The following is a 71,941-nucleotide window of genomic DNA, read 5'->3' on the forward strand; positions in this document are numbered from 1 at the left end:
TACATTCCTTTGACTTGCTGATTAATAAGCTGTTGATGGCAATAAAAGTTGTCAAACTTTATTTTCTCTTTTTTTGTAGTATGCGTACTCTCTTTACAAGGCACAGATCTATCTGTTCCATGCTGTTGAGGAGAATTGATCAAAGTGAAACTTTGCACTAATGACAAATGGACAAACAAGGACTTGTTTAAATTTTTGACTTGAGGGCTTGGCAAAAGAAGTCAGGAGGGATTCTTTGAAAGCTTTGGGCATTTTGATGAAAATAGCATTGAGCAGATTCATCAGTAAGCAGTCCACTTCTACCCCTGAAATCAACTAAGTCTAATAGAGGTGCTTTCTGAATCCACTAATATTATTTTGTGGCACTTTTCCTTTTGATTTATTCTGGGATTTGGCTGGCTCTTGGCTGGACTTCTAATTTATCTTTCCATAAGACAAGCTCTAGTTGATGGCATGGCCCGATCTGCTTTTTTGGGCATTTCCATCACGTCCAGGTTCAACCCTGACGGATTATTTAGGGTCCTCTTGGTATGTCCCTGCTTCAACTAATAATAATGAATAACGTGTATGAAGTCTCAAAGCTTTGGGACGTGGATCATAAATTGACCCTTCTTTTTTTAATCATGGTAAATTAACATGACTTAAGCTACGAGAAAGAGATCATTTTGTGCTGGCCAAAAAGGCTTGCGATTGCTTCTCATAACAAAAATTGGTCTTCTTCGAGTCATCGGCAGACCAAACAAAAATGCCGTGAAGTTTGCCTTCACATTGAAGCCTACTACAAGCCTCAAAGAACCCATTTGCAGGAGATAGACCCCCACTTCCATCTGTACCAAAGCTCACCAAGACCTTACCACCTTTGTAATTGTTGCTCTGTGTCTCAAAATATCTATTAAACCTTCTCATAGGCATAGAACTGAAAGTTGACGTAGTCTATGAGATGTCCATACTTACTGGACAAAGCCAAGTAATGTGGCTGCACAGAATCATCATCGTATGGTGCTATTGATGCAAACGACACAACCTTATTTTGTTTTAAGAATAATAGGAGCTGACCAATGCACTCGGCAAATGTGTCTGGATCTGCAGCGAAGTGTTCATAATCAATGTCAATTCCATCCAAGTTGTACTCTCTGACTATCTGAGTTATTGATTGAATAGCATTGCTAACCCAAGAGTTGATTGATTTAGGTTTGAAGTATACATGTTGGCTGCCTATGGTATCTCCCCCAAGACTTAAAGCTACCTTGACATTTGAATGATGGACTTCGATGCAGGAAACAAGAGAAGGGGTGAGGTTTTCTGTGTCCCAGAAGATTTTGAAGACGCCATTGGTGGGGGAAGGAGGGAGATGAGGATGTATAGTCAATGGCAAAGGAGAGAATAAAGGGAATGTCGATTTTCGGGTTGATGGGTACGTCTGAAAATGTGACGTTCTTTCCCTTAGCTCCAATGTATTCTCTGAAGAGATTCGACTTTGCTGGGGCCGCTTGGATTGATGGAACCGTTGAGAAGAGAAGATGGAGAGTAAGAGAGATAAGGAGCTTGCATGAATCCATGGCTCTTTACAGTTGAATACAAGGTCTGTACTCTTGACAGGGATATATATACAAGTGAATAATAATTATAATATCATCTGTTAACTATGTATTCGTTTCTATGCAGACGTCCCATTTCTATTGGAAGCATTGTTTGATGCATTTGTTCAAGCATTTGATTCTTTTGGTTGGCAATGAACTTGTTTTCTTGCATTTTGAGAATACTATTTAGACTCCCAAACACACCTAGAGGGGCTGAATAGGTGTTTATCACAAAATGTGCGGAATTAATAATATTAAGCAATCAACAATTAATTACCAAAATATGTAAAGCAGTAAATCATGCAGACACAGATATTTTGGTGACAAAGAAGAAACTTTTTAGAAACCATTCTAAAAGTAAAACTTCTTCGGGGTAGTTAAACTCAGGAAATCATTATGAGAAAATATTCCAAAAATTACAGACAATAAGACACTTACAACCCTTTATAACTTCTAGGCTCTGTAAGATCAACAAGCCTACAGCTTGTCTCTTAGCTCACAATCTTCTTGAAGTGATTCTCCTTTACTGGACCCTTCGATAGACTTCTTAAACGTTGATTGAACAATACAACTTCTCAACACATAAACACTTAAGAGAGAAGCATTTAAGCTTATACAACACAAACACTCTCTTAGCACACAAGGATCATCACACAAGCACCTTAAGATTTAACTCTCAAATTTCGTGCTTCTACCTCACTGGGTCCCTACTAAACTGAATAGCCCGAGTCCCATATATATAGGCAGCTTGGAGACAAGGTTTCAGCTGAGTTAGGTGAACTTGCTAACTAGGCATTTGAATGGTGATGCATGGGTGTCCGAACGGCTGCTGTTCCCCGTGCTGGAAGTGGGGAATAGGTTGATCACTCTCCCTGGTCTTCTGCAAGCATTTACTCCACTAAGCTGTCCACTGTGCAACTACTGTTCGAACGGTCAATGTCTTCGTTCGAATGCGACGGGCATGCTGGCCACCTGCCTGTGTTTTTTGCAAGCATTTAAGGGCTGTTTTTGTAGGTGGGAAGATGAGCAGTCCACTGTGCAACTGCCGTTCGAACGGTGTAAGTCTTTGTTCAAACGTGGCTAGGTTAAATGCCATGCTGACACGTGGAAACCCTAGCAGTCAGTGTATCATAATAAACACTCAAGCAAATTGCTTCAGCCACCGCCATTCGAACGACCTATGCACGGGTATCGAACGGAGATCTCGGGTTTTAGTACTTGACTGCTTCATATTTGATCGGCCTGCAAACGGCTTGCGAACAGACGTCTCAAGTTTTAGTACTGAATGCTGCATGTTCGAACGGCCTGCGAACGGACCACACTGCCTCGTCCTTTGGGCACTTCAACCAAGAGGAATTTACATTTAGGTCACCGAATTTAACCAACAAACATACTAACACATTTGTCTCTTTTAGTTATAATAGCATAATCACCTTCATAATTAGTATTTGGACTTGGCGGTTGTACTAACCAAACTTCAGTGATTATTTCATAAGTGAAGTCTGTATTGGACAAATAGAGTCTTATGTTGGATGGCATGATTTGTTTGCTTCATCTGAGGGAAGTGTATATAATAAGCTGCCTTGAGAGAGATATAGGAGGGAAAAAAAGAAAAAAAGAAAAAAAGAAGAAGAAAGGTTGTAAGACTGACCTCACCTATGAGAATTCTGGACTATTTTGGAAGGAAGAGTGCTATATATATATATATATATAGAAATAACTATAGGTGGTTTTGGTTTATACTGGCACTCAATAAGTGAGCAGCTGAGTAAGTAATTTGTCGATCTTTAGAAAGATGCCAACATTTCAGTGCGGTGGACCAATGTATCATGTGAAGAGATACTCAATTATTAGCCAGAAATGCATTCAAAAATGGTATATGCAGACGAATTAGGGCAGAAAACATAGTTTTGTTTTGTAACAGGTGCAGCTTTTCTGGGTGTACGTTTCTAGAGCCTGTAACCTCTTTGCTTTTTGACTCTCTCCCCAGAAAAAAATGTGAATTGAAGGCCGTTGCAGGCTGCTGCTGGGACGGCAAAGGGAGTGAGAAGCAGAGGTGGAACTTTTTGTCCGTGGCTCTCTATGCATGGGATTCCAATCCTTTGTCTGACGACTGATTTTCTCTTTTGTTTCAGATTTTGGAATCTCAAAAGACCCACTCCCGACTCCACCCCCACTATCTGTAGTACTTGCTTTCCTGAATGTTTTCATGTTTTTTTTTTGTTTGTTTTTGTTTTTTTGTTTTGGATGAATTCATTTCATATGATTCCATTTCCATAGAGCTGTTTGTGTATTATAATGAACAACAATGTTACATCTATGTTATATATAAAGACAAGGTAATAATTTATATTTTTCAAATAACAGTGGATAAATGGTTATTACTCAGTGTTTTTGTTTTTTTAATTAGATATTTATGCAGTTAAAATTTTAAATTATTAAGTAACAGTATGATATCAATAGAGTAATTATCAGAGTTGCTTTTTACATTTTCTATACCGTAATTTTCAAGAGGTTATATTAAAAAAAAATTACCTCAAATGAACAATAGAGTGCAAAATTGTAACATTTCAAAGTATTTTGTCACTTATATATATATATATATATATATATATATATATATATATATATATTGTTACATGATTTAAAATTTAAAATGATATGATACTATGAATATTGGTAGATGCCACAATGAATATTGTTAGATGCCACAAAATAAACTTTTGATCATAAAATAGATTATCTAAATTTCACTTGTTTCGATAACGACATTAATTGTTGGAACCATTATGAAAAGGTTTCGTTAAGATAGCACTTGGAATTGCAAGATTGAAGTTCTTCAGCTTGTTAGATTTATTTTGTAATGCTTTCACACAGGGCTATATATGAGCTGCTTGCGAACAAGGCTTAGACTCGGTTCGGGATCGGTTCATTTATTAAATGAACATAACTTGAACAAAAATTTAAGCGTTTATTAAATGAGCCAAACTTGTATAAACTTAACTCTACTCGTACAAGCTTGCATAACTTCATTTTTATTATTTTTACCTTCATAATGAGAACATGTTAACTATTTTAAAAGATAAAAATGAATTTTTTTTTCGTAATACAATAGATATAATTTTGAATTAGTGTAATTGTTTGTTTTGATATCGATATATGTTTATTTGTATGTATATTACAAGGTTTATGTGTGTGCTGTGCATAAACCTATGTGTATTTGTAGGTACTTGGATAAGGAGGATATAGAACTTATGGTGATGGTAGCGCGATATTTATGGCTAAGGCATAACGCTGTGGTTTGTGGGAATAAGGTGAGCCCTATTAGTACAGTGGTTAAGTGCGTGGCTAAATCAGTACTATAGGTTTATCAACAAGCTCAATCTCGGACAAATGGAGCAATAGAGAAGGAAAATACAAAGAATACCCGATGAGAACCCCATGGATGATTTTGTTCAAGTCAATTGGGACGCAGCTGTGGATAAATATAGAAAGAAAAATTGGTATTAGTGTTATAGTTAGAGATAATATGGGAGATGTGTTGGCAACTTTGTCAATGCCAAAAGACTATATCATTGAGCCCGATATTGCAGAGGATGTGGCTGCTTTAAGTGCCGCTCAATTTTGTCGTGAGTTAGGCTTCTATAGGGTGACTCGGGAAAGCAATGCTCTCCGAGTGGTACTACACTGCTAGCATTGCGAAATGATGGTAGTAACTGGAGTCACAATGAACATATATATTATTGAAGAGGCTCATGGGGTTCTAAGGGGATTGCAAAAATAGAAGATTAATCATATTAAATGACATTTAATTGGTGCAGTCCATTGTCTAGCGAAGAAAACTTTATCCTTTAGCGTGGAGAATGGTCTTATTGACAAAATTTCTCTTTGTATTTCTGATATCATCTATGTAGAGCATTACGTTAAGTAGTTATTAATTTTAGATAATTTTTTTTTTTTTTTTTTTTTTTTTAAATGCCACTTCCTTAGTTTGTTACAATTATTGAATCGAAAATATGACCTTTGAAGTTGAAGAGTCACCTTTATAAGCCGAGATAATCTTAGAGATCATAATTAATAAATTTACACTGTCATCTAATATATTCAAGGTGAATTTACTTTGATTTCGTTTAACTTTTTCCAAAACCAAATAACGGCCGGGTCCGTAAAAAGATATATATATATATGCTGCTGTGTCTAAACCTTTTCTCTCTTTCTTTCTCTCTTATATATATATATATATGTGACCCCATAATGAAGTAAGAAAAAGTGAGAGAATGTATATAGTTTTATCATCAAGATAAAGGAGAAGGATTAGGATTAACAAAAAGATGCTTTACCCAGATTATGAGAAAATTAGCTGCTCTCATAAAGCATGCATAAGAGCATAAGTCAAGGTTAAGATCGAATACACCCTTTTTGTGTGTGGCAAGGAAAGAATATTAATGAACTACCAAAACTATATATATATATATATATATATATATATATATATATATATATATATATATATATATATATAGACACTGGGGGATTATATATACATGTATATTAACTTGTGTGTTTGGGCAAATTAAAGAGAACAACATGGGGAATTGCAGAGGATCGTTCTTGGCTTGTTGCGTGTTAATGCTTTCTTTGCTCGTCGGAGGTGAAAGTCTGGCACCAGAAAATAAGGTAATTCTGAAAATTATGTGAGAGTGTTGCATGCATAATATTGTTAATGGAAACAACATATATAATCACCATGCATTGGGAAGAAATTACAAAATCAAAATTCTTCCTCACATGCACGAACGCTACCATTATTTTCCTCAGAGAAATGTTATTTACCATACATGGCCCCCATCTCACCCATGTCTTATTGGACTGATGTGACACTACTGACCGATGCTGCAAAACAATTCATTTTCCCGTATGTTTTGGCCTTCAAGGTCCCTCAAAAACGACGATATGAACATACACACACACACACATATATATATATATATATATATATATATATATATAACAATTATATTAAATCTGTAAAGGCGAAATACTAGCTAGCAGTCATATTCGTGCAATGGCATGCCCTAGGTTTTATCACGGGTTTGGGACCTGTTCTTCGATGATTGTTGTTAAATGGTAATATATTTCCAAATAATATTATTTTCGAAATTATTTATTAGGTGGTATTATTGTCTTGACTCTTGCATGGGGTTTATAGGAAATATCAATTAATTTTTTGACACAATTATGAAGGCGAAACTGGAAATAGGGCTTTCACAAGTTCATATATATTCCAATGTACCTCTTCACTCTTCTGTCCAAAAAAAAAAAGGTGCTACTATTGGATAATTTGGATATATATATATAGCTTTTTAGCACTCTCATTAAAAAATAAAAATAAAAAAAGAAGGCATTTGATTTTACAAATAATAGAATTCGTGCTTTCAATATTGCCTCTTCAACGAATAATATTTTGTTTTATGAGATAGTAATTCGTCAAATAAGATTTAGTGATAATTAAGAACTTAAAGGGCAAACTATAACTAATTAACATCAAATATTAAAACTCCTAAATCTGATCGACATGCTCATTAATATTTTGTTTTGTTAGGGAAAACATATTTTCTTGGAAAAAAATATTTAAAATTAAAATTTTAATGCATAGAAAATTAATGTGTCCCTTTCGTTAATTTGACAAAAAAAAAAAAAAAAAATCTAACGACTTTGAGTAGTTCTTGTGTGAAGAATGACATTTATCTTACTTTGGACTTGGAGATTAAGGTTTTAATTAGGTAATTTATGCTTTTTAAATGCCAATTTATTGTTATAATTTTTATAAATATTTACTTAATCAAAATATCCCTTGGGGACAAAGAACAAAACATTTTCGCCTAAATATCCATTGATTTAAAAATTGCAGAATAATTGTACCTACAAGGTTACCATACAGACAACATGCACAAAGGACGCCGGAACCTCAAACCATGTCCGGCTAAGATTTGGCGACACAAATTCTAATGACATATTGGTCTGGCGACTGAATGCCAAGCACGTGAGGAGGGTGGATCCATTGGAGCCTAAGGTCCTCGACGATGTGCCCAGAAAACCATTTCAAGCTTGCATGGTGGATGAGTTCCAAGTAAAGGGTCAATGCGTGCACTCACCCATTTGCTACCTATACCTGAAACTGACTGGAGCCGATGATTGGCGGCCAGGATTTGCACAGGTGGCGGTGGTGGAGGGGACTCATCTCAGCTCGGATAATTTCTACTTTCATTTATACTTGCCTAGGCATGCATGGCATGGTTTTGATTTGTGTGATAGGGAGGTGACTCCTTTTGGGATCAAGCACAAAAGGAAGGTCTTTGAAAAGAAGCTATCTAATTAAGTTTCTACTACTTCAACCTATGGGGATTGTTTGTATATTTATCAGTGTCTTGATAATTGTAACATTTATTTTGATTACAACATGAAAAAAATCTAAAAAAGAATAATTATAGTCTATGGTAAAGATATATAGGTAAAAGTAATTTGTTTGGTTTGGCGTGTTTAGTTTGACTTCAGTAAAAAGAGTGGTGGCTCTTGAAGTAAGTATAACACTTTGTGTAAATAACCCACACACGAGGAAAGTTGGGTCAATGTAGAAAAGACTCACAAGTAGGGGGTGATTTGCTGAACTTGTGAGGTTTGTGTCCCATATTGGTAAATTATAAAGACAGTGAGTGATTAATATACTTAAATAGATTCAAACCCATTAGCTTAAACTTTTGGGCAATAAATTGTGTACAAATATGTAAATGAACTTACTCATGTTTATCTCTCTTGGTGTACGTCTCTTTCCCTAACAATTTTTTTCTTTTTGAAAGAAATCGATATCTTATTCCATTAAATCGCAATTAACGATACAAATCAAAGAGACAGAATAACTTCCTCTCTTATTACAATAAGATGGATACACAAGGGTATTTCATTACTCTACGTTGTATTCATAACATGCAAAACGGCCTCCTTAGCAAGCCCATGTGCTGCAGCATTACCCTCTCTAAGTATAAAATTGAACCTGGCATTGCTGAAATCCCGCGCCATCTTCTGGATGCCTTCAACTATATAACCATAAGCACTATTACATGCCTCATCTGAATTTATCGCCTGGACAACCTGTTTGGCATCACCCTAAAAAAGTAGCCCAACATTTCTTAGTTTGCGACCAAGAAAGACTCCCTGTAAAGCTGCTAATGATTCGGTTATCACTGGGTCTACTTTTAGCATCTTTGTAGCTCTTTCTTTGATCACCCTGCCTTGATGGTCCCGTGCAATTATCCCCAGGCCAATTCTTTCGAGTTTCTCCGACACTCCAGCATCCCAGTTAATTTTGATATGATTCTCAGGTGGTGGTTGCTAACATATGGTATTGTGCTCTACTTGCTCCTTGGTCAAAACCTGTTGAGTTTCGTTCGCTCTCCAGAATTCCTCCAAATTAAGCTAAAATGGCATCTCGCACCAGCTAGTTGGGTGGGGTAAAATTATTTCCATGGACCACCGAGTTCCTCCTCAGCCAAATACGACTTGCTATGACCGAGGTGTCCATATCTTTATTATCACACTGTTCTTCCATTTCCATGAAAATTTGATGAAACTCCAAACCTCTGCCAGTTGCTTTCTGGAATCAACGCAAACTCCCACCCCACACATCCCTTGCAGCTGTGCAATCCCATAAGGCATGGGAGATTGTCTCCTCTTCCAATCCACAAATGGGACAAAGACTCTCCTTGATCACCCCTCTTTTGTATAAATTTGTCTTAGTATGCAAGAGATTATTGAGCGCCCTCCATAAGAACATCTTAGTCACATTGGGAACCTTTCGTTTCCAGACATGTTGCCAAATTTCTACATCTTTTGCTGGACCTGAACCATTGCACCTTGAAAGGCCGACAAGCTCCACCTCTATGTGGTATGCACTCCTTACCGAGTACTCGCCGTTTTTAGTACCTTGCCACACTCTCCTATCCCGTGGGCTGAGAGGACTTGAGGGGATATTGAGAATGGTATTTGCCTCTTCCTCCCAAAAGATCTCCTTTATGAGAGCACTATTCCAATCCTTGGTGTCCGTGTCAATGAGCTCTTGCACCTTTGCATGTGGGTCAAGGACAGTAATAGGTGATTGCACCGAGAATGTTGATGGCAATGGGATCCATGAATCCCCCCATACCCGCACATCGACTCCATCTCCAATCCTCCACATAGTCCCATGTTTAATAACTGATTTTGTGGAGATGATGCTTCACCATGCATACGATGGTCTACGTCCCACATTTACCTCCATGATACTGCCATGAGGGTAATATTTGGCTTTGAATATTTTAGCAATCAAAGAATCTGTATTTTTGATAACTCGCCAAATTTGCTTTGCTAAAAGTGCTTTGTTAAAAATCACCAAATCCCGAAATCCCAAGCTGCCTTTTTTCTTTGTCCGCCCCATCCATTCCCAACTCATCCAATGGATTTTAGCTTGATTCTCCTTGTGACCCCACCAAAACCTTTGCATCATTCGGTTGATTTCGTTATATAAAGCCCCAGGGAGTTTAAATACACTCATACAATATGTGGGTATGGCTTGGGCTACGGCTTTTAGAAGAATTTCCTTACCTGCGTGAAAGAGGAACTTAACCTTCAAATTATTCAAACACCTCCATATCTTGTGCTTAATACTTTTGAAAGACTGCATCCGAAACTTGCCCACCAGGGTTGGGAGACCCAGATATTTGTCATACCACCGAGTAACTTGTAAACTAGACTCTTGTGATATCTCCTTTCTTCTATCTTCACTTGTGTTCCGACTGAAGAAAAGATATGTCTTCTCCATATTTAGTTTTTGACTCGACGCCCCTTCATATTTATCAAGAATCCGAGTAAGTCTTCACCATTCCACCAGGTTTGCCTTGCAGAAAAGCAAGCTATCATCTGCAAAAAAAAGATGGTTGATTCTCGGCCCATTTTTGGATGTCGGAACTCCTGTAATAACCCACTAACTTTCAGCTCTGTTTAACATAAAACTGGGAGCCTCTGCACACAATAGAAACAAATAAGGTGAAAGTGGGTCTCCTTGACGGATACCACAAAAAGGAATTATATGCCCCACCGGATTACCATTCACCACCACTGCGTACGTCACTGTTGACACACATTCCAGAATAAGAGATATCCATTTTTGGTCAAAACCGAGTTTCTTCATTACTGTTTCAAGGAACCTTCATTCAACCCGGTCATATGCCTTACTCATATCAAGTTTAATTCCCATGTACCCCACCTTACTCCACATGCGAGAGTGCATGGTATATAATGTCTCGTATGCTACAAGAATATTATCTGAAATGAGCCTACCCGGTATGAATGCACTCTGATTGCAAGATATAATATTGGGGAGTACTTTTTTAAAGCCATGGTCAATTTCCAGGATTGAGATCTCCTAAAATTCTCTTTAAATTTGAAATTCTCAAATTCATAAATCTCAACTGTTCATCTCATCTAAGGGTCTAAAATAAGTCATGTTTCAGCATTTGATAAGGAAACATGGCTTATTAGATTCATTGAGAGTAGCTTCCTCATTAAATTTTCTCATTAAATCCTGAAACATGGCACAAGACCCGTAGATGAGATGAACAACTGAGATTTATGAGAGTATCTTAGTTTGACATATTTGTTTTGACTCCAATACAAATTTTGGCTTCGCTTTTGGAGTATACGTGACACTCTTGGTTTGCTGGGTTTATATGAAAGAAACTCACAAGTGTGTGAGAGATTTATTGTGAATGCAATTATGACTTATGAGGTTTGTGTCACACATCGATAAAATATAAAGAGACTGAGTAGTTAGTATACTTAAATGGACTCAAGCCTATTAACTTAAGCTTTTAGTGGGTACATTTGACAATGAGTAGTATATGGTGGGTTCACGAGTGATACTTCAATGATAATTATCTGCGATTGATAATAATCTCCTTCTTCCCTTTTATGTTTTGATTTAATTTTCTTCTTTGATGTAATATAAAGTTGAGAAGAGCTTTTGATGGATCTACATTTGAAAAAATATTTTTTGTGGGATTACTTAACAAAATTCTTTTCAAAACTTAAATATCCGCATTTTGAGTAAGGGTGTACAAGCGGATTATTATCTCTTAACTGCAACCTCAACCGCCTAATTAGGCGGTTATTATTTTTAAGTAACCACATCTGTCTTGCTTGGGCCAGTTAACAATTTAACCGCTAAGTGGCGGTTGTAACGGTTATTGAAGGCGAAACCGCAACCACTAACCGGTTCTTGCTAGTAAGCAAAATCTTATTTACGTTCTCATGTTCTTGCTTCTCTTTTCATTGATTATATGCGCTCTAAATTTTTTAAGTTGGTGGATTGAATCACTACTGTGGATGCAGGGGAGCGCTTTCTAATATAAATATTATGAAGGGAGGTCCCAGTCTCTGGTTCTGTGAGAGATGTAAAAGGCCATACAAACGACAAACACCAACCTAGGAAGCTAGACAACTAGCTAGTAAAATGAAACTAGGAAATTCTTCAAATCAAGAGATGTTAGATGCTTTTTCATTTTGTTTTCCAACTAGGAAATTCTGTGGAACCCATCTTTCTTTTTGTCTTTTGTTCTTAGGACTCTACATAATCTTCATTTGGATCTCCTTTTTTCTTTAGTGGGTAGGAGAGGTAGTTTATTCGTTGGTTCTAGGCCTTCATTCCCCGTGCAAACCTCTTTGAACTTGCACGGTTTCAAATAGCGTAATAAAGTCTTCCACCAAAGTGGTTATTAGTTGTTAATAATAGGCCCGTTTGTACACCCATAATTTTGAGAAACACAAGCAAATGTGGACGGGGATGGAAAAATGGGCAGGGGCCATGGCTAAAAAATTTAGTTGGTAGGGGCCTACTAGCAAAAAAAAAAAATTAACCATAGAATTTTTCTTTTACCTTAAGGCTCCATTTACTTCGACGTAAAATGGTTTCCAAAAAATGATTTCTGTATTTTACAGTGTTTACTTCGACGTAAAATAGTAGTCAACGGAAAATATTTTCCTTTTGACCGAAAATTCTTCTTTAATTTTCTGACTATGAGCATCTCATTCTTAAATCGATGGACCTTGCCAAGACCGGCTTAGAACATCGCTGGGACTTGATTGGAACCCAGCCGGGACTTGACCGGGACCAGCCCGGGACCTAATCGGGACTTGCCCAGGACCTAATCGGGACCCTCCCGAGACTTGACCAGGACCTGCCCGGGACCCTATCAGAACTTGCCCGGGACCCCGGCGGGACCTGCCCGAGACTTGACCGGGACCCTCCCAGGACCCGCCCGGGACCTGCCTGAGACTTGACCGGGACCTGACCAGGACCCGCCTCGGACTTGCCCGAGACCCTCCTAGGACTTGCCCGGGACCTGCCCGAAACTTGACCGGGACCCACCCGGGAGTTGACTGAGACCCGCCCAGGACTTGCCTGGGACCCCCGGGGGACCCGCCCGAGACTTGATCGGACCTGCCCAAGACTCGACCGAGACTTGCCCGGTCAGGTCCCAGGGGGGTCCCGGTCAAGTCTCGTCAAGGTCTTGGTCAAGTCCCGCGCTGGTCCCGACGAGGTCCTGAGTATGTCCTGGGTGGGTCCCGGTCAAGTCCCGATGGGTCCCAGGCGGGTTCTGGTCAAGTCCCAGGGGGTCCCGGTTAAGTCCCAGCGGAGTCCCAGTCAAGTCCTGGGAGGGTCCCGGGCAAGTCTCGGGCGGGTCCCGGTCAAGTCTTAGGCGTGTCCCGGCAAGGTCCTGAGCAAGTCCCGAACGGGTCCTGGTCAAGTCCCGACTAGGTCCCAGACAAATCTCGGTTAAGTTCCAACCGGGTCCCGGGCAGGTTCCTGCGGGGTCTCGAACAAGTCCCGGCGAGGACCTTATTGGAAAAAATATATATGAAAAAAGATATAAAAAAAAACTATTTTCCGTGTACAAGGTAAACGCCGTAAAATATTTTCGACGAAAAATATTTTCAGAAAAAATGACTTTCCTGAAAATATTTTACGAAAAAAACCATTTTACGTCGAAGTAAATGTGGCCTAAATGTTTTTTTTCTTGTCTTTTGGAGGAGCCCTAGTTACTGCCGATTCTCCTTTTCTCTGTCACTGAATGTAGAGTTGACTTCTTATTTTTTTAAAAAATATTAAAAAATCAAAAAAAGAGATGGGTGGCACAACACCGCTTTTTACGAGGACATGTGTTATAATTAAGTTAATCACTAAGCTTTAATAATTTTTTTTTCTTTAAATTGTTTTCTTAAAATATTCTTATAAGAAAATTGAAATTTTTTCTAAAATACTTGCCGTATTTTGCTTTTTGAAAAGTGTTAAATAAGGGAGGTATAATTAATTAATTAATTAATTAAAAGTTGAACTACAATATTTCTTTTTCTTAGTATGGAGAAATTTATTTCTTTTTCTTAAAGTGTTTCACTTTGATTTATCAAACATTCATTGAAGAGTTGTAACATGACCATATAGAAGTTATTTTTTACTATTTATTTATCTTATTTTCATTCATTAAAGCTAATATAATTTTTAAATTCACTATTAAAATTAATATGAAATTTCAAATTAAATGATGGGTTTAAAAAGCAGGAAAAATAATATAAAAGTAGATCATCAGCAGGTACAATGAAATTCAGGCAGCATGATGAAGAAATGATGGGTTAAGTTGAGATGACCTAATAGTGCAGAGAGACACAAGGAGGCGTCCAATCACCATTCTCCACTGATCCATGCAAGTCTGCAAGACGTGAAGAGCTTAAAATTTCCATAAATATAAAAACAAGCTTTGAGAGTAGGCAAAGTTTGAGCAGACAACCTAATTGTCCTTGTCTCTCTCACAAAATTTACTCTGAAATGTGACTAGACAGTTAAGGATTCCTCTTAGCTTATATATATATTACTTGTTGTTGAAACTTTTTTCTCGGTTTCCATGCCCCATCAACAGCTGTTGAAATTACCCTATTTTGCTTTGGCAAAAACATCATCTGTTGGTGTTTGTGCAGTAGTCAGAATCGTTCATTTTGTTGTTGCTTCCTGAACAGAGATATGATAATAAATGACCACTGCAACCTCATAAAATATGTTCTGCCATTGGCATGCACAAAGTAATTAAGAACAACTTGATATTGAAATATCAAATCCATCCACTAAAATAAATAAATACATTAATTAATTACCCTCTTTATGGTTCTACAAAAGTATTCACTTGTCAATGTCTCGTCAGTGAATTTGAAATTAATGGATTAATGTATATATCTATTGTTTTTATTCTATGCATTTTTTTTTCTTTTTATATCACATTAATTATTTTTATTATTATTTAAATTCAAAAACCTACTACAAAAATATTTACCAAACCACGTCCTCTAACTTGTTAGAGAAAAGAAAATATCATTTATTTCTTTTTTTTTATACATCTTTTTGTACATATCTCTCGTGTGTGTATATATATATATTTATATATAAAATAATGTTAAAAATTATAATTTTATTTTATAACCGTCACAATTAACTTTTAGATTAGTTATTATTATAAAAAAAAAGTTAGTTAGAATTATTGCATCAGCATTGTCAGATATATATATATAATCATTGTTCAACATGGTGTATTAAATGTTGAGTGATGTTAAGAGTATTACAACTTTTACTACGAATTTCTTATAAATTGATGTGACAGTGTGTGTGATACAGGATACTTACTACGTCAATGATTTTACAATTAAATTTATTTGTCAAATTTTGTTACTTAATTTATTTCACCATCAAAATACTACCACAATTGTAAAAAGTTGTAATTAAAGCGGTAGTATTATAACTTTTATATATATATACACATAAAAAGCTATATATGACCACAACTTAGGACCTATTTGAGATTGCGTTTGACAGGTTTAAAAATACTTTTAAAACTCAAAAAGTCTCTTCGAAAAAAAAAAAAAAGTACTCGTTTGTTAAAAAAAAAACGCTTTTTAATGTCCAAAAAATCTAAAAATAGCTCAAACGCACTTTTGACAAAAGCTTAAGAATAAATCTTTTGCCCAAAAATTCTTTTTGACTTGAATTTTTTTATTTTTAAAACACAATTCCAAATATACTTGCAAGCTTTAACTATCCATTCACGATTTCACGTGCACTTTTATGATGATCTTAAATTAATGACCGGTGCTGCAGTACCTATAAAAGAAAAAAAAAAGAAAAGAACAAAAAAAAAAAAAAGCAGTGTAATTATGTAACGGGTGTAACTTCCAACCGCCTTCAGAATAATTTTGTCTTATGCGATATGAACCGTAATTTATAGTGTACGTACTTTTGGTCAGTTGTCCACTTCATTTTTACTTGAGGCAAATCAACAGCGAATATAGAGAAAGGATTTGAATTTTTTTATATTTATTTTTTTCATTTTTACTTTAGGGAGGCTTTGGTTGATATGCAATTTAGAGGGTATTTTTATTTTTTGTTTAAAATATATTATTATATGACATAAAGACGAAAGTAATTTTGGATATTTTATATTTTTAATTGTTTGTTAATATTTTTACTTTAAAAAGAAAAAATAAATGAAAGAGAGAGAGAGTGTGTTTTTTTAAATAAATAAGGATATGATTCTCTCTTTCTAAGTAAATAAGTAGAGGCATGTTATTCCTTCATCTTACATTAATTCAAATCTATCATTGAATTCGTAGGACTGAAAAAAAAAAAAAAATGAATGGAGATGGATAGAAAATAGTTGGAAATAAAAAAATATTATTTATCAAATAAATAAGAATGATATGTTACCCTACAAATATTGCACAAACTAATGTGGCAAGGTTTAGTAGACATTATTTTTTTTGAGTAATGTTATACACTATTTTTTCATCATAACCCGTTCTCACTAGGCTGACGTGGCAGTATTACGTATCCACCATTAGATTTTTTTTTTCTTCTTTACCAATGGTTGATCTCAAGGTAGATTGACACGACATGCCATCATAATGGAATAGTAGTGTGTCATATAATGTTACTTATTTTTTTAAAACAACGGCCTATCCAAGGGCTACCAGACCTTGTCACCTCAACTTTTGTACAATATTAATGTTTTATGCATTATTACTCAACAAATAAGAATTTAAAATTAGGAAAATTATATATAAATTCCTTAGGTCAACGCGCTTTTATTAAAAACTCCCTAAATATTTTTTTTTTCGAAAATTTAGTCCTTTGGTCACTCGAAACTACTAGAAAACTCTCTACCGTCAATTTTTGTTAACTGCCGTTAGTCCACTCAAAATTTCCCGTTTTATCTGATTAAATTATTAATTTAATTTAAAAAATTAAATCTTAAAAAAAAATAAAAAATTGAAGGGTGGCCAGGGTGGCACCGCCACCCCTGGCCACCCCCCCAACCCCTATGGGGTGGCCGTAAGCCACGCTAGGGGTGGTTTGCCCACCCCTGGGGTGGCTTGCGGCCACTCCCAGGTGGTTTGGGGAGGCTTGCGGGCCACCCCATTGGGGGTTTGGGGTGGCCCGCAGGCCACCCCTCCACCCCAAGCCACCCAAGGCGTGGCTCGAGCCACCCCATGGGCCACCCCATAGGGGTTGGAGGGGGTGGCCCTTTAATTATTATTTTTTTAGATTTAATTTTTTAAATTAAATTAATAAAATTTTAATCAGATAAAACGGAAAGTTTTGAGTGGACTAACGGCAGTTAACAAAAATTGACGGTATGAAGTTTCGAGTGAACCAGAGACTAAATTTTCGAAAAATAATACCCAAAATTTTTTTAATAAAAGCACGTTGATCTAAGAAATTTATATATAATTTTCCTTAAAATTAAGTAATACTACATATTGTACCCTTATCCTACAAGACACGTACCCGTAAGTCATTGGGTTTACGTGTAAATGCTCATCACTTATTTAGATGGCAGATGTAGTCGTGGACAATTTGATCGTATAAGAGTGGTGTTAAATAGACGGTTGAGATTAGAGGGAACGTTGAGATGTATTGCAAAGGCACAAAAGACAGACATTGGTCCTGCATACTTATCCAAAGCTCTGCGTTTTATACAGTGAACTTGGTGTGTCATGTGTGTGTGTTTGTGAGAGAGAGAGAGAGATGGATAAGATCGACGATCCGATTCCTACCCCATCACTTTCCAAACCCTCCCCATATGTACGCGCTTCAAGTTTACTGCTAATTAATTAATGTCTGCAAAAGGGAATAGGATCTTTCAATATTTTTAAAGCTGCATATATATGTTATAATGAGAAATCATTTTTTTAAAAATTAATAATTTTTTTATTGTTTGATTGAGATTTTAAAATTAATATTAAAGAGGTAGTTAAAAGATAGTAGATTTATCTATTCATGATAAAGATAATTAAAAGATTGTTGAAAAATGAATTAATTCTATCATTTCTCAATATTAAATCTGTTTTCCAAGATTTGGCTTCTTTGAAAAATATTCTTTCTATAATTGAAAATCACTTACAAGTGTTGGAAAAAGTCCAATTTTGTTTTAACAATTTTTATTTTTTTTAAAAAAAGAGATACTTCAGAAAACCTTTATGAACTTCTATTCGTTTTGAAACAACCCCTCAATGTTTAAAAACTATCAATTAAGGGTATTAAACTTTCAATTTCCTTTAATTACCCAAGCTCTTTTCGTTATTTTTTTGTCAAAATACCCAAAATATCCCCCTTTTTTTTTTAAATAAAAAAAAAATTGTAAAGATCTTGCAATATATATATATATATATATATATATATATATATATAAACATATATGATATATATATGATCCTTACTATTAGATATTTAACAAAAGTCATTAGATGCACACTTGGATTAACTTCATCACCAATCCTTGATTGACATGTGGCATATATAGTTGATGACTCAACTTATTGCAAAATTATAATTTTGTTCTCAAATTGGGAAAAAAAAAAAGACTCTTTATTTTATTGAAATTTCATAAACTTAAATAAAAACTAAACTAATTAAATGATAATAAATAAAGCGAAATCTACTCAATTATTGTACCACAAAGAATAAGTAGATGAATTGTATAAATATCCAAACTTTATTGTATTTGTATGTCGAAAAAAACTAGAGTTTCTTTTCTTGATTTGTTATATCTAGATGGAGCTCCTCTAACTTATTATTTATAAGAGAAATGTTACGTATACGTACTTTCAAGTATTTACTCATTGATGTGACAATGAAAATTACCATATAATTTTGGATGAGTTAATCTGTATATGATATATTAGTGGTGATTTTTCACTATCATATCAATACATGTAATATTTCTCTACTTATAATTGGAAGTTCCTATGACACAGTAGATCAATGACTCTTCAAAGAAAAAAGACGCGGGAGAGAAGCTTTTTCAATATTCTTTTTCAACATTATCAATTACATTAAAAAAAAAAAAAAAAAATTGCAGCGGCCTTCCCATTGCCCTTCGTTCGTTGAAGGGAGGTGCGACTGAGAGGTGACCGACCCTTCTTTTTTTCTTTTTAATTGTTCTTATTTTATTATATATAAAATTTTTTAATTTAGGGTTATATAAATCATCAGTTATGCTACATAGTAATTGGTAATTGATTGTGACGTAGATTCATGTGTGCATTTAACGGTTTTTGTCAAACAACGAGACAACAAAGACTGTTTTGAATGTATAGCTTACTCCACTACTCCATAATAATTTTTGGTAGCCCATAATCAATAGAGAATGATCCTCTCCATTTTAAATGAAGTGGAATTAAGAGATCCCATTAATACATTTAAGAAGGTAAAAGTGTCCAAAAATTTTACTACAAAAGAATTTGGACAATTTTATCCTCCAAAATGCACTCCATTTGAAATTGAGGGGATCCAGTCCCTCCATCAATGTCTCAAAATTTTAAGTACTAATAAACCCTTAGTGATAATTTAAGCTTCAATTTCCTTGAACTCCATTTTTTTTTTTCAAGCAATTACCAAGAGACAAAGGGAAAGGGAAAAATACAACACAAACACGAATACAAACGGACAAAGATCCTCTCCAGTCCAAAATGGACTGGAGAAGATCCAGTTGATGGCTAGGATCTCTCCTTAGAGATCAGAGATCCTAAGGCCATCAACCTGCCACGTGGTGCATTAAAATAATAATACTATTTTATTATTTTATTTTTAAAAATAAATAAATAATAAAATAATAAAAAATTAAAAACAAATATAAAAAAAAAGAAGGGTGGCTGGCCACCCCATGTTGGCCACAGGAGGTGGCCGGTTACCACATATTGGGACATGGGGGTGGCGACACCACCCCCATGGGCCAGTTGGGGGTGGCTCATGGCCCTTGGGGGTGGTTCGGCTACCCTCAAAGGCCAAATAAAAAAAATAAAAAAAAATTGATTTGGCCCTTGGGGGTGGCCAAACCACCCCCAAGGGCCATGGGGGTGGCTTCGGCCACCCCTAATCGGCCATGGGGGTGGCCGATCCACTCCCAACCGGCCCTAGGGGTGGCCAACGCCACCCCCAAAGGCCCTTGGGGGTGGATCGGCCACCCTCAAGGGCCATCGCTTGGCCTTTGGGGGTGGTTCGGCCACCCCCAAGGGCCAAATCAAAATTTTTTATTTTTTTGATTTGACCCTTGGGGCCGGCCACCCTCTTTTTTGTTATATTTTTTTAATTATTTTATTATTTATTTATTTTTAAAAGTAAAATAATAAAATAATATTATTTTTTTAATGCGCCACGTGGCGGGTTGATGGCCTTAGGATCTCTAAGGAGAGATCCTAGCCATCAACTGGATCCTCTCCAGTTCATTTTGAACTGAAGATGATCCTTGTCCAATACAAATACCCCCGCACACTGTTCACTTTAAAATAAAATAATGATCGGTGTAGAAAAGTGAAAAAATTGTATTGAAAAGTGAAAACGTTTTGTTTTGTAGTTATTTTTTTTTATTTGTATAGTAGTGAAAAGTAAATGATGTGATATAAAAGTGAGAATATTTTGATGTTAATTTTTTTTGAGTAATGGAGTGAATAGTACTTGAGGGTAAGGGGTGTTGTTGTTTGCCAAACGATGGTGACAAAACCCTACAAACACCGCAAAACAACTGGTACAATGCAGTCAAAGTCTAAAAACTATTGAAAAGTCAAAAAGTTAACGTACGCATTCGATACTTGGCACCTCAACTAAGAACAAGGCCGCCATGAACAGCAACAGCAGAAGACCAAATGCAAATCTGCATGTTAAAATACAAGCTACCTTGAAGGCCGTAGCACGATAAAGAGCACTAGAAGCAGTTAAATTAGAGGTGCTGAGTGAAGCAGCTGTACACCATGGTAGATTACACTAGTGAGAATAATAACCATTGAAAAAAGATAAAAGAAACGGCGGCGTTTTCTGATTCAGACCTGGAAATGTATATATGTGGGGTGTAGATCGAGTATATATAGAGAGTACACTCGTGATTCTTCAATATTAATGCCAACTCAGATTTTTGTTTTGAAGATGGAAGGGGGGGTGCACCATGATACGGTATTGACTATTTACATCAGATTCAGGCTTGAGAGCATGCGTGCGTGTCCTTCACGCGCTTCTAGTGCAATAACATATTACTTGGTGTCTTTTTCATTCTGTTGAGAAAGTAAATAACGAGGTGATGATGACATAATCATTCAAGCTCCTTAAGCCCCCACTCAGTTTTCCCTCATTCACAGATTCTCTCTCTTTCTTTCTTTCTCTTTCTGTGTGTGTATGTGCATGGGAGGACTGAAAACTACACTTGAATTTGCCCCTCACAGGGAAACATCAGCAGCATGACCAATCTGCACTTGTAGAGTAGCTTTCTTCCTCTTCTTTTAGCCTTCTCTTTCTCTCTCTCTACATCTCCTTCCTTTTTGTCTCTGCCTAACTATTCCTCACTGTATCTTTCTCTATCTCTCCTTCTCTGTCCATCTATTTATACCCCACTTTCAACCCTTCCAAGAAACACACACACAAAAAAAAAAAAAAAAGACAGAAAGGAAAGAAAGAGTCAAACTTAACACCAAGGGAAAAAATGTCCCCAGCAGCTTCATCAAGATGGTGCCCAACCCCAGAGCAACTGATGATCTTGGAAGAGATGTACAGGAGTGGGATTAGAACTCCCAATGCTTCTCAGATACAGAAGATCACTGCCCACCTCTCCCTCTACGGCAAGATTGAAGGCAAGAATGTGTTCTACTGGTTTCAGAACCACAAGGCAAGGGATAGGCAGAAGCTGAGAAGGAAGCTCAGCAGGCAATTGCAGCTTGAGCAGCCGCAGCAGCTCTTCTATTATCACCTCAATCACCCACCTCACCAATTTCATGGCGCCAACTTTGACTCCCCTGCCGGTTCTTCTGCTCTTCAACAATTTTCTTATGAAAACAACTCACCTGGCCTGCTTCTTCCTCAGGTATTCTTGATTTTTATACCCTATATAACAAAGAATATTCTTCCTCTTACTTTAATATATATATATATATATATAAAAGAATATATTATCACGAGCTTCCTTACTGTTCTGGTTTAATTCTTTCAGTTACTAAATTAGCTACACATGTTGTCTGGTCTGTTTCATGGTCGGTAAAGCTAGCACGATATTTCTTGTACAAGACAAAATAGTACCCTCGAAAGGAAAAAACACTAGTGGAAAAGGGTAAACTTTTTGTTCAAATTGATCATTTGGGGTTAGTTTGATCAAAATCTCTATCTCTTGCTCATTCCAATTATTCCAATTATATCCTTTTTTTTTTCTTTCAATTATTTATTTTGGTTAAATTAGTTATCTTTATGTCGTCTCTGCCTTTTGAATGATTGTATACGTTATTGGAACAGGGAGCAGGAGTAGCATCAACACAAGTGATGAATTACTCATGGAAGATGGATATCCCTCATCAGATGGTGGAGATGGAGAAATCCATGATGACATCGTACGACCATGATTGGATGATGATGATGATGATGGAAAAGAGTCCTCCAACTTCCCCATGTTGCAGTACTACTAGACCCCTCCAAACCCTTCAACTCTTCCCTATCACGGCCACCAATCTCAAAGAAGAGTGCACCACACCCAAGAAACTCTCTGCATGATTCTCTCTCCTCTGTCTCTGTGTGATTTTATTGTTAGTCTTAAATCTTTCTGTGACTTTTATTTATTTGTGTTGGTTTCTGTTATGTTTCTAGCTAGCTAGGCTTCAAGGTGAGAAAGATCTGAATTGTCTAATGAGTAAATGTGTACTGGTCCAACACTGCTGCTACTTCTACTGCAACTACTACTACCTATTTACACTCTCTGTATTTTCCCACAAGTGAAAATCTGCATTGGGCTTGATTTTTCTGTTGATTTTTTTCTGCTTGTCTTTATGCACATCTTGAAAAGTTGCATCTTGTAACACCGACACATGGTGGTTGACACCAGCTTTTTTGTTGGTCTTGGACCTTTCAGACAGGTCAATGCAATAGCGGTTACTGTTATGGTGCATGGCATGAACACAGTACTTCAAAAAAAAAAAAAAAAAAAAAAAAAAAAAAAAACACCCGATTTAAGAAAAATGTTTCACAAAGCATAAGTTGATGACTAGCTAGCTTGATGATTTTGTGAATATTGTACAAATTAATTAAGGGATGGTCATGGGAAAAGGACCAACGCTTTAATCTTTACAATTTAACAGTATATGGTTACAAATATTGTTAAATTAGGACCAACGCTTTAAACTTTACAATTTTTTTTCTTTTTTTTTTGGGGGAACTTCACTTACCCCCCTATACTTTCGCACTTTTTGCAGACACCCCCCCATTGTTTAAAACCTCTCACTTTGGTGTATCCAACTTTCGTTTCCATTCACTTTGCCCCTTCCGTTAGGATTTTCTGTTAAATCCTAACGGAAAGGGTGGAAAATTACAATCGTGCCCTTATTTTTTATTAAAAAAAATTTAGGGGTAGAAAGGTCAAAAGTTAACGGTAGGGGGGTATTTGAAAGGAAACGAAAGTTTGATGCACCAAAGTGAGAGGTTTTGAACAATAGAGGGGTGTCTGCAAAAAGCGCGAAAGTATAGGGGGGGTAAGTGAAGTTTCCCCTTTTTTTTTTTTCCTAAAACAAATGGGGGTATTTTTAGGAAAAATAAATGAAGTGGTGAGATTACAAACAATTAAAATATGGATACACCAAATTGACAGAAATTGAACTTTAGTGGAGATATTGCAAAAGTGATGACAATTCAATAGAGTTAAGTGAAGTTTCTCTATACATTTTTTACAATATATATTAGTAATTAGAAACATGCTATTTCTCTATCTCCCATTCATCTCTTTTTCAAAATTACTATTAAATATGTAAAACTCACATATGCATGAGTTTTACAAATTTAAATATAAATTTCAAACAAAATTAAAGAGCCCAGATCGATTAAGGGGTCCTGATCTCTCTCTCTCTATATATATATACCAAAATACCTACGCCACAATCTTTGCAAAAAATAAAAAATAAATAAATATATTTTTTAAAAAAAAATGGGGCATTTTGAGAATTTTGTTGGGATTTAATGAAAAATCCTAATGGAAGGGGGACGTTGAAAAAAATTAAAAATTGGATATACAAAATTAAGAGGTTTTGTGAATTTTAAAGAGGACATTACAAAAGGGGAAACAATTCAAAAGAGTAAGTGAAGTTTTTCCGAAATGTATAGATAAATCAAATACCATATTACTCATAATTAAGGGCGCCGATTCCTCTAAATATCGGATGAGCACCGATTCGTATTGATGTAATAATGTTTATCAAAGAGTTGTGGATGCCGATTAACGTCACTGACAAATTAAGTCTCTTGGTATTATACCAGCTGACCTAGGGTTGGAGGGATGGAAATTTAAGAAAGTGGGATGGTAACCTTATTGTGGCCCATCCATCCATTTGAACACTCCCACCCGGCCCCAAAATAAATATGACTAATTAAGATCTTTTGAATCTGTTATTTATTTATTTTTATTTTTATTTTTAATTTAAATTTTAAAAAAGAGCCCCAAAAAGTTTGAAAAAAAAAAAAAAAGTGTACGTGGGCAATTGTCATGTCAACAACATTTTCTTAAGTTATGTTTTCTTGATTGTCATTGATGAAAACAAAGATTTCAGACTCTTATTATATTAATTGTACGTTAATTAGTTATCTAACAACAGGCACAGAAAAAAATTAATATTTTTTCAATTCATTTAAATATAAGGGAATTATATATTTATACTGAATATTGTCTCCAGCAAAATCGAGGCTTGAACATTTAGTCATAAACCACGTAACCAGGGTCACTTTTATCATTTTTTTTTATTACTTTTATTTCTCGGGTTAACTGCTTTATTAGTACCTCAGTTTACACTTTTTTATTTTTTTCCCCCTATGTTTTCAAAACAACAAAATGTGATACCTGACTTATGGGAAAACGCAAAATCGATACCTCGTTAGTTTCCGTCAGTGTAAATTAACGGAATTCCATGTCATCGCATGTGTCACTCCCAAAATATGCCATGTGTCATAAAAAATTAAATTTCTTTTAATAAAAAAAAAAAAAAACCTAAAAGCAAAAAAAAAAAAAAATAATAAATAATATTAGGGTCGACCTCGATGAGCTCACTTTGGCCGGCACTTCAATATTGGGGACTTTGATTCAAACGATGGCGTTGATCTACATTTTTCTGTCTTCTCTGAGCTTCGGTGTATCGACAAGAGTTGGAAACGAACTGGGTGCTAATCAGCCGAATAAGGCAAAACTTGCAGCAACGGTAGGCTCAGGCCGAAATTGGAAGCCAACATCAACCTCAGCTGCTTTTACCTAGTGGGAATGCCGGTCGCCGTGTGGTTGAGTTTTTACGCAGGGTTCGATTTTAGAGGGCTATGGCTCGGCCTTTTGGCCGCGTAAGGCTCGTGCGTTGTAACCATGTTGCTCATTTTGGCTCGAACCGATTGTGATCGACAAGCCTAGAGGGCTAAGCAGCTTACTGAAATCACTTCTATCACCATTGATGACGATGAAGACAACCGAGAAGATGAGAGATTATACGCTAAAATTTAGGAATTTTCCACTTCATTAGATAATTCACTAGTCTGATTTTTTCGTGAAGAATTTTAGAGTCATTTGTACAAATTTTGCTCAGAAATCACTAGTAATCCCCCAAAATTTTTTCATATTAACATTCAACACATTATATTAGCTTAATTCTATGTGAAATTTTAATTTTTTCAAATAATTTTTTTTTCTTTTAGGTTTAGTTTATTTTTTTTATTATTATTTTTAATTTTTATGACACGTGACATATTTTGGGAGTGACACGTGGCAATGAGATGGAATTTCGTTAATTTAGACTGGCGAAATTTAATGAGGTATCAATTTTTCATTTTCCCATAGGTCAGATATCACATTTTGCTGTTTTGAAAACATAAGGGAGAAAAAATAAAAAATAAAAGTATAAATCGAGGTACTAATAAAGTACTTAACCCTTATTTCTCTCATAAACCATGAAATCATTTCTTTCTTCTTCTTTCCGAGCAAAATCACAGTTAGTTTCATCTTCCTTTTAGAGCATGTTTGGGATTGCGTTTGAGTAATGAAGCTTTTAAGTCAAAAAGAGCTTTTGGGCAAAAGCTTCATTTTTAAGCTTTTGCCAAAAATACTTTTTAGCAATTTTTAGGCTTTTTGGACCCTTAAAAACGCTTTTAATTTTTTTTACCAAACGAGTACTTTTTTCTTCAAACGGACTTTTTGAGTGTTAAAAGCATTTTTAGGCCCCTCAAACACAATCCCAAACAGGCCCTTAGTATTTTTCTTTGAATCTCTACCTTCTTCAAGTTTCTTCTCAAAGCAGTTCAAGGTTTGACAAACTTTTTATGATGTTTTTATTAATTATTACTAATTTTGTGGATGCAATCTATTTCTTAGCATATATATATGTCATTAAATGTTTGAAGCATTTTTGGGACAATTATACATCTTTGGGACAATTTTGTGGATACAATCTATTTCTTAGCATATTTCCATAAAACATGTTTTTTTTTTTTGGGTCCAATAATTGATATTCCTTTTCCTTTCTCTCCCTCTTACAACGAGATTGGCCCTGATTGTAAGATTCGATTTTGTTGGGTTGTCGCTTCACTATGCATGTGTTTGTGTCTTTTTGTTTGTGCTTGCGTGTGTTCGATCGGGGAGGAGTTTTTGTACGAGTTTAATGTGTTTTGTGTGTGCTCTAATGTGTATCTTGAGGGGGTTGCCTGGTGACTGTACTGTGTGTTTCCTTCCCCCTCTCTCTCTCTCTCTCTCTCTCTATATATATATATATTATATTGTTGTTTTGTGTACATTCTTTCTATGTTTTCCCCCCCTCGTTTTCAATCGGATCCTTCTTTATTTTATTCCATCAATTTTTTTTCTAACATAAATTAAAAAAAAACAAAAAAAAAAAAAACAAAAAAAACTATGATGATGCCTGCCTACTAATTTTTAGGATAAGGATCGGACCATAGAGATTGAAGCTCAAAGTTAAGTATTAGGTTGATATCATTTCGGCTGGTGTGATGTACACGTTCTTCGAGGCACTATTGATCTTTAATCACGTTCTTTAGAGACTGTGAAGAGATACGCACTGATGCGTTATTCGTAGGGGTGCAAAGGCGGTTACGGTTAGCGGTTAGTGGCAATAACCGCTAACCGTAACCGCCTTAGCGGTTAGTAGATTTTACTAACCGCAACCGCTAACCGCCTAGCGGTTAACGGTTAGCGGTTAGCGGCCGGTTAGCGGTTAGCGAAATAGATAACCGCCCGCTAACCGCTTTTTAAAATTGGGTTTTTTTTTGGGCTTTTTGGACTTATTTTTTTGGGCTTTTTTTTACCCTCATTTTTTTTTTCTTGTATTTTTAATATCTTCTTGGGCCCAATTGCTATAAAAAGAGCCCATATTGAAAAATCAAAAATATTTGACCCAAAATTTACATTTACTTGTACTTTAAAAAAATTTCCTTAAATATTAAATCATAACCGGTTAATTATTTAAATTCTTATCATATTTACTTATAATCTTTTTTCTTTGAATTGAACTTAATATCTAATGGTAAATGGTAATGTTCGAACTCCTAAATCCTAAATTCCTAAAGTATCTAATAATGCTTTAATTAAATTGTAGACTTGTAGTTATAAGTAATATATTGTTTAATTCAATTGAATCAATTGTGATTATCATTGTACATGAATCATATGATTAACTTGTAGACTTATGACTTATGAGTTATGTCCTATTATATATGTATTATTTATTATTATATAATCATATGATTTAATGATCAAGTCATCATGTGATATAATCATATCAATTATAGTGATAATATATAAATTACTAAAATTATAATGATAATACATTAATACTTAAATTGTGTTTATAAGTAACACATTGGTCATTGTTTAATCTAATGTCAATTACTTAATTTGATATTATACGAATCATATCATCATTGTACATTAATAATATGATTCACTTGAAGTCTTGAATAAAGTATTTGAATTGTCATTGAATCATATGATTAAGTATTGATATTATACATTTATATTATTCATATACATATGTAGACTTATATAGACTTATAACATATATAGACTTATAAGTTTATAATATACATTGGAAATAAGTCTCTAGATATTTAATTGTTGTATTAGTATGAATTTGTATACTTATGAATTATGTCATATTATATATATATATATATATATATATATATATATATAATTTGTTATTATATAATCAAATGATTTAATGATCAATCTCATATGATATAATCATATAAATTATAGTGATAATATATTAATACTCAAATTGTGATTTAATTATTTTTTTTAAAAAAATTGTGATTTAATGATCAAGTGATTATATGATATAATCATATAAATTGTAGTGATAATATATTAATACTCAAATTGTGATTTAATTATTTTTAAAAAAAATTGTGATTTAATGATCAAGTGATTATGTTATATGTATAAATATTTTTATAATTATAATTATAAAAATATATTATATAAAAAAGCGGTTAGCGGTTAGCGGTTACGGTTAGTAGACCCAATAACCGCTAACCGCTAACCGCTAGGCGGTTATAGCGGTTAGGCGGTTAGCGGTTAATGCGGTTAGACGGTTAGGCGGTTAGGCGGTTGGCGGTTATAGCGGTTAGCGGTTAGCGGGCGGTTTTTAACCGCCCGCCTTTGCACCCCTAGTTATTCGCGTTTCTTTGATTCCTACAATGCGTTATTCGCTTTGGGAAGAGAGATAATAACTGGGATTAGCTACCGGGTAGAGGCCTATCAAAATTAGCTTCTCTTTTGATATGACAAATCTGTCATTTTATAAAATTTGGACTTTCTATATATCTTTTAAATATGGTACAATATGGTTTCTTTAGAATTTGAAAAGTGTGTGACATATAGTAGCAATTTGATAATTCCAATTGTGTGACATATAGTGACAATTTGAAAAGTGTCACTTCATAAGTCAATATATAGTAGCAATTTGATCATAAGGGATAGCTTAATCAACTGAAAATTACGTCTCATGTAACTGAGGTCACTAGTTCAAATCCCCATTTTCCTTTGTGCAAATATAAATAGAGCAATTTGGCGACGGCGGCTATGAGTTGAACAATAAACGTAGAATCCGAATTAATCAAAATTTATTCCTTCTTTGTACACGTGTCTACACTTTGCTGAATATTGCACAATACTAATCACAAGAATAGGAACATGTATTTTTAAGAAAATGATTAAAAAAAAAAGGGCTATCTACTAAATTTTGGCAGTGTGAAAAAAGCTAAACTAGAAGTTCTCCTTGTGAAAGTGGAAGCGAGTTGATGAGTTTAGGCTAAATTCTTGGCAGAGCTTCTTTAGTGATTTGGTAAGCGTATGACTGCCACAATAGAATACACCTGCAACAACACCATCATCAATAATCAACTAGGAGTATTTTTTTTAGGGAAAAAAAAGAAAAAAAAAAAAGCTAGGCGTATTTGTGTATCTTATAAGTTATATATAACTGAGGATCTGGAGGCTGACGGATTGAGATTCCCTATAATTCATTTCAATTTGAGATTCTCAAATTCATAAATCTCAACTGTTCATCTCATCTAAACGTCTAAAATAAGTCATATTTTCTGAATTTAATGAGGAAGCTACTAAACCTACGTTTCCTTGAGTGTAGCTTTCTCATTCAAAGCTGAAACATGGCTTATTTTAGACGCTTAGATAAGATAGACATCTGATATATATGAATTTGAGAATCTTAAATTTAAAGAGAATTTTAGGAAATCTCAATCCGAGGTTGATACCATTATTATAATTGATTGAGATATAGTGCACCGGTGCAATAATAACCCTTAATTGTGTCGTTTATTTTAAATTAACAGTTCAAACGGAAACAATAACTATTTATTTATTTATTTTTAAATGTGACTTGCAATGGAAAGAATGGCTTTTGAAGTGGTTGAATCTAGGACTGATAATTTGTGTTGGCGTGATGGGTGCTCACAGCTCAACCCAAACATAAACTATTTAAATTAGTGAGCTATATGACACAACCCGCATACCTTATTTAATAAATAAGATGTGTTGGGTTGACCCAAACATAACCCATTTTACTCATTTTGACAGGTATATGAATTTAAATGCAAAAAAATAAAAATAAAAATAAAATTATTTTTTTATGAAATAATAATAATAATAAAGTCTAATTTAATTTATGCACGTTACCTATATGTTAAGTGAGTTGATTCGGGATTGATTTGTTTATTAAATAGGTTATACGAGTTGACTGGAATTGACCCAAACCCGATTATACAAAATCCTAACTAGCTAATTTTATATTGAATTTCTGTCCGATTCGTTAAAAATTGTCAACTCTAACCAAATCATCCATTGTGGCCAAAGTGGTGATTCGACTACTTACCCTAATCAGGCCATTGGAGATCATTTGACCATCCGAACCTTGCATTGCAAGTCGCCTTTTTTCGTTTTCAATTATGTTATACATTTTTACTTCCTCACGTCCATAAGTAACATTTAAAACCATTATTTGATAAGAATCCAATAAAAATTTATCACAAATTTAATAATAGTTTTAAGGGAAAAATACACTTTATCCCTTAAACTATCAACTCATTTGCATTTTTAATCCAAATATTTAAAAAGTGACATTTTACCTCCCCAAAGTATGTGATATTGACACTTGATCCCATAAAATACACTTTACCCCCTGAAGTATTTTGAGTTGACACTTTATCCCTGAGTTGACACTTTATCCCCCCAAAACTTAGTTATTTCCGGGGATAAATTGTACTTCATGGGAGTCAAGTGTTAATGTCAGATACTTTAGGGGGGTAAAATGTCACTTTTTAAACATTTGAGTTAAAAGTGCAAATGAGTGAATAGTTCAATAGTAAAGTGTATTTTCTCCTGGTTTTAAAGGAAGTGGAGAAATAGTCAAACAGGGATGTGGAGAAATAGTCAAATAGGGGTTATATAACTGGTTGTTAAATCATGAGAAAAAAAGAGAGACTAAATTACCTATCCGAGAAGATGGGTGTGCAGTTGCCAAGTCAGAAAAGACTTTCTTCCAGTTGGGCCTTGCAAAATGGGTTCGTATCTGTGATAATGACATGTTAAAGAGACACAAAAATATAAAGCAAGAGCAACGAGATGAGAGTTATTGTTTCCTCAGTAAATACCCGACTCTCAGAGACAACATCAACTCCATTCTTAGCATGTTGCAGTTGTTGTACCATGGCAATAAGGGCAGACCGGGCATCTCCTTCTTCATACACACTTGTCAGGTAGTTGTGCATTTCTATTACATGCTGCAACATGTTACAATAAGCACATCCTTAAAGGAAGTTGTAGTCAATTGATAGATGTAATGAAAGGGGAAGAAATATGAAGCGAAGGTGTTTTTGTTAGAATATTGACTAAAGGATTAAATCCATTTCTTTTTATTGGGTAAAGCTTTTGAAATAACTGGTGATTTAACAGTTTTACGTTTCAAACCCACATTGTGGTCGTACTCTGCAATATCATCCATGACTCCTTTAAACCATTCAAAGGATCCTTGCTCCCTGGTTACCCAGTAAAAGTATGCTCTTTCAGGGCACTTCTTATTTGCCCCAGCCAAATTGCTGTGTATTGGATCCTGCATTGTATTGTTAGAGATGTCAGTATCATATATCCACACATCTCTAACAAATTTATACATGATTTACATTTTGACTTACAGCTTCAAGGTCATTTGGCTTGATGTTATTTAAGAGATCTTTTATAATGCTGATGAATGGAGTAGCCCCAATGCCTAGACCTACGAGCAAAAGGATGTCATACTTCTTGTAATTCTGAGCCGGGGCTCCATATGGTCCCTTTATGAGGATCCTTGGATATCTGCCACAGAATATAGGAGGTTTGAATTTTGATACCACACTGAGAATTGTGAAATAACTTAAGCTTTTCAGATAAAATGATGATTAAATTAATCTCTTTCCATCCACTCAAACGTTTTGGATAAAACCATTTAGGATAAGTGGTAATTTAACAAGTTAAGGAGTCTACTCACCCTGATTGTGAATGTTCGTAGTTTGGATGCGCTCTAGTTTCCATTCTCATGAGACTTCCTCTTCTTACCTGCGTACTTTGGGGTTCACAGACCTGCATTTCTTTGATTTAGTATGCAGTATGAAAAAAGAATCCACATAAAATGTTTACAACTTCAGGAAGATATTAGGCACCAGGAAGAATTAGGGTGTGCATTTGAGATGTTTAAAAGTGTGTTTAACACTAAAAAAGTCCGTTTGAAGAAAAAAGTACTCGTTTGGTAAAAAAATTGAAAGCGCTTTTAAATATTCAAAAAACTAAAAAATGACCAAAACGCACTTTTGGCAAAAGCTTAAAAATCAAAAAGCGTTTTTCAACTTAAAAGCTCTATTTCTCAATAACACAATTCCAAACATACTCTTAATGAGAATCATATGATAAAATTGTACATCACCTGTGCAAATCTGTTTTTAAGCTCTCTAGTCCAGTCCCCCAAGGTCCGTATGTGGACACTCAAGTAGTCATCTCCTGGAGCTGAAGTGATGGAGAAAGGATGCCTGTAACAAATGAGATTTTGTGTTCAAACATAGAGATATTGCAGCAAGGTTAATTTCTTTATCATTATATATATATATTACCATTCAAAATTTGATATATCTGGGCAATTGACAAAAAGGTACATTCCACTTTTGTACTTGAATCCTGGAGGTTTGCTCATGTATAGTGCTAAAACATTTCCTGTGTATATGATGGCCTGCAATGTCCAAGAAACAGGATGATTTTTTTCATTCATTTTCCCCAAATGGTGGAGAACTTGTCATGAGGTTGATTGAACTTACCTTAATGATGTTGACACGATGATTCCTTTCGTTAATTGTTATAGAAATTCTCTCGCTAGCATAGAATAGTACAGGGACAATGAGATACATCCATGTCTGCAGATAAAAGAAATGGTGCACATATTTTCAGCACCACTTTCAGTTATGGCATGTAATAAAGCAAAGATAGTAATCTAGAGAATTAGTTGTTTGTTGGGGTTATCCTACATTGGTGGTGGTCAGTTTATAAGTGTGAGGGAAAGCCTCACCTTTTGGGTTAGCTTTTGAAGCTGAGAGAGAGTCCCAACACTGGTATCAGAGCCCAGGTTCAACCAACAAGTCTCGGCCCAACAGTTCACGGAAAAAACAGGTTGTCTCTGGTTCGACCCAGGGTCCGATGTGTAAGGGGAAGATTGTTTGGATTATCCCACATCGGTGTTGGAAGGGACTGGTGATCAGTTTATAAGTGTGAAGAAAAATCTTACCTTTTGAGTTAGCTTTTGGGGTTGAGAGACCCAAGACCACTTAACATTGTCCTAGGTAACATTGTCCACTTAACACTTAACAAGACCACTTAACATTGTCCGATGTGTAAGGGGAAGATTGTTGGGGTTATCCCACATCGGTATTGGAAGGAGCTGGTGATCAGTTTATAAGTGTGAAGAAAAATCTTACATCTTGAGTTAGCTTTTGGGGTTAAGAGACCCAAGACCACTTAACATTGTCCTAGGTAATGATTTAGTCTATGGAATTCATGTACTAATGAAGTGAGTTATTTATTTTATTGGACATCTAAAGATTAAATTGGGAAGACTAGATGGCCTCGTTTGACAACATTTTTGAAGAAGTTCCTTGCTTTTTAATCGAGAACGCAAAAGGATTAGCTCTAAATATAAAACACTCAAAACTACTTTCATATTAATGCCAAATCATAATAGTACTCTTTCAATCAAAAAGAAAAGAGCATCCTCTGGAAAGTTGAGATAAAGAAGCATATGTTGTCATCTTAAAAATCATACGTACCGTCTTACTGTGCCAGTCCTTTGTGAGGAACAGGAAATAGCCATGTATGGCCAAGAGGATATAGGCCAGAGCCAGCAAATGGTGTGCATACCAGAAGGCATTGAACCCTGCCAAATGGTGGAATGGCCATGGAAGCTTGATGACATTTCTTCTAAACGAATGTGTTGCCAAAGTGAAGGAGAAGGCCATTATAATAATCATTAGAATTCCTGTTAGACCTGGGATACTTTCCAGCAACCCCATGTAACTTGGCTGCTTGTAACTGAAATTGGATCCAAGAACTGTCATGAATTTCTCTTTTGGACATGTAATCAATCTTGGAAAATCACAACTCACATGGGTTATTGTATGGACAGAAATCCCAATTGCTATTGCCAGGGATATTAACTTGTGGAAGTTTATATTATCATCAAAGGGAATTAAACTACTGAGAAAGGTTGACCTAAGCTTAGTAAGAGTTTTTCTACAAACAGGAAGGAGAATGAGAGCCATGTTGAACTTGAGAGTCTCAGCAGCACCCTTGGCAATGCAGATGCAATATCCCATGACTTGGAATGCCCCTCTGTGCCTGTATTGGTTGAATTTCCAGAAAAAAAGGACCAAGTTTATGGTTAACCACAATGTGATCATCCATATTCTCTTCCAATTCTCATGGATAAGTTCTGTGGTTTTTGATAGGAATTTGCTGACAGGAGTTCTGTATTTCTTGGGGATCATGGCTCTTGTTAGAGTTTGCGTCTTCTTGGAAAGCTTGTTACTTTCATCTGAGCTCACCATTCCCCTTAATAGTGTCTCTAGCTGCCACATCTGTTTATCACACAAATTTAGAACTAATAATAATAACAAGAATAAAATTGTACGAGAAATTTGGTCATTGCCGGCCAAACTTTTAGCGACCGGTAACCTTTCTCGATGAAGCAACTGCAACTATGTACATTTTAGCGACGATCAGTTGTCGCTAAAAGTCAAATTTCTTGTAGTTGCATAGCTGTATGGAGAGAAATCCCAATTGCTATTGCCAGTGAGACTAACTTGTGGAAGTTTATATTTACCTCTATATACCCTTGATGATCAGGATCAAGTTCTTCCATTATCAAAGCTGCATATTCCGCGGCTTGCTTTTTAAGATTTCCTAGCTTGTTTGCGGAGGCGCTCAAAACTATAACCTTTTCCATGAGAACTTTTAGAAATCTGACTCAAACATTGCAAGGAAAAAGAAGAAGAAGATCGAAGAAGAGGAATATTTTCCTTACCTCCTTCACCTCATCCTCTGACAGTTTCCCATCCCCATTCTTGTCACACCTGAAAAATGTCTAGAAGTTAACTCATTCTGTTTTGTGGGTGTGATTATGCAAGTTATTAGAACTTATAATTTAAAGAAGAGAGGTTCAGAAAATTAAGGTGGTTTCATGACTACTTTTTCCTTGATGTTTTTGATGTTGTACAATACTCTATTTATAGAAAAGAGTGTACGTTACAAGTATTTTGTAACTCTGTTCAAAGGGAGAAAGAAATGAAGTGCTTACATGTCAAAGAATATTTGAAGCCGGGAATCGATGTCTTGATTTGTCATGTCTTCCCAATAGATTCTCAACTCTTCGAGAGCAATCCCATTTGCTGCGCTCATCTTCCTGCGCCTAGCCAAGGCATCGTATAATTCCCCGGCAAAGTCCTTCGATTCTGCTCCCATTCCTACAAAACAGAGAAAAATCAATCTTGAAAGTCTCCAAATTGTATTCTATTTCAAGAACAAGAAGAAAAAGAAAAAAAGCAAATTACCAATGCAGGTTCCAAATTTGTCTCTGGAGAGCCTCCCATCAACTGCATGCTGATTGAACCGCCTCTCAATGCACCTCCATGCATCGGCTTCCTTCCCGGTTGTTGTCCTGTCGAGGAAACGTAAGCTCTTAAGCCCTCTTGTCGCTCCTGATGTCATCCTGCCCATCCTGGGGACCACCACCCCATTCCTCTTTCTTGCGCTGCTATTGCTTTTCTTCAACGACGTCGTTCCATTCATGGTTGTATGATGATCAGCTGCTGCTACGTCGTTGTTGTCCGTAGGAACATCCACCATTTGATCAACGCCGATGCTTTCAAGAATCCATATCGATGACTCCTCGCCGGCCGCCGTGTCGGAAACGTTCCCGGACACCATGAATGATATTATGGAGTATTCTGATCCTACCCTTTTCACTTGGTGGGCAGATTGACAATTGGGTGAAGCAGAGGATGGTAGTTGCAGTTGAAATATTGTCAATTGGCAAGAGAGAGACAGGGAGAGAGAATGAGAGGGTGAGCTGAAATTGGTTTAGTTAGTTGTCCAAAGATAGGTAAAGAAATAGAAGTTGTATATGTTTTGTTTTATTTTCTTCTCTTAAATAAACCTTTGCATCTTGTCCTCTGAAATATATATATAAGCTCTCTATTTTTGTTTAGTTTTGTGTGTAAACGCTCTATTGCAGGCAAAGTTTCACACAAAAATATGTCGAAAGATGCTAATAAATTTAAGGTGAGTCCTTTAAAATTTGATGCACATGGGATGACAATTGACAAGACCAATTTCATATTCTAACAACCAAAAACTCTTCATATTCTCACGACCAAAAAACAAAATTACAATGATTGGTTGGTTGACTTTTGTACATAGAAAGGAATCTCTTCCAATCTTTCATATATATATTCTAATTTCTAACAACCAAAAAGAAAATTAGTAAGCGGTGTATTCTTGTCAAACAAAGATTGGAACAGAATTCCGATGAATGCGAGTTGTATGCACGTCGTATTTGTTGAGGCTCTCCACGACGTGAAAAATAATATATTTTAAACATTTTTTTTTTTTTTGTGAATTATGAAGATGAGAGGATTCCACGTCTTTTGTCGAATGTGTCAGAAAAAGACGTGCAGTTTGGTGAGAAAGAAGAAAGACAAAACAAATAGCCTTTGCGGTTTTCAACCTTTAGACTCCTCTTGAGCGGTGCCTCGCTGGTTGGTGTTATTATGTGTTGAGAAATAGTCTCACATCGCATGTGGACAAAATCTTGAGCATGTTTATAAATAATTGACAACCTTCTTTTATTAAATCGGTTTTATGAGATGAGTTAGGCCCACAAATTTCTTCATGGCATTAAGTTCTACCACAGGACGAACGGGGGCCCACATTACTTATCTCGTGACAAAGACCAAGGAAAATACCAGCCTGCACAAATTTAAATAGAATAGTTACAATTGGCCTCCTCCTCGAACTTTTTTTATTTAAAAAAAAAAAATAAAAAAAAAATAAAAGAAAATAAAAGAAGGTTAGTGGGTGTCACTACAAAAAATTGTATTTTTAGTTACAACAGTTTAGTAACGTGTCAATAGGGTTGACACATTACTAAATGTTACTAACGTGTGTGTAGTAACATGTTTGGCGTGTTAAGAATTTGGGTGTTGCTAAATCCAATTTAATAACATGTCAATTTTAATACGTTACTATTTAGTAATGTGTTAGTATTGACACGTTACTAATCCTTTTGTAATGTGTCAAAATTGACACGTTACTAACGTTTAGTAACGTGTCAATATTGACACGTTACTAAAATCTTTGTAATGTGTTAATTTTGGCACGTTACGAAATGCATAGTAACGTGTCAACATTGGCAAGTTATTAATTAGTAACGTGCCAATTTTGGCACGTTACTAAATGTTGTGCAAATTTATTTAACTCGCAAGTGCACGAATCAATTGTAGTTTAATGGATTGCAAGTGCGAGGTCGATCCCACAGATAATTATATTTTTGAAAGAGCAATTTATATTTAAACTAATTAAATCATAATCTAGTTCCAAAAGGGTTTTGATTTTTGAGTTTTGAAAATTAAAGGATAAACATAAACTAAATAAAATAAGTAAATCTAAGGATAAAGGTACTAAGGTTTAGGAATTCACACTCACCAAATCATAACAACATACTTTATGTTCATCAATATTAATCCGAAGTTCTCACAAATTAAATCATAGATCTGTTTTACTATGCTTCAAAAAATTAATCAAAACCATCTCATGTATCCATTCATTGGCCAAATCACAAAAGGAATCCAAATTCAATTGAAACACCAGATGTATCCGTAGAACAAATCACAAGGGATATCCAATTTTTATGAGTTAAAAGCCAAGCAATCAATCATATGAAATTATCTCCAATCATCACATGTATCCTTGAATCACAAGAGATATCCAAGAATCACTCCATACAATTGATTAGAAGTAAAACAATTGAAATATAAAACCCAATAAAATCAGAATAATAAAAACTTACATAAAAGTGATGTTGTTCTTCATTGGTAAGGCTTCATCCCCTACCTTAGTTGGGAATTTAGCTCTACATAAAAATAAAATATAAACCTAAACCTAAACCTAAAGAAAAACTAAACAAAAGAATTTTGCTCTCTAGGATTGTGTATCTTTTCTTGAATGCAAATAAGTCTATTTATAGGCTTAGGGGAGTCCTAGAAGCCCAAGTAAACCTAGATAATTCGGAGGTCTGTCTCCCAGTCAAAATAGAAGTCTGAAATCGGAATAGGATTCGTCCAGATTTGTGTCTCTTAATTGCGGGGAGATTTTGGCATAGAAACCGTCCGAATTACGAAAATCCTATTTCACAACAAATTGTAGTATTTTGAGTTAGCTTTCCAATGCCATTTGAATCACTTCAATCCAATATTTGAGCAGAGAGTTATAGTCAAAATACTAAGACATGTACATAATCTGAATTTGAATCTGATCCGAAATCTTATCAAATCTGAACTTTAATCTGATTTAACCTTTTTCTTGGATTCGGTTGATCTTAACCATATCATCTAGGTCTTCTCAAAGTATGCTTTCTTCCAAACTTTGCATTTTTCCCTTTAAAGCTGTAGTTTTTCTTCAATGACCTACAAAATACTAAAAACACAAAACTAACACAAAATATTAAATAACGACATAGCTAAAGGATTAACTAATGTAAATAAAGGGGGTCCAAATATGCAATATTTGGCACTTATCACTTAATGTTAGTAACGTGTCAAAATTGACACGTTACTAAATAGTGCAGAAAAAAGAATTGTTTTTTTTTTAATAAATTTCTCCGAAATTTATTTATTTGTACACCTGATAACATTAACATACATTTCTCAACATACATCCATATCCGATACATCCATTTGGATGTATTGCTCAACATACATCCATTTCTCAATATCAATTGCTATCAACATATATCCATTTCTCAAGTCGTATCTGAACATTGTCCACAATATATATCCATTTGATGTCCACAAAACATACATATATACATCATTGTCTATATACATCAACATTGTTAATAAACAAATAATTTCAATTATATATATATATATATATCAACAAAACATAAGAAATACAACTTAAGTGATTCGCGAATACATTACATACAATGAACCCCAACAAAAAACCTCGTGAACACCATCATGACGGGTCAACTTCTCCACACTTACTGCAAATGATTAAACAACAATCAATCAACGAACAAATACTCTAACAATCAATCAAGAATCATCAAGTCTTAAGCGATTAGCAACGTCAAAGTATACGAAGGTCATACTCAACAATATTCAGGTTTAGTGACGTGTATAAACGTCAGATAAACAACTTCAACGTTATATCTACACTGCCAACACACACCTCAGGGTATATACATAGTTTCAATGATAATCCATTTAAAATGTGAAAATGATCTGAAATTACGAAGTATATATATGATCTACACGTATCCAGCATTTCCACAACCACAACACATATTAATTAGTATTCCTAATTCTCAAGTATTTTGAGTTAAGTATATAAACTATTTATGAATATTCGATAATAGCTTCTTATTAAGTCATATGTATACGTACGGGCTTACTGAACCAGTGGTACATTGTCTTGATAAGCGAGACTTTTGTCCACTTGGGGTCCGTTGTGGGTTTTTGTTTTGATTGCCGTCCTCAGCTTCTAGCCTTACGTCATCTACACATATTACGGTATAAATGTGTTATACACATGCATGTGTTCCAAAAACATATGAACAAAGTGTGATTACCAATAAAACTTACTAACTGCGTGAACAAAGCGTGGTAAAAAAATTCGAAAGCGCTTTTGAATGTCAAAAAACCTTTAAAAGGCCAAAACACTCATTTATCAAAAGCTTAAAAATGAAGCTTTTGCCAAAAAACGTTTTTTTTTTTTTTTTTTACTTAAAAGCTTTATTTTTCAAATACAATCCCAAATAGCCAAACATACCATTAAAATGAAAAGTATAAGTAAAAAAATAGCCTTTTAAATAAATGGGCTAGTAGGCCGATTTTTTTTTTTAATTTTTATTTTATTTATGACCGATATGGACCAACAAACGGCATGAAGGGAGCTTCACCAAATAATGACTTGACAGAGCCGTGGCAAGTAGAGGGTGGTGTGTTTTGTATCCTGAGGCAGTGGTGAACATTCTGGCTGCAAGATCATCAAATCACAAACCTCTGGCATTTAACTTTGTAGAAAAGGTGGAGAGAAGAAGTCATGCTAAGCGAGGATTCAAGTTCGAAGCAAGCTGGCAATTAGATGAGGAATGCAATGAGGTGATTAAGAAGCCATGGGAAAGGAACGACCATCTATTGAGTGGGATGCGCTCAGTTTGACAAAAGCTAGAGCTGTGCCAAACTGAATTGGTAGGGTGGAGCAGTAGAAAGTTTGGGAACCACGAGAAGTTAGTTAAAAAAGAAGATAGCTAAGCTAGAAAAATTGCAGGGAAATGAAGAAGCTGGGCACTATGGGGAAATAAAAAAATTAAAAAAAAAAAAAAAAAATTGCAAGGAGAGATTGAGCTATTGTTAGAACATGAGGACATAAGGTGGAAACAAAGAGCTAAATAAAATTGGTATCAAAATGGAGACCCAAACACTCATTTTTTCCATGCATGGCCAATTCTTTCAAGAGGATTGTTATTGCTCCTTTATTACTATTTAGTTGTCTTTTTTTTTTTTTTACTTACGTAAGTCTTTTTCTTTCTTTCCTTTAACATACGAAAAAGTATGTGAATCACAGAAGGAGGATAAATACTATTAAAAAAAATCAAAGATGGAGATGGTAGGGATTGGACGAAACTTGAAGACATCAGCAAAGTGTTCATAAACTTCTACAAAAACCTTTTTACTACAGATAACACTGTAGGCATTGAAGAGTGTTTGGAGGGGATGGAGTTGAGGGTGACGGAGGAAATGAAAACACATATGTTGCGGCCATTTGTGGTTTTAGAGGTATACATAGCTCTTCCCCAAATGCATCAGATGAAATCTCCAGGTCCAGATGGTTTTTTAGCATGTTTTTATCAAAGAGCATGGCCCACGGTATGAGGAGAGGTATGTAAAGCTGTTTTAGATTTTTTGAATGATGGTCATTTTGATAATGCTATCAATGCTACTCATATAGTTTTAATCCCTAAAGTTAAAAACCCATCGAGTGCTACTAAGTTTAGACCAATCAGCTTATGTAATGTCATTTATAAGCTTGTGTCCAAAGTGATAGCAAACAGGATGAAGAAAGTGCTACTATTATATCTTCCAACCAAAATGCGTTTATCCCAGGCAGGCTTATCACTAATAATGTTCTTGTAGCATTTGAAGCTCTCCACACTATGGATGCTCGAATGAAAGGTAGAGAAGGATATATGGCAATAAAGCTTGATATGAGCAAGGTCTATGATCAGGTTGAATGGAATTTTTTGGAGGCTGTTATGAGGAAGATTGGGTTTGCAGATCGTTGGGTACAAAAGATACTGACTTGTGTTAGAACAGTGTCTTATTCTGTTTTAGTTAAGGGTCATGCATATGGAAATATTACTCCAACTCGGGGGATAAGACAGGGATATCCTTTGTCACCATATCTTTTTACCTTATGTGCTGAAGGGGACAAAAAAACCATATCTTCTTTGACAGTCTGTTATTCTATAAAGCTAATATTTTGGAATGGCTTGGTATACAACAAGCGCTTGACATCTATGAAAAAGCTTCAAGTCAGAAGCTAAATAGAGAGAAGACTTCAATCTTTTTAAGTCAAAACACAAAGATTGAAGCTAAGACTCATATTCTTTCCATAGCAAAAGTGAAGATGACTCAATAGTGTGAGAAGTATTTAGGGCTGCCCACACTCATTGGGAGGTCACGAGTAAGCTCATTCACTAGGATTAAAGGAAGAATTTGGGAGAAGATGCACAGGTGGAAGGAAATTTTCCTATCTTAGGCAGGAAATGAGGTCCTTCTGAAGGTAGTTGTACATGCTATACCAACATACACAAGGAGTGTTTTTTTGTTACCAAAGACCTTGTGTAAAGTCATTAACTCTATGATGTATAAGTTCTGGTGGGGCCATAATGACAATTAATCCAAAATGGTGTGGATGAGCTGGGAGAAGATGGGGAGAGCGAAGGACCGAGGGGGATTGGGATTTCAAGATTTAGAGTGTTTTAATATGGCTTTATTTGCCAAGCAAGGGTGGAGACTCACACAGTTTCCAGAGTCTTTGGTAGCCATAATTTTTAAGGAGAAATACTATCATAATGGTAATTTTTTGGATTCTTCCTTAGGGTCTAGACCTTCTTATGCATAGAGGAGTATTTGGAAAGCGAGGAAATTATTGCAAGATGGATTGATGTGGAAGGTGGGAGATGGGCGGTTTATTAAGATTTGGAGAGATCAATGGTTGAATTCTACATCAACAAACGCAGTCCAGTCACTTGTAAGAGTTTTGGAGCAAGGGGCTATTGTCACGACACTAATTGATACGGATACTAGATGGTGGAACATTTCCCTGGTTAAGGAAATTTTTAATGAGGAGGAAGCCAAAAAAATTTGTGGAATGGCTTTGCCCAAATTCACGAGCAGATCAATTAGTTTGGGCAGGAAGAAAAAATGGAATTTTCACTGTCAAAAGCATGTACCATTTGGCGAAGGAGCAAATCAGTATGGAAGAAGGAGCTAGCTCTCACCCCCAAGCATTGGTTATGTTATGGAAGAGGATTTGGCATATTAGACGCCCAAGGGTGGTAAAGATGTTCATGTGGAAGGCTTGTAGTAATATACTTCCAACAAAGGAGAAGCTCTAAAAAAACCAATTTTAGTAACGTCTTGTATAGTGTTGGTTTGAAAAACCGACACTCCAAGGCATCGGTTAAAGGGAACCGACACCATTTTTAATTTGGTGTTGGTTCAACAGTAAACCATCACGAATATGGGTCTCGGTTGAACAGTAACAACCGACACCAAAACCCAATTTGAATTTGAAAATTTCTCTTTGTAGAAACCCAATTCCACTCCGCAAGGCATTAAAAATGGGAAAAAGAAAATGAAAAGTAGAGAGAATCAGCAAAACCCAATTCCTCTTTTCTGTTGATTATTTCTCTCTACATTTTTTTTTTTTTTTTTTTTTTCATTTCAGAGTATTTTTTGAGAATCAGCAAAACCCAATTCGTTTCTCATTGACAAAATCGAAAACCAACAGAATCAGCTAAACCCAATTCATCTCTCAAGAAGAAGAAGAAGAAGAAGAAGAAGCCGTTCTGGCCGACGTCAACAGAGAGAGATCGAGAAAAGATCTTTGACGCCAGAGATCCAGAAGCTTTTCCAAATCTCCGACATCAACAGAGAGAGATCAAGAAGCTTCTCCGGCGAAGAAGAAGAAGAATGAAGAGTATAAGGAGATCCATGGAATTAAAGGAGATCCGGGAGAGCAAGAGAGATCGAGGGAGAGGGAGAGGAAAAAAAAAATGTGAAAAAGAAAAGAAAAGAAAAAGAAAAATGAAATGTAAATAATGAAAAAAATGAAAAATGAAAAAAAATAAAAAAAATGAAATATATATATTTCGAAAATTAATAAAGGTGATGGTTTTTCAAAACCGACATCTTTCGGTGTCGATTTTGTTTAAACTGTCACCTTTTCCCATTTTTCTTACCCTAGATTCTCTACTCTTTAAAACCATCACTATTAAACGAGTAATTTTAGAAGGTCTATTTGTGTCCTATTAGAATGATGTGGCTATTTTTTTTTTTTTGGAAAAATTGAGATTCTTATTCCAAAAAAATCATAGTGGGAAAATACACTCATGGAGGGGAATGGCTTCCTCCCTCCTTACAATACCATAGATACATGGCGGAATCTCATCCCTCCATCAAAAATCTATGACATGATCGGTAGCATTTTTTGCTAACTCGTGAGCAGCATAATTAGCTTCCCTAGGACAATATAATACGCACGTATTGCCCATAGTTTGCAATCCATTTTGAATGTCTTCTATAAAGTGGCCGTAACTACTTCTGCATGGATCCAAAGTATTAATTGCCTTGATAATTTGCTGAGCATCTCCTTCTAGTGTACATCCTGCACCACCAAGATCCTTACCCATCATCATGGCATACAACCCAGCCATTGCTTCAGCTGTAGCCGAGTCAAGAAGCTGTTCAATTGTAATACTTCGTGCTGCACAAACGTTGCCCATGAAGTCTCTTGCTATGATCCCCAATCCAACACGTCCTTTGTTCTTGGAAACCATCGTGTCCCAATTCACCTTGAACATATGCCGAGAAGGTGGCTGCCATTCAACACTCTGTAAATTCTGCAAGGCCTGCGTATTTTCATTTATTCCATCCTCCATTTCATTAGCTTTCATGAATTCCTCCAAAGAAATGCTTGCATTACGAGCCAGCTGGATTGGGGGAGTGAAAATCCCTCCATGAATAACCGTATTTCGTCTTAGCCAAATCTGCCTGGCAGTGGTAGCAAAAAGTTCTAGCTCATCCCTTTCACATCTCCCCATCATTGATTCAAAAACTTTAATGAACAAACTCTCCCCACACACCCTTTTCTGGAACTTGATTATGCTACCCCCGCATACATCTTGGGTTGTGGAGCAACTCCAAAGTATGTGCTCCACCATCTCTTCATCTTGTTCACATAAAGGACATAAATTTGTGTCAGTCACACCCCTTTTAAACAAATTAGCCTTCGCAAGCTCTCCAAATGAACATTTTAACGGCATTTGGAACCCTTAATTTCCAGCAAGCTTTCCACACCGAACTCTCCATGTTAGGTCCAGACCCTCCACCGCCTTCCAAAGCCAAAAACTCTTTCTCCATGTGATATGCACTCCTAACAGAGAATTCCCCATTAGTAGTGCATCTCCAAATCATACAATCTTTTGGACTTAGTGGGCTAAGCGGAATATTTTTTATTAAATCAGCTTCTTCCTTAATAAAAATGTTGTCCACAAGGGGACCATTCCACACCTTCATGTCTTGGTCAATAAGCTCCACCACTCGAGCTTGAGCCGACAACACCCGAACTAGAGTTTGAATGGAGAAAGATATTGGCTATGAAATCCATCTATCCCCCCAAATTTGTACATATCTCCCAACCCCTATCCGCCAAATAAGCCCATGACTAATAACCGGTTTTGCAGGTAGAATGCTCCTCCATGCAAAAGAAGGTCGTTTCCCCACATTTGCCTCCAAAATCAAAACATTGGGATGATACTTGGCTTTAAAAATTTTTGCGACTAGAGATTCCGAGTTTTGTAACACTCGCCAAAGCTGTTTTGCCAACAGTGCCTTGTTAAAAGTCACCAAATCTTGAAAACCCAATCCTCCATTCGCTTTTGCTTTTCCCATCCATTCCCAACTCATCCAATTGATTTTTGAAGTGTTCTCCTTATGCCCCCACCAAAATTTTTGCATCATCCCATTAATCTCTTTACATAACACTCCCGGGAGTTTGAAGATACTCATACAGTAAGTGGGAATAGCTTGGGCCACTGCCTTCAATAATACTTCTTTCCTGACCTGTGATAGAAACTTAACCTTCCAATTATGGATACAATTCCACACCCTGTCTTTTATGCTCTTGAAAGCTTGCGCCCTCGACTTTCCTACCAAAGTTGGTAGCCCCAAGTATTTATCATAATTGTTTGATGCTGGGAGACTCGACAATTGGGAGATCTCGGCTCTTCTTTCACTATGAGTGTTCCGGCTAAAGAAAAGTGAGGTCTTCTCCTTATTTAATTTTTGACCTGATGCGAGTTCATATTTTTCCAGTATTTTTGTTAGTCGTCTCCATTCCACTAGGTTTGCTTTTCAAAAAAAGAGGTTGTCATCTGCGAAAAAAAGATGGCTGATGCTTGGGCTATTTTTTGAAGTGGGAACTCCAGTAATAACCCCTCTATTTTCAACTCTTCTCAGCATCGCACTTAATGCCTCTGCACAAATAAGAAACAGATATGGTGATAATGGGTCACCTTGTCTTAATCCCCGAGATGGAACGATGTGTCGCATTGGAGTACCATTAACCACCACAGCATAAGTGACAAAGGTAATACACTCCATGATCAAATCAATCTACCGCTTTAAAAAGCCCATTTTTGCCATAATTGCCTCCAAAAAAATTCACTCCACCCGGTCATAAGCCTTGCTCATATCGAGCTTTATTCCCATGAAACCCGCCTTACTCCACATTCTAGTGTGCATCGAGTGTAAAGTTTCATATGTAGCTAGAATGTTATCAATGATCAATCTATCTAGGAGAAAAGCATTCTGATTACATGAAATAACATGAGGTAGGATTGGTTTGAGCCTGTTTGCCAAGACCTTGGAGATTAATTTATACATCACGTTACACAGACTAATTAGTCTGTAATCCGTCACACAGACTGGATTTTTAATCTTTGGAATAAGAACAATGTTAGTAGCATTAATACTTCCATCCAATTGAGCACCATTTAAAAAGTTTAAAGCTGCATGGCATACCTCCGGACCCAAGGTGGCCCAATTTTGTTGGTAAAAATCTGCTGAGAACCCATTCGGACCCGGGGCCTTCAAAGGTGCCATCTAATCAAGGGCTTGATTCACTTCACTTGTCGTAAATTCTCTTGTCAAATTTTGGTTCATATGAAATGTCACCTTGCTCTTAATTGCACTGGTGCACTCCTCCATACCACTCAGCTTGGCTAATGTAAGTAAAGTTTTGAAAAAACTAACAAAAGCATCACCCACAGCAGCTGGCGAATCACATACACGATCGAGAGCATCCTTAATAGAAGTCACCTGATTCCTCCTCATACGTTGTTTGGCACACGCATGAAAATATTTTGTATTCCAGTCCCCATTTTTTAACCACTCCACCTTAGCTCTTTGTCTCCATTTAAGATCTTCTTGTTCCAACAACCCATGCAATTCAGCTTTAATCTCTTCCTCAGCTTGGTGGTTCGGCTCTCTTGGCTTAGTTTGCAACTCTTCTAAAATTGCAGTTTTCCGTCGAATTATTTCCTCATTAGACAGCACCTGCTTTTTCACCCATACCTTCAAAGAATGTTGGCAGGAAGAAAGGTTGCTTTTGACCCTTGTCCAAGGATTTTCATCCCTTGCTTTTGCCCTCCAAACACGCTTAATTGTATCTTCGTATCCATCTAGTTTGGTCCATCTTGCCTCAAAACGGAATTGCCTATTTCTCTGCCTTCCAGAACTGCCCATCGGACCAAAAGAAATAATAATGGGGTTGTGATGCGAACTTCGTCTAGCCATGACAAAGACTTCCACATTAGGGAAAAGTGAGCACCATTCTCCATTGGCAACTGTCCTATCCAGTCTTTCCTTTGTATCTTCCATGCCTCCCATTGGTCCAATTGAATTTTGGACCCTAAAACCCCAAGTCATTTAAATTACAGTCCATGAGTGCCTTTCTCCCCCCTTCCATGAGGCTTCCGCCCTTCTTCCCCCTCCCCACTTCTCACCAAGATGAACAATTTCATTGAAATCCCCCATGCATAGCCATGGGACGGGGGAAAACAATGCAATATGTCGCAATAGAGCCTATGCCTCCCTTCTCTTTGCAGTTTCTGGGTGCCCAAAAAAGCTAGTGAATTTACACTCCCATCATTCGTTCTTTTGATCACCGCATTGATGTGTCTACGGTTGAAGTTTTGTATAGTCACCTGAAACTCATCATGCCAAAGGAGAACCAACCCTCCACTACGACCCACACTTTCAACCACAAACATTTGATCATATCCCAATTTTATTAGTAAAAATTCAATTTTTTTATTCATCATTTTGGTTTCCATAAGAAAAACCAAACAGGGTTTCTTTTCCTTTACCATTTGGCAAAGGTCGCGAACCGTCTGGGGGATCCCAAGCCCCCAACAGTTCCAACATAAGGCACTCATTGTTGACGGCGGGGCTGTGACCCAACCTCCGCCATGCTAGTTGCTACAATTACATTTGATTTTCCTTTTTTCCTTTGGCTTCTTCCAGCCTCCTCCACCAAAGAAACACCTTTTCTTTTTCCTTGCTGCAATTGTTCCCCATCGTGTGTGCTCTCTTCTCCACTACCATCACGTTCCTTGCGCCTCCACATTGGTGACTTTCTCCACTCCCTAGTTTGCTCAAGGTGCCCCATGTGTCCCTTCCTAGCTCCCTTTTGAGCTACATGTCGATTTTGAGCAATAGGTAGCGATAATTTGTGGGTTGAGCCCTCCACGTCATTGAAAAACTTTCTCATATTATTCTGAATTTTATCCACGTATTCCTTCTCTGCTGTACCCCAGACCATTTTTTCTTTTAATGTGTCCCACTTGCCCACATAAACATTAGATCATCTTGTGCTTTGGAAATTCCCCATAATATCTTGTTCTTCATTAATCCTCAATTCGCTATTAATTGGAGTATCCTGAGATTTCTGCCCTATATCACTAATATTAGGAGAGCCAGAATCTTCCCCATCGAACATGCCTTCCATATCATCATCATATCTCATTACTTTCTTTCCATATTTAGCTCTTGCTGTTTCAGGCGTTACTGTCTGCTGCGAAGGAAAAGATTCCTCCCCTTCTCGCGGTGTTAGCTCCTCCGTATCTGACTACCTACCACCGTGATTCACCTCCTCTCGTCTATCTCTCCCTCTTCTGTCATGAGTTGAGGTGTGTTTCGTCCCTTCATCTGTGAAGCCTACATCCCACGCTCTTTCCGACCTTAAGTTTTGTGATCGTCCTCCCCCAGGCCCCAATCTGTGTTTTGAAGAAGAAACCTTGAGCCAAGAACCATACTGTGCTTCACTCTCCGTCTCTTTCATCTTTCTTTCTCCTAGACCACCACACCTTCTAATCCCATGCCAAACTACACCACAAAAGTAACAGAATTTCGGTAACTTTTCATATTGAAAAGCTACCCAAATTTGCTTATTCTTTACCATTATAGTTCTTCCTTTAGCTAGTGGTTTAGAGAGATCAACCACAATCTTCACCCTAAAAAACTTGCCCCATCCGATACCATCATCTAACACATCAACATCCTCAATCTCTCCAACTGATGATCCAATCTGCAAACAGACATCCTTCCCCATGCAAGCAAGAGGCAAATTATACATTCGCACCCAAAGTGCCGCTTTATCAAAATTCAACTCCGAAATAGGAGTCAGCCCATCAAACTCAGCCAAAGAAATAAGATAGCCGTCAAAGGTCCAAGGCCGTCCCTCCATGATCCTGATTTTATCTCATGCATGTTCAAATTCAATGAGATAAAGATTAGATCCCACCTCCTTGAATGTAACTCTTCCAGTCGGCTTCCGAATCCGAATCAAAAGTGTCCTAAAAATATCCTTTCCAATGTACCTATCTGCCAAAAGTTTTCCAACCAAGCAAGATTGACCTCGTTGAATATTTGGATCCATCGCTCTCTCTTGGATTACTATTGGTGCACCTTCCTAAAACTTACCCCAAAGGGTCACCAGCTCCTCAGTTGTGTCTCTCATCCCCTCACACACGATCTCTCACTCACCACTCCTCACAGATAACTCTCCCCTAAGAAGGTTCAAGAACAAAACGCTATCTATGTATGCCCTAGCATGAGTCGCTACGAAACCCTAGCAGAGCGTAGAGAGAAGAGACATTGATCAGAATGATGTGACTATTAAAATCGCTCTTTAATCAAAATTACAAGTTCAATGGTAATTTTAATAACCACATTAGGACACAAGTAGGCTTTCTATAATTACTCACGATTGGACAAGTTGGAGGACTCGGACATGGAGAGGGTTGTGGCTCAACAGATTTGGCTCAGAAGGAATAAGGTGGTCTTTGGTGATTAATTTATATTGCCGGCGAGAGTGATACAGCAAGCAACAGATCAAATGGAGGCTTTCACCAAAGCTGGGCAAGCACGACAGAGCCAAAGTCCAATTCCCAGCGATAATGTGATGTTGGTTTGGCATAAGCCTCTTAAGGGATGTATAAAACTCAACTGAGACGTTGCAATTGACAAGAGGCGAAAGAAGATGGGAGTAGGCATCAAAGCCCGAGATCATGAAGGCCAAGTGATAGCTACGAAGTGCACAAACAGACCCTTCATATTAGATCCAGCTTCTACGGAAGCAATCGCGACATGGATGATAGTGGAGATGATTGGTCAGTTGGGTTTATAGAGGGTCATATTGGAGGGTGATTCTATGGAGGTCATCAAAGCTTTAAACAACAAAGAGAGTTGTTGGAACAGTTTTGGGGCTTTGATGAATGATGCTCTGGATCTTCTCAACTCTGTCCAGAACTGGAAGGTGCAGCATGTTAAAAGGACGGGTAATGGCGTAGCTCACCAACTTGCGAAACTGGCTTTAACTCTAGATGATGATCAGATATGGAGGGGAACGTTCCCAACTTGTGTAACAGAAATTATTCTTCCTGAGCAACTTTAAGCTCTTTAATGAAATTCGACCCATTTCAAAAAAAAAAAAAACATTCTTGTATGTTTTTAAATTTTAAATATTGTCTTTTTATAATTTTGGAGAGTAGTAAATTTTGGAAAAAAATATAATAATATCTTGCATTAAATTTTTGAACTTAATGAAATTACATATAAGAAAAATTATTGAAATATAATTAAATTTTCTTAATTAAGCTAATTTAATGACTAGTTCGCTCTTAAAAAACCAGTTCAAAAATTATGCTTTAAAAAATCGGTTTAGCCTATTTTTTTTAAATGGGTTCACGCCACATGTCGCACTTTTAAGAGAAGTTTCAGCTATTTATATATATATATATATATATATATATATATATATATATATATATATATATATATATATATATAATCCTAGACGTATTAATACATAATAATTGTTTTTTGGAATACGGTGGTCTTTGGTGGAACTTTCAGTCCACCCAACCAAATTCTGAAAGAAGTTGAGACAGTTTTGGAGATTTCAAGCAGACCAACTTATCATCAAGTTTAATTCGGACCGGCCAGTAGCTTTCCCACAGAGGATAAACATGGGTGCGGCCCCCCACAAATCTGGTGAAGATTAATTGGGACGCTGCTGTGGATTCTACTAAGAAAATAATAGGATTGGGGATTATCATCCGGGATGAGAAAGGAAAATTTCTAGCCGCTGTTAGTAAGCATCAAAGACTTGCAGTGGAGCCGGTGGTTGCTGAAGCAATTGCTGCTATCAATGCTGTCATATTTTGCCAAGAACAAAGCTTCCGGAATGTTATATTCGAAGGGGATGCTCTACAGATGGTTCGGGAGGTCAATTCGGAGAGACACTGCAGCAGCAATTACGGGCATTTGGTGGAGGACATAAAGCTCGGACTCAGGCAGTTGAACTCTGCACGATTTACTCACGTCCGACGATCAGCAAATACAGCAGCTCACGCGCGCACTAGCCGTATTGGCTAGGACCCGTCACTGGTGTTAGATGGAATTTTCTTCCACCCAACATTAGTGGTATTGTACAGTGGGAGGAATCTCATTCCACCTCTTGATTTTTCGCTCTTTTTGGGCATGAATAAGATTCCAGATTATTACTTCAAAAATAATTTGATTTATATTATTTGTTTCCTTATTTGATTCGGACATTAATAATACTTAATTTATTGAATAATTTATATATAAAAAACTCTTGAAATATAATTAACGCAATTAATTACGCTAATTAATGACCCATTTTTTAAGTACAAAACCGGTTAAAAAATTATGCCTTAAAAAACCGGTCTAACCTTTAAAAAAAAGTGGGTTCACGCCACATGTCGCAATTTTAAGACACTTCTAGGAGGAGTTTCGGTTTATGCCTTAAAAAACGGGCGTAACCTTTTAAAAAAAATGGGTTCACGCCACATGTCACAATTTTAAGACACTTCTAGGAAGAGTTTCGGCCTATTAAATTGGGATAAAGTTTTCTTCTAACTTGGTATCGAGTCTATTAAATTGACATGTATTCAAAATATACGTCAATTTAATAATTGTGTTTGAGAAAATTCTTCTAACCTAATTTGAAAGAAAATTACATCATATTGTTCAAATGATCAAAGCAGGAGCACGTGAGGGGTATCATTCCCTTCCTATCAAAGTTTGTTTGTTTGTTTGTTTGTTTGTTTTTTTTTTTTTCCAATTTGATATGTTTTATAAACGTTAAATCCATGTATACTCTAATTAATGTTACAATATCACAAATACAATAAGAAATTTCTTCTATTCATACCTTATCCGTGCATGATTTGTTTGGCCACAGCCATGGCTAACCAATCTGTCAATATATATATATAAGGGTTAAAAACCAAATACCCCCTCTGGGGTTTGGTAACTTTATTTTTACTCTCCTGAGGTTTCATTTTTATCACAGGACCCCCTAGGGTTTTGATAAATGACTAAATTAGTCAATCTGTTAGTTGACCGTTAGGACTGACACGTGGACCAATCAGATGTTGACACGTGGCATCTATTTAATTTTTTTAAAATTTTTTAAAAAAGGTATTTTAACAAAAAAAAAAAAAAAAATTGGGGGTGGCTCTTATGGCCATGGGGGTGGCCGAGCCACCCCCTTTGGCCATGGGGGTGGCTAGGCCACCCCTATCTGGCCGAATGGGGGAGGCCAAGCCACCCCCTGCACACCAGGGGGTGGCTCGGCCACCCCCTCGAGCCACCCCCTAGTGCCCAGGGGGTGGCTAGGCCACCCCCTCTGGCCCCCATGGCCAAAGTCCACCCCCAAATGGCCAAGGAGCCACCCCCAATTTTTTTTATTTTCTTTTTTATTTTTTTAATTTAAAAAAAATTAAATATGTGCCACGTGTCAACATCTGATTGATCCGCGTGTCAGTCCTAACGGTCAACTAACGGATAGACTAACTTGGTCATTTTTCAAAATCCCAGGAAGGTCCTGTGATAAAAATGAAACCCCAAGGGGATAAAAATAAAGTTACCAAACCCCAGAGGGTATTTGGTATTTAACCCTATATATAAAGAGAGAGAGCAATTTGGTGAAGGCGGCTATGAGGTGAACGATAAACATAGAATCTGAATTAATCAAAATTTATTTCTTCTTTGTACATGTGTATACTTTGCTGAATATTGCACAATACTAATCACAAGAATAGGAACATGTGTTGTCAAGAAAATTATTAAAAAATAAATAAAAATTGCCTGTCTACTAAATTTTAGCGGTGTGAAAAAACTAAGCTAGAAGTTCTCCTTGTGAAAGTGGAAGTGAGTTGATGAGTTTAGGCAAAATTCTTGCCAGAGCTTCTTTAGTGATTTGGTAAGCCTATGACTACCGCAGTAGAATACACCTGCAACAACACCGTCATCAATAATCAACTAGGAGTATTTGTTTTTTTTTTTTTTTTTAGAAAAAAAAAAAAAAACTAGGCGTATTTGTAAAACAATAACTATTTATTTTTAGAGGTAAATACATTTTCTCTTTATGAACTATAACGCATTTTTACTTTGCCCCCATGAACTATTAACCCTACTCGACCCCCATGAACTATCATTTTGTGCCAAAAACTCTCAATTTCATCAGTTAAAGGCGTTAACTCAGATGGTTAAGATGACAATACATTGTAGTTTATGGGGGCAAAGTAACAATGCGTTGTAGCTCATGAAGGTAAAGTGACAATAAATTGTAGTTCATAGGGGCAAAGTGACGGGTAAACCGCCTAAGTTAACGCATTTGACTGACGGAAGGAAGGCTTTGGATACAAAATGGTAGTTCTTAGAGGTTGAGCAGTAGGGTTGGTAGTTCGTGGGAGCAAAGTGAAAATGCGTTATAGTTCATAGGAGAAAAGATAATTACCCCTTATTTTTATTTTTTTTAAAAAGGTGACTTTTTTCTTTTTTCTTTTTTTTTTCTAAGCAAATAAGGAGCGGGTACAGGATTAAAACACCAAATAAGGGGTGGGCTCCCCAACAATACACACAAAACGAAAATTACAATGCAGAAAATACACAAATAGTAGGCAATGGGTCATAAATGACCCAGGCCACTCTAGAAAGGCTTCTAAAAGCGGTTAAAAAGGCAAAACCTAGAGACACCCGAAGGTAACCCACAAGCAAGCAAAGAACAAGGCATCCAAAAGGATGCCAAAGGAAGGTAAGCAATGTAAGAAATCGAAATGGGTCTAACGGAGAAGCAAACCGGCATTTGGCAATAGAAATCCTCACAAACAAGCTCAAATAAAGCAATACAAGGCAGTAAAATAAATTACAAAGGATAAGCATAAATCCAAACCCAAAAACCAGAACCACCTGCAAGGGAGTTGAGGAAGTCGTGCCGGAGCGAGGTTGGAAGGCCAATTTGACAGAGGAAGACAACTTTAGCTCCAAAAGAGCAAAAACCGAAACCCAAAACAAATCCGAATGAAGGAAGCGATTTGGCGGTGCAGACGAGGCGGCATGACGGCAAAGGAAGCACGGGTGATGCGATTTTGGGAGGATGGGGGATAAATCGCACAAGGTGATAACAAAAGTGGTTAGAGAAAACTCTAAACCATGAAGAACCAAAACCTTCATAAGGAAGGAAAGCAAGGAAAGGGAAACTAGGAGAAGGGGAAGGGAGGAGGGGAGAAGAAATGAGATTCTTCCCCCCTCCCAGACTAGTCGGCGGCTAGGGTTTCTAAGAGAAAAGAAGAGAGAGAGCAGAGCGAGGAGAGAGGCTTCAACCAGGAATATTTTTCTAGCTTTGACTTCTAGCTTTTTTTTTTTTTAAAAAAAAAAAAAATTAAGTTGGCTTGGATTAATGGAAAGAGTGACTTTTGAAGTGGTTGCATCTAGGACTGATAATTTGTGTTGGTGTGTTGGGTGCTCACAGGTCAACCCAAACATGACCTATTTAAATTAATGGGTTATACGACAAGATGTGATCCTGTCCAACCCTATGTTAAGCAATCAAGAAGGTTGTTACTCTAGCCCGCACTTCAATCAAACAACAAACAACGGACCTAGGTCTATCCTATGCTCCGGTCTTTTAAGATTTATACCTATGGTATTGCAGCCTATTCTCATATTGTCCGCTACGGCCAGCAAGACCGTATGCTCTGATACCATACTATAACGCCCCCATAATTAGCCTCGGCTAACCTGGCAGGGTTACTGGCAATTACCCCACTTAAACCAACTGGTGGCTAAATGAGGAATTCCCTCTCTAAGCATTTTCAGAGTTAATGTATAGGAATGTGTAATAAATCTGTGAAAACTATAAATCATTACAGAGACAAGTATATTCCTCAAATAAAGACATGTAGCAACTAATCAATAATAAATGGCAAACTTGATAACTATATAAAGAATCTTTAGATAAAGCTATAGTGGCAACCACGCTAACGACTTAGTAAGTAAACCTCAAAATTAGGAATGACATGAGCCCATTTATATAAAAATAAACGTGCAGTTTCAGTAAACATTTAAAAAGAGGTATTGCCTCTGTTAATATACCATAAAAGTGTTATTTGATTAATAAAAGAGTGGTGTACTCCCGGCGGAAATCGCCTAAGTCTTTTAATGCAAAAAACTAATGCTTTATAGGTCATAACTCTCATGTATGGTCTAACCGAAATATTACCCCTTCTCAGCTGGGTTGGTGCTGTCCAGAGCGACCCGTAATACAATGCCAGTGCCTTGACCATTGTACGCTACCGTCCATCACATTAGTGACACGACTGAGTATGACCTTGGGTGGCCCACACCACTATTGATGTATGTCCTGTAGTGACCAACCATTAGGGAATGGCTGCGCTGGTCACGAAACCATTGGATCCAAAGCCCACACACATACACATTAACCATAAAATAGTCTATATAGTAAGCCCATAACCATTATACCACCATATCGGTGTACCATGTCATACGATGCATTTTATCAACCTATTATTAAAGCAGTTACCAAGTTATTACAAAAAGTAGACATGCTCATATCATACGTGTGGTCAGTCAAATGACTTATCCCATGTTTTTAAGGAAAGTGTTTGTAAGTGTTTACTTACCTCGTTTGCTCACTCAAGTCCTCTAACATCAGAAAAACCATGCTATAACGAAATATAACACATCGTTATGCACAGTACTAGAGGACTTCTATGAGTAGGATGCTAAGCCTTATCCAACAAAAGGGGTTGCTGAACTCTAAAATACACGAATGTGAGGCTTAAGGGCAGATGCCTGGTTTCCTAGTCGTACGTACGAGCTTGAGGGTGTACGTCTGCCTGGTTAGTGAGTTTAGGCAATCTGACCAAAAGCTCCAAACTGCATTTTAAGGTTCCTATGGAATCTATAGGCTACTATGTCACCTTTTAGGCTACTGAATAAACGCATGCATCATAGGAAAACATAATATCATGCAATACAAGGAACTGAAGAGGTTTTTTAAACTCTTTCTAAAGGTAGAGTGATTGGGAGCAATTGCAACATTTTCTTATTAAACAAAAATTATTTCTCCTACCATATGTTTACTACAAAAACATAACATCACCAAAGCATTAAAACTCCCACTATTAAGTAGGGGTGTCAACCCGGTCCGGTTTCCCGGTTTTTGCCCAAAACCGGAACCGGAACCGGGGTACCCCGGTTCTCGGTTTTGGGAAACCGGAACCGGAACCGGGACCCCGGTTAACCGGGGTCCCGGTTCCCGGCCGGTTCCGGTTTTACCCGGTCCGGTAACCGGTTTTTGAAAAAAATTAGTGTTTGGGGCTTATTTTAGGTATTGGGCCTAAAATAAGCCCATTATTTTTTTCATAAGTTAGCTCATTTAAAAAAAAACTATTAATCTTTTTGTCTAAATTAAAAAGGCTTTATTGTGATTGGTCCAAATAATTAAAAAATAAACCTAAAAAAGCCTAAAAATCCTAAAAAATCAATGTTTTTGCCTATATGAGCCTTAGAAATAAAAAATCAAATTTTTTAAAATACCCTAAAAATCATTTTAAATTATATACATAAAGAAAACATTAAAACAATAAAAAGTAAAAACAAGTATGTAAACAAACCAACATGCACAAGAAATAAATACCCCTTACTACAACAATTCAAAACCCAAAAAAATAAAAAATAAAACAAGTATTTAAATAATCTACCAATCAAAAGAAATACACTCACAATAAAAATAGTTTACAAACATATTACAAAGACAATATATATATATATATATATTATTTAATAAAATAAGACCCGGTTCCGGTTTTCCCGGTTTTTACCGGGTGCCAAAAACCGGGACCGGAACCGGGGTCCCGGTTTTTTTTTTTTTGGCAACCGGAACCGGAACCGGTCCCCGGTTTCCCGGTTTCCCGGTTTTCCGGTCCCGGTTCCGGTTTCCCGGTTATTTTTGACACCCCTACTATTAAGAAATCACAAACTCATAATGTGCTAGTATTCAATAACCTCATAAGCAATAAGTCCAAGTATCCTAGTCATTGGGCCAGAGGATCAGGTCTTTATCAACTAAGAGGCGCACCAGTACCCCTGTCCTCAGTACTATGATATATAGAGCCATTTGAAAAATTTATAAGGAGAAGGGGTGAGTTCAATAACTTAGTAAATAGCCACAACACCGTAGTAAAAATGCTATAAACATGCTATACGGATTTTTATGCTATAAACATGCTATGCGGATTTTTATGCCATAATCTCAATCATGCAAGAATAGTAAATGAGTAAGCACTTCCTTTTACTTTTATTTCAAAATAGTTGTTTTAACGTTTGACCCGACTCCACAATTTTACCATGAGCGGCGTACGTTGGCTTGTCTCGAAGGACCTATATACTCATCATGTCGTCACAGGGGAGAGCTACCAGGTTGGGATCTTCCCTAGGTGAAGGCCATTCGGCCGATAGCACACACCTTCTCGTAACCATCTTTCGGTGTGCTTGCCATGCTACCCATGTGATCTGATACTGTTCGTGACTATAATAGTCCTCAGGGTTCAACATTTATAAATATGAATGCACATGTAACATGTCCTATGATCTTGTAAGCTCATCTATAACTGTATACTATACCATGAAACCTTGTGAGCTTGTTTCATTCAAAATCGCATTCATGCATAACTCATAAAAATGAGGAAATTCTACTACGTAAAATTCTTAAACCATGACATATGATTGAATAAAACTTGGCATCAAAATATGAAAGGAATTGCAATTTCAAATCATGTAAGTGAATGATTTATAAAATTCCCAACATTTTTCCAAAGGTTTATAATAAAATATGTTAGGGTTTTTAGTGTTGTGTCCCCTTGCCTGGCATCGCATGCCCTTATTTGATTCTGCATCCAACTTACAATTCCTACAACGGAGGTAAAAAGTACCTTAGTCATCAATTCGTTTACAGGTTTCAATCATGCATCACTTAGTTGCTAAGGATCTTAACTCTAATCTCTATCCCACCATCGTCTATCCTTAGCCAAAATATAAATCCATCATCAAATCATCATTTTTCTCCAGCCAAGCCATCCGTTAACTTACAATCAGTAAAATCCAAAACATCAAGATAGTATTAATTGCACCTAGGCATAATCACATTTTTCTCATAAGTCAACCAACACCAATTTCCATGCTTATTGATAAATTGAAATCTAACATGCAAGGTCTTAGATAGGTTACCTAATGTGTGTTAATCATTATCTATTTACCTAAATTCATAACCGAAACATCATCAATACATTAATTCCTCAAAATCAAAGAGTCGTCTAGTATGCATCAATCCAACTTTCGATCGTCAGAGTAAACTCAAGGCTTGTCCCAATTTTCGGCTAACAAAACAAGAACCAAAAAGTCACCTCCAATTACCCAATCACTTAACAACCCAAAAATCATTATTACTAAATACTACAAATCAAAACGCATTTGCAATTTCATCCAACAAACCCACGAATTTATAATATCTATCAATAGAGACACCTATGAATCAAAATATGTTACCTATAAATCAACACAATTAACTAAGCTCATTCAAAATTTCTTCAAAATTAATCACAAGGCTTGAGATTAAGAATTACCTTGCAAAACTTTATGGGTTTCTCTATCCTTCCTCTTTCTCTTCTTCTTCCTCTTTTTTCCTCTTCTTTCTTTCACTTCATCTTTTTTTTTTTTTCCTCTCTTTTCTTTCTCTTCTGTGTTACGTTTCTTGCTTTCAGAAGAAGGGCAAGCCCCTCCTTAAATAAGTCATTGTTGGGGACCAGCTTGGTCCCCAAGTAGTTTATAATACAAGGCCATGTGTCATCTTGAGCTTGATGATTTGTCAAGCTTTTTTTTTTTAAAAAAAAAAAAAAAAAAAACTCCTCATGCATTTACATCAGAACGTGGTCATAAAAATATACAATTAATTCTCAATGAGCCTGAACCTTTTGACTACCACTTACCCAAAAATAGTGGCCTATGAACATCATTAACCCATCCAATTAATTTCCCAAATCGCAGATACTTTAACTACTTGATAGCTTGACCTATTAAACTTGGAAAGATCATAACTCTTTCAATTTCACTCCAAATGATACGAAATTTGTCTTAAAATTTTTTTCATTCAAAGGCTCACCACATATTTAAAAATCATAGCAACTCATAACTTTTTGGTACCTCAAAAGTTCCTCGAAATTCAGTGGCTATGTTTGACTGAAATTTCTATTTTGACACTTGCATCTTCTAAAAATCATAACTCCTTCTACAATAGTCCAAAAATCATGAAACCACTTTTAAAATCTTCATTTCTCATCATTATACAAGAATTTAATGCAGTTTTATTTAAGGTCAATCATTGAATTTTCGGTGTCCAAAACAATGTGACTTTTCTTTCAATAACCCACTAAATTTCTAACTAACAATTTCCATCATCTTTCACATCAAGTCTACTTACATAACTCCGTATAAATCTTAATAAAATTGTAAATCCTTACTATCCTTGATATTAAGATAACCTTTATTTTAGAGTATAAATTTCGGGGTATTACAACACAAAAGCCTCAAGTTAATTTTAGGAATCTAGCTTCTTACTAAAATTCTTCCAAATTCGGATCTAATCAAAAATTCCCTAAATTATTATGATTTCAAACTTGAAATTCAATGAGTAGAACAAAAACTCAAAGAGAAACTAGAGATTTCAATAATATAGCAAAATTCCTAAAATCCCATACATGAACCCTAATTTTCAGACCCAACACAAAGTCTCACAAATCCTCACAATTTCTAGCTTCTAATCCCACAAGTATAACAAAATTTACAAGAAAATGGTAAGGATTTTACCTATGGCCAGAATCCTTCTTCTTCTTCCTCTTTTTCTTTCTTTCTTTCTTTCTTTCTTTCTTTCTTCTTCTTCTTCCTCTTTTTCTTTCTTTCTTTCTTTCTTTCTTCTTCTTCTTCCTCTTTTTCTTTCTTTCTTCTTCTTCCTTCACGGCCAGCAGCTTTATCTCTATCTCTATCTCTATCTCTATCTCTATCTCTTTCTCTCAATCTCCAGAGCTCTCTCTCTCTCATGTACGTGTATGTGTGTTGGTAGGGAAGAGAAGAGAAGAAAGTAAAAGGGAGAAGAGAAAGAAAGGAGGGAGTTGTGCGTGAGGGAGGCGGAAGTGAAAAAAGTGCTAAACCTAAAGGAAAAACAAAAGCAATACATATATATATTGGTACCCGGTTACCCGATTATAATTGGGTGCCAAAAATTGGAACCAGAACTGGGATACCCGATTATCAGTTTTTTCAACCGGTTTCAAAATAGGTTCCCCGGTTTCTTGGTATTTCTTGACACCCCTACAAGCACCCCAACTCTCCAGATTTTTTTTTTTTTTTTTAAAGGGTTATTATTTTTTCAATTCTTAAGTTTAAAATATTTATTTATTTATTTTAATTTTAATTTTTCCATTATTTTATTATTTTTTTAAGCATATGTGGCATCCAAAGCATAGGTACCACCTATGATATAATGCAACATCAGCCAATCTGTTGATTTGGTATTAATATGTAGCATTTGGGATAGGTGTCACCTTTTTAAGCGTGCTGAGGTATAGTTCTGTTAAATTTTTGGACAAATTATGGACGGAAGTACTAAGTGTGTCTTTTTAATATTTACGGGTAGCACTTGGGACACTTTTCGAAACAGAGGGGTTTGTTTGATTTTCAAACCAACAAGACTACAACAGGTGCCAAAAGGAGTTCTGAGATTCTTGAGATCATACAAACTGATCTATGTTGACCTTTTCCTACTCTTTGCATGAATGACCAAAGATATTTTATATCCTTTATTGATGACCATACACGTTTTATGTACCTCTATCTTCTGAATGATAAGGTTGATGCATTAAATGCTTTCAAGACCTATAAGATAGAACTAGAGAAACAAAAGGAAAAGAAATTCAAGATCGTAGGTACTATTATAGAGGTGGAGAGTACTATGGTAGGTACACAGAAAATGGACAATGATAAGTCGTCTATTTGCGAAATTCCTTGAAGAGGAAGGTATTGTTGCTCAATGCACGATGTCTAGCACACCACAACAAAATGGTGTAGCAGAAAGAAGGAATCGCACACATATGGACATGGTTAGGAGCATGCTTAGTAATTCTCATCTCCCTTTATTTCTAATGGAATGAAGCCCTAAAATTGTTGTGTATGTGTTAAACAAGGCTCCATCTAAGGCTATCCTTAGACACATTTTGAATTATGGAATGGGTGGAAACCAAGTCTAATACTTTTTATCGTTTGTGCTTTATTCTGGTCTATGATGAATGTACTACGTTGAATTGTTTTTCTTGCTTCAGTTATGTTCCTTTATAGGAGAGTTAACCTTCCGTTGAACAATGCAAAAGAGGTGAGAAAAGAGTGATGCGAGATCCCCTTTCACCTTGAGTAGTGGATTATCAGATGGGTAGGTGAGAAATAAGATTCGGGCCGTGATTCACAGCACGCCAGGCTAATTTTAATTTTTTTTTTTAATTTTTTAATATTAAAAAAAAAAAAAAATTTGCCGGCGTGCATGTGTTTAGCTTCACCCATAAGATTCTCACACATTGTCTTTACTTCCCAAATACATAAGTTGCTAATCCCAAGGTGCATCAATGGTTGGAACTACTTGAGAGGGTGACTTGTCAAGGCTTAAGAAATTCGTTGAAGTTTAACCATTCAAATCGCTACATACAAACTCTGTGTTAGAATTCTTATGACCCATTCATTGTGTCAAGCCACACAATGTGTTCATGGCCTAACGATAGAGTTGCTAAACCACATCTTGCCTTCTAAAGTACAACTTCCCTTTTTATTCCCATAAAACAATTCATAAGTTTTGTTTATGGATATCGCATCATTGGTAAGATTTAACTATGATCATCATTTGTTGAGGTGATGCAGGGTATTTCCCTCTTTCAATGTTCACTTGTATAAAAGGGCGTCACCTTGTTGCTTCGGCCCATTGAGGCATCCTTGTTCTATCAGGGAAGGTGATCACATGATTGTCTTTAATGTTGAATGGACTTTCATTTTACAACCCTTAACTTACATATTTCATCTGAACGGCTTGGGTTTGACAACCCTTCTCCAACTTCTTATTTTTGAATGAGACCCTCTTTTTATGTATCAGACTAGGCCTTGTGTTGGGCTAACGAGAGCCTCCTTTTTGAGCTACCTATCTTGGTGCCACTATTGTTGGGCTTTTTTCTGAATGGTAAGGAGAGACGTTGCTGGGCCTCCCAAGCCTAATTGGCATGGCTAGCATGGAGCCTAGCTATTATGCCTTGGTCCACTCAAGTCACATGCTTTGGTGATGATTCAGGGAGAGCGCATGGAGGTTGTAATTTGATGGTCAATTTCGGATGTCTGAATTGTGTCATCGAATCCCTGATGTTCTTACACGACCGATGGTCTCCCTCATCTTTCATTGGGCAACCAATCTCTCAATAGCTTGATACGAAACTCATTGCTCTGCTTTGGCTATCTGTTCAACTTTGATTGTAATGCCCAAAAACTGGACCTTGACCATTTTGGTAGGGTTACTGGCAATTTCTAAGTTCAGTTAATTGATAACTAATTGAAGAAATCTTCCGTCTAACATACTCAAAGTAAATGTAAGCGGAAGGTGAAAATAACAGTTTTGAGATAGTTAAAAATCTCAAGGTATGCATGTATTATCATCAATCATAAACTTAGAGTTTCTAACCAAAAATAGTCATTTCAATCAAATGTGGTATTGCAAACTAGACTTTTGGCTTCTCCCTTTTATAAGTTCCTTTAAAACAGATAGCCTGACAAGCCGCAAATACTGCGTAAGTGTAAGACTTAGTAAGTAAACCTCAGAATTGAGTATGAAATGAGATTTTGTTATATGTAAAAGTAAATGTGTATTTTCACAAGCAAATCATGCATTGCCATTGTTATTCTACCCTAACAGTATAGTTACAATTTTTGAGAAGTGTGGGGGTTAGGGGTGGACAGACTAACCGTTTACCGCCTATCGACTGTTTATCAACCGCCACTGAACCGTCAACGACTGACAACCGACTTTCGACGGTCGATAGGCGGAATAAAAAGATTGTTTGAATATTGGTTCAATTTTGTAGGTGGTAGAAATTTTTTTTTATCGGTTAACTGACATAGCCGATTTTTCAAGTGAATTTTGAATTTTATCTAGAAAATTTCCTTATTATGTTTGTTTAGCTGATTTGTGGTTGTCATTTTGGTCTATTTTCCATGAATTTACTTTTTCTTTTCATTTAGAAAACATATTCTTTATAGTTACAAGGAAATTGATAAGTCTTAACATGAAAACTTGTAACCGACAATTAACTGATTTAACCAACCACCTATTAACCGACTAACCAATTAACCGAAAAAGTCGAACCTATTCCTTGTCGGTATGAAGTAGGTTAATTAATCGACTTAACCGACTTTTACGAATCGGTAAGCGAAAGTGCCCTTACCGACAATGACCGATCTGATACCCACCCCTAGTGGGTTTATTCCCAACGACAATCACTTTTAAGTTTTAATGCAGAAAACTAATGTCGTAATAGATCATAACTATTATACATGGTTGTTGGAGAGAAAAATAGCTCGTTAGAGGCGAGGCGAGGGCTCTCCCGAAGCAGATTGCCTAGAGCCCCCTTTCGCCTAGCAAACATGTCTCGAAGGGCCCTCAGCATGGCCAAACCATCCTCATACAGCCACGAGGACGTTCGAACGAGGTGGATGTCCAACCTGACAGGCGCACATCCCTACACCACCAAACAGAAGATTTCGACCATCCCTTGTAGGATATTGCACTGAGTACATGTCCTTGCACCACCAAACGTGCAATGGTTAGATATATGCATGTATAAATGTAAAATGTGCATCCTGAATAAAACAGAGGAATTATTTGAAAAGCTAAGCCCTGATTCTAATCACCTTTTCCTCACTTCTTCTACCATTCTACTCTAAAATATTTCTCCCATTGCAAATGAGACCCCGGCGTTCCCCATCACCTTAAAACAGTTCAAGTTCTCCAGGGTGACCGAAAACTGTGTTAACAATGGTCTACCTAAGATATTACCCATTCTCAGCAAGGTTGACGCTATTTCAATGGACCTGTAATATAATATCGGTAACTCAAATATTGCATGCTCCCGTCCATAACACTAGTAGCCCAACCAAGTCTGAACTCGAGTGACCCACGCTACTAATGATGTACGCTCTGTAGTGACTTGCCAATCAAACATGGCTATACCAATCACGAGCAACCATTGGATCCAAGACACATATAAATATACACACATTTGACTATAAAGTTAACTTGTATAGTAAGTCTATTGTTGTTATCCCGCACATACTGATGTACCATGGCATACGATGCAATTAATCTTGTACATATTTTACATGCATGCTCTTTCAAATCTCTTATTTTCATTATCTTGCTTAATTAACATACATTTTCACAAAATAGAATTCATGAGAGTTGTAAAAATGCATATTCGGTGCACATAAAATATTCACGCAATACGGAAAAGTAACAACAAGTATTCATGTGAGTTTGTACTCACTTGGGTCATATAGTTCATCCACAAACTCCTCCAAAGGTTTCACACCATCATAATATGAGAAAATACTTATTATTAGTTCTAAACTCAAGGTAAGACAAGTCCTAGACCTAAGCATGTTCAAAACAAACTTTTTGCGTGACCATTAAATGTTTGAATAGAGAAGCTCGAACGTTCGGCCAGAGAGGTTCGATTGTTAGATGCTGGGTAGAAAACTCATTTCAAACAAAAAAAGTTACTAAACCACTTCTAAGCAGGTTCTAAGGCCATAACCTGATCACTAACAAAGTCCTAGTCCAAAACAATATTTTTATGTAGAAGAAACTACGTCTAACATTATTAAAATGTTAACTCATGCTTAAATCAAGATTAAAGCCAACAACATAACTACAAGCTTGGAACTTTCAAGGTAAACTATGAAAAACACTTAATTAAACAACATAACGACTAAGTAAAGAACAAGCTAGGCTTAGAAGACTACATTCTTGAAGCAAAGCCTTTAAGAAATTCCCATATTCTTCCAAAACTCACACATAAACAAAGTTTTCTTCGGGCAATAAGGGCAGAGTGAGATTTAAAGGGGCAAGGGAGGGAGTACTTATAGGGTTTGATTGTGGACCACCAAACGTTTGGTGTTCTATTACCAAACAGTTCTAGGATTGTAGGTCGAACGTTCAGTTGTCCTAATAAAACATTCGGTCAGAACTAAAAGACCAATTTTTTTTTTACTTCCAATGAATCCTATTGAACCTAGTAAAGTAATAAACTTTTCGACTTAACCTAGTAATCACTTGGGGTACCATAGGATAAGCAATTAGCGGTTATTAACCGTTTTCTCTACCCCTACAACTGCAAACCGCCGTATCTAAGACAATTATAGGTATTTTCCAACCGCCTACAAAAAGCAATTATGTTTTAGAGTTATATGAAAATATTCACTAATATTAAAATCAAACTTTAATTTGTTCGTTAGATTCAATAAATACGAAGAATGCACCAACGACAGATTGCCGTGGCCCACAATGACCAGCCCTAATATCTTTTTTTTTTTTTTTACATGACCAGCCCTAATATCTACTACAGAAAGCAAAAAGCATGGCACGCAGAAAAAACGACGTCGGATGTAGACACCAGCTACTGCAGGCGGCGATCCGGGAAGCCCAAAAACCGAGGCCCAGCGAGGAGGGATGAGTCAGAATGACAACGGTCTATCACCTCACTCGCTGGCCGACTCAGTGAGTCGTCGTCTCCGTCTCTCACTCTCTCTCTCTCACACCAAACCAAAGCAAAGCCTTTTCCACTCTCTCTCTACCTCTGCGCACACGCCTTCCCTTTCTCTTTCTCTATCTCTATTATCCCTCTGCCCTTTTTCGTCTTTTTCTCTCGTCCTCTTCGGCCTCCCCAATCAGACAGCCCTCCTCCCTCCACGTCACCATCGTCTTCTTCATCCCTGCGACCCCTCTTTCTCTTTCTCTATTTATAACCGCCTCGCCCCTAGGGTTCCACAGATTTACCCCCAACACAATCCGTCTCTCTCTCGCTCTGAGCACCACAAATTCTCGTACCTCCGCGACACCTTCGATGTCTCGAACTTTTCCCTCTGCTCTCCAATTTCGCCATAGAAGCTCTTCGACTCACGAATGAGGTACTCGATAAAATCCCTATTTTAAAAGATTCTTTGTGGGTTTTTTGTTTTTTGGAGTAATTGTTTGTTCACCGATTTTTCTTGCTTCGATTTGTGTAAATAGTCACAGATTTTAGGACTTCGGTTTGCTTTTAAAATTTTAATTTGATATTGTTCTTTTTAGGGTTTTGATTTGGCTCTGTCCGATAACGGTTGGGAATTCTTGATATTTGGTTAATTGGGTAGTTGGGGGTGATTTGGGTGTGTTAATGTTCCATGGCGATTGAGAAGAATAACTTTAAGGTGTCGAGGTTTGATTCGGAGTTTTCTCCCGGTAGTAGGGAGACTGTGTCGAGTGATGAGGATGAGCTGCAACGGCGTAGCTCGGCCGTTGAATCTGACGACGAGGATGAATTTGATGATGCGGATTCTGGGGCAGGGTCCGACGACTTTGATTTGCTGGAATTGGGAGAAACAAGGGCGGAGTTTTGCCAAGTCGGGAATCAGACTTGCAGTATTCCATTGGAGCTGTATGATCTTCCGGGTCTGGAAGATATATTGTCGGTGGATGTGTGGAATGAGTGCTTGACTGAGGAGGAGAGGTTAAGCCTCACGAAATTTCTGCCCGACATGGACGAAGAGACCTTTATGATTACTCTAAAAGAGCTTTTTACGGGTTGTAATTTGCACTTTGGGAGCCCCATTAAGAATTTGTTTGATATGTTGAAGGGAGGTTTGTGTGAGCCAAGGGTAGCTCTGTACCGGGAAGGTTTGAATTTCTTTCAGAAGCGGCAACACTACCATCATTTAAGGAAGTATCAGAACAATATGGTTAGTAACCTTTGTCAGACAAGGGATGCTTGGCTTAAGTGTAGGGGATACAGTATTGATGAGAGGCTTCGTGTGTTGAATATTATGAAAAGCGAGAAGAGTTTGATGTATGAGAAGATGGAAGATCTGCAGACTGACTCGTCAGAAAGAGAGTCAGGTGAACGGTTGTGGACCAAGAAGACGAAGGACAAGAAAGTTGTGCAGAAAACAGGTCGTCATTCTGCATATGCAGTGGGCTCAAATTTGGACTTTCCTTCACGAGGACGGTTGATGGCTATGGATCTGGAAAATTATGGAAAGCAGTATCCTAAAGGTACACTGAAGTTGGGTGGGTTGAAGCCGCCTTTGGCAAAAGATTTGGTGGGCCACTATCCTTCTGTTTACCATGGTTTGGATATGAATTCTGGACCATATGGTTCAGCTGCAGCTCTTCCTCGTCAGCGTAAGGCTGCAGCTTATGATTCAGCAACAGCGCTTAAGCTAAGGGATCAGATGAGAAGTGGTGATGATGTTGAAGAGATGACATATGGAATGGGTTTACAGTGGGACTCCAAAGTGGGAAAGAAACAGGGCCTTTCAAGAGGTGACGATATAGCCACTGACAGTTTTATGGGTCTGCCTTTGTCTTCAAAAGGTGATTTACCAGCCTTTGGTAGGAACAGGAATTCGATGACAGCAAAGCCATCAAATATGAAACCATCCTATGACTTCGTCAAAAGGCCCAAGTATACTGAGAATGTTCAGCAATTTGCAGTTGGGGATCAGATGAAGCCTTTCAAAGGCCGAGATCTGCAGCGAACCCCCAAAGGAAATAGAGTTGACTCATCTGATCATGCCGAACCATTTTGGCATAAGAGGACTCAGGGCGAGTCTTTTGCCATGGATTCGTCATTTAAAGCTGATGAATGGGATATTAGAAGCAAAAAATGGAAGACAGGGAGGGAGTCCCCTGATCTGAATTACAAATCATATAGAACTTCTTCACCACAAATGAATGATAGATATTCAGTGTCTGCATTTAAAGCAGAACCATCACAAGAGATGATAAAAGGCAAGTATCTGCAGAATGGGAAGAAAAGTAATAGAATGTTTATGAAAAGTGAAGACACAGAATCAGACTCATCCGAGCAATTCGATGATGATGAGGATAGCAATCCCTTATTGAGGAGCAAGTTGGCTTTCCCCGGTGGTGTTCTCGAAGGTTCCCGATCTAATAAGTTGTCACAGTCTGGCCTAGATTCCAAAAAGGCCAAATTTGTTAAGAAAGATACGAAGGGTGGCTTTGGTGATCATGGGCATGTGCCAGGAGTAGAAAACTACACTTCAAGGCAGAGGGGTAAGATTCGAGATAGCAGTCCCTTGCATGAACCTGACACTAGAGCTTTTGGAGACAGCTATGTTTCAGGCTTGGGTAAGTTAAATGATGATGGTGATAGGAAACAAATACACAAACTGAGCAAGAATGGCAAGTTGCATGGGGAACCTGTAGAAAGGTTACACATATCCTCAGTGAAGACCTATTCTTCTGAGAGAAAGCAGAAAAGAGATGCCAGCCGTGATCATTCTGTGCGTCAATCAATTTATTTGCGTGATGATGTTGCTGTTGAGGAGGATGATTCGCTTGAAACACAATTTTTGCCCAATGAGAAGGGGCAGGGTAGATTTGGGAAGAAAGGTCAGAGTAAAGAAGCACGTGTGAATGATCGGAATGGAAGATCTGATGCTCCATTGATAATGTGCAACTCAGTGACCAAGAAGCGGAAAGGAAAGGAGGATGCAATAGACATGGATAGCAGAGATGAAGACGGTGATCTGCAGTCTGACACCCCACAGCACATTGATGATTCCACTCCTTTGAAGAGAAAAACAAAAAGGAAAATGGACCAAGACTCTGGTGGTTCAGATATGGAAAACACTGGGCCACCTGTTACAGAAATGGCAGTAGTAGAGATGGAGCTGGAAGCCAAACCACAGAAAAAACAATTTACCCTGATTACACCTACAGTTCATACTGGCTTCTCATTTTCTGTTGTACATCTTCTTTCAGCAGTTCGCTTGGCAATGATTACTCCACTTCCAGAAGATTTAGAGGTTAGCAAACCTAGAGAGGAGCATAACAAAAACCAAGAGGGCAGTGTTAACAGGGTTCCTTCTCATGAGAAGGTGGATATCAATGTTTCAGAGCATGCTGGGGGGAATGGGCCTTCTCTTACTGTTCAGGAGATTGTTAATCGTGTCAGGTCAAACCCTGGAGATCCTTGTATACTTGAGACGCAAGAGCCACTTCAGGATTTGGTCAGAGGAGTTTTAAAGATATTTTCATCCAAAACAGCACCTTTAGGAGCGAAAGGTTGGAAGGTGCTTGCAACATATGAAAAATCTGCAAAAAGTTGGTCCTGGATTGGTCCAGTGTCTCATAGTTTATCGGATCACGAGACCATTGAGGAAGTGACATCTTCTGAAGCTTGGGGTCTTCCTCACAAAATGCTTGTAAAGTTGGTTGATTCCTTTGCTAACTGGCTGAAAAGTGGTCAGGAGACCCTTCAACAAATAGGAAGTCTCCCTGCCCCACCTTTGGCATTGATGCAGTTCAACATGGATGAGAAAGAAAGGTTCAGGGACCTGAGAGCTCAAAAGAGTCTGAACACCATTGGCCCAAGCTGTGAAGAAGTCCGGTCTTATTTCCGTAAGGAGGAAGTTCTTAGGTATTCAATTCCTGACAGGGCCTTCACTTACACAGCAGCTGATGGTAGAAAATCCATTGTCGCTCCCTTGAGAAGGTGCGGTGGTAAGCCTACGTCAAAAGCTCGAGATCATTTTATGCTGAAACGTGATCGCCCTCCACATGTCACGATTCTGTGTCTTGTCAGAGATGCTGCTGCCAGATTGCCTGGAAGTATTGGTACTAGAGCAGATGTTTGTACGTTGATAAGAGATTCTCAGTATATTGTTGAAGATGTGTCTGATGGACAAGTTAATCAAGTTGTTAGTGGAGCCCTGGATCGTTTGCATTATGAACGTGATCCTTGTGTGCAATTTGATGGGGAAAGGAAATTATGGGTTTATTTACACAGGGAAAGAGAAGAAGAAGATTTTGAAGATGATGGTACTTCATCTACGAAGAAATGGAAGAGGCAGAAAAAAGATCCTACTGAGCAATCTGACCAAGGGGCAGTGACCGTTGCTTATCATGGGACTGGGGATCAAACTGGATATGATTTGTGCTCTGATCTCAATGTAGAGCCATCTTGTAACGACGATGATAAGGGAATGGAACCTGTATATAATGATGTGAGACAAAATCTGGAGGACAATGTTGATATGAATCAAGGATCTGAGCACAGTGACACTCATCAGGATAATCCAGTGGCTTGGGATGCTATTGGCTTAAATCCTATGCGAGAAAACAAATTGCTCTGTCAAGAAAATTCCAGAAATGAAGATTTTGATGATGAAACATTTGGGAGAGAAAGGCCGGTTGGACTCCTTAGTGCAAGCTTATTGTGAGGAATTCTTCAGGTAGTTTCAATAGCGCTATTTGTCTTCTGAATGCTGTCGACTCTTGCATGTGTCAGTGCTTGGAAAATGTATGTGTGCGCGCTTTTTTTCATTTTAAATTGAATGAATTTTTTTAACATAGTATGTTCATGTTCTTGAAGCCTGTTATTATTTCTGTTTTGAGCTATCTTTTTAAGCTGCCTTCTAGTTCTGTATGGAATGGACGGTAATGAGGTCACAGGAGGGGTTCTGGTTCAATTATCATAGGTCAGTGCACTGTTGGAAATGTATGCTACCATACTGACAATTGCGGTTGCTTTTGGTTTTAAAATGATCTCACCTTCTCTACTCTACATGTAGTGCCTCTTTAATGTATCTTGTTGGTTCTGGTTGTTCACTAGATGTTGTTTAGCCAAAATAAGGTTGACTACAGGCGGCCTAGGATTCAGTGTCTTTTGGCTCCTTCGAAAGATCAGTTCCTTTTTAGCGTCTGCTGACCTGCATAAGGCCACACCGTTTCTTGTTTTACTTTGCAGTTTAATTGGACTCGCATCATTCATATGTGGAAATGAATATTATGGTCGGGTCTGTTGTCAGTTTA

The 71,941-nt window shown here is 36.9% G+C and overlaps 7 protein-coding genes and 1 pseudogene across 9 annotated transcripts in view; 3 read left to right on the plus strand and 5 right to left on the minus strand.

Annotated features, from left to right (window-relative positions):
* Positions 1-469: 469 nt before the first annotated feature.
* Positions 470-1,666, minus strand: LOC132164490 (chitinase 2 pseudogene; annotated as a pseudogene).
* Positions 1,667-6,154: 4,488 nt separating this feature from the next.
* LOC132163045 (embryo-specific protein ATS3A-like) lies at positions 6,155-7,959 on the plus strand. Its single transcript, XM_059573246.2, has 2 exons — positions 6,155-6,257; positions 7,492-7,959. Exons 1-2 carry the CDS (start codon positions 6,168-6,170, stop codon positions 7,957-7,959), a joined length of 558 nt encoding a protein of 185 aa, XP_059429229.2. The 5' UTR covers positions 6,155-6,167.
* Positions 7,960-20,994: 13,035 nt separating this feature from the next.
* Positions 20,995-23,064, plus strand: PRS (Homeodomain-like superfamily protein). Its single transcript, XM_059574913.2, has 2 exons — positions 20,995-22,057; positions 22,480-23,064. Exons 1-2 carry the CDS (start codon positions 21,680-21,682, stop codon positions 22,732-22,734), a joined length of 633 nt encoding a protein of 210 aa, XP_059430896.1. The 5' UTR covers positions 20,995-21,679; the 3' UTR covers positions 22,735-23,064.
* Positions 23,065-29,479: 6,415 nt separating this feature from the next.
* LOC132163047 (putative respiratory burst oxidase homolog protein H) lies at positions 29,480-36,229 on the minus strand. 2 transcript variants are annotated; one of them, XM_059573248.2, is made up of 14 exons: positions 35,854-36,229; positions 35,601-35,766; positions 35,328-35,376; positions 35,127-35,240; positions 34,075-34,881; positions 33,073-33,168; positions 32,872-32,987; positions 32,688-32,790; positions 32,256-32,347; positions 31,924-32,083; positions 31,704-31,841; positions 31,384-31,512; positions 31,223-31,301; positions 29,480-29,589 (listed from the first exon to the last, which is right to left on the minus strand). In XM_059573248.2, the coding sequence occupies exons 1-14, from the start codon at positions 36,227-36,229 to the stop codon at positions 29,480-29,482; spliced, it is 2,535 nt and encodes an 844-aa protein (XP_059429231.1). The 2 variants fall into 2 exon arrangements, with proteins under 2 accessions (XP_059429231.1, XP_088375092.1); XM_088518966.1 differs by having other exon boundaries at positions 31,903-32,083.
* Positions 36,230-44,270: 8,041 nt separating this feature from the next.
* Positions 44,271-45,137, minus strand: LOC148584227 (uncharacterized). The gene has a single exon (XM_088518808.1). It carries the CDS (start codon positions 45,135-45,137, stop codon positions 44,271-44,273), a length of 867 nt encoding a protein of 288 aa, XP_088374934.1.
* A 1,840-nt stretch (positions 45,138-46,977) lies between these two features.
* Positions 46,978-47,763, minus strand: LOC132163048 (uncharacterized). Its single transcript, XM_059573249.1, has one exon. The coding sequence runs from the start codon at positions 47,761-47,763 to the stop codon at positions 46,978-46,980; it is 786 nt and encodes a 261-aa protein (XP_059429232.1).
* A 1,240-nt stretch (positions 47,764-49,003) lies between these two features.
* On the minus strand, positions 49,004-49,621 carry LOC148584228 (uncharacterized protein At4g02000-like). Its single transcript, XM_088518809.1, has one exon. The coding sequence runs from the start codon at positions 49,619-49,621 to the stop codon at positions 49,004-49,006; it is 618 nt and encodes a 205-aa protein (XP_088374935.1).
* Positions 49,622-66,498: 16,877 nt separating this feature from the next.
* Positions 66,499-71,941, plus strand: part of LOC132163333 (nuclear factor kappa-B-binding-like protein) — a 6,927-nt gene continuing 1,484 nt past the window's right edge. For both annotated transcript variants that reach the window (XR_009438278.2, XM_059573583.2), the window contains exons 1-2: positions 66,499-67,032; positions 67,196-71,361. Coding sequence is in view for 1 of the 2 variants with exons in the window: in XM_059573583.2 (XP_059429566.1) it covers positions 67,288-71,349 (4,062 nt within the window). In the remaining variant the exon portion in view is untranslated. The remainder of the gene's footprint in view (positions 67,033-67,195; positions 71,362-71,941) is intronic.

The sequence above is a fragment of the Corylus avellana genome, chromosome 8 (assembly GCF_965113065.1).
Source record: "Corylus avellana chromosome 8, dhCorAvel1.hap1.2, whole genome shotgun sequence".
Classification (NCBI taxonomy): domain Eukaryota; kingdom Viridiplantae; phylum Streptophyta; class Magnoliopsida; order Fagales; family Betulaceae; genus Corylus; species Corylus avellana.

What these genes read in the sequence shown, in the direction of transcription:
- LOC132163045 (XM_059573246.2), top strand. Translation starts at nt 6,168, where the DNA reads ATGGGGAATTGCAGAGGATCGTTCTTGGCTTGTTGCGTGTTAATGCTT. An exon ending in GTCTGGCACCAGAAAATAAG is followed by an intron (nt 6,258 to 7,491) that starts GTAATTCTGAAA and finishes TAAAAATTGCAG; the next exon opens with AATAATTGTACCTACAAGGT.
- PRS (XM_059574913.2), top strand. Translation starts at nt 21,680, where the DNA reads ATGTCCCCAGCAGCTTCATCAAGATGGTGCCCAACCCCAGAGCAACTG. An exon ending in CTGGCCTGCTTCTTCCTCAG is followed by an intron (nt 22,058 to 22,479) that starts GTATTCTTGATT and finishes TTATTGGAACAG; the next exon opens with GGAGCAGGAGTAGCATCAAC.
- LOC132163047 (XM_088518966.1), bottom strand. Translation starts at nt 36,229, where the DNA reads ATGGTGTCCGGGAACGTTTCCGACACGGCGGCCGGCGAGGAGTCATCG. An exon ending in AGGACTGGCACAGTAAGACG is followed by an intron (nt 33,169 to 34,074) that starts GTACGTATGATT and finishes TTTTATCTGCAG; the next exon opens with ACATGGATGTATCTCATTGT. An exon ending in TAAGTCAAAATGTAAATCAT is followed by an intron (nt 31,842 to 31,902) that starts GTATAAATTTGT and finishes AATACAATGCAG; the next exon opens with GATCCAATACACAGCAATTT.
- LOC148584227 (XM_088518808.1), bottom strand. Translation starts at nt 45,137, where the DNA reads ATGCCGTTAAAATGTTCATTTGGAGAGCTTGCGAAGGCTAATTTGTTT.
- LOC132163048 (XM_059573249.1), bottom strand. Translation starts at nt 47,763, where the DNA reads ATGGGAGGCATGGAAGATACAAAGGAAAGACTGGATAGGACAGTTGCC.
- LOC148584228 (XM_088518809.1), bottom strand. Translation starts at nt 49,621, where the DNA reads ATGGAGGGACGGCCTTGGACCTTTGACGGCTATCTTATTTCTTTGGCT.